This window comes from Achroia grisella, unplaced genomic scaffold (genome assembly GCF_030625045.1).
Source record: "Achroia grisella isolate CSIRO2021 unplaced genomic scaffold, CSIRO_AGI_Agris_v1 utg660, whole genome shotgun sequence".
Taxonomy (NCBI): Eukaryota; Metazoa; Arthropoda; class Insecta; order Lepidoptera; family Pyralidae; genus Achroia; species Achroia grisella.
In genome coordinates this window covers 303,111-357,904 of record NW_026712984.1, presented here as the reverse complement: position 1 = coordinate 357,904, position 54,794 = coordinate 303,111, and the positions used below count along the sequence as shown (strand labels likewise).

Genomic DNA, 54,794 nt, shown 5'->3' with positions numbered 1-54,794 from the left:
ACTAACTAGATATAAGAAACAAGTAGTTTTTTTTAATGGTTGATAATAGAATGGTGTACCTGCCAGCATTAACAGTCTACGCTGGCGGGGCACGGGGGATGATAAGATGAACATGAGGAAATGTTAATTAGCCCAACGTGACAAATTTATTAGAAATTTATCACAATGGTTTCTAACAAGAACCGCGCGGAGCCGAAACTAAAATCGTTATTTATTATTTATCCACTTTACTAACAATCCCTTTCTCTACAACACAAATCGGGTAAGGTGTTTCTGAGATTATCAATACAAACGGACAGAATAAACAGACAAGTTTTAGGTTACTATATTTTGTTGATAAACTACACATATATGTATAGAAGTGTAGTCCTTAACAATAGAACCTTAATGATGTTCAAAGTAAAATTTTATAATTTAAATTAATTTTGGTCGAATTTCGGGTATTGGGCGAGCACTGACCGAATTAGTGAAAAACGTGAAAATCTATGAAATTATCATAATTTTCCAAACAGTAATCTAATGTGTTGATATCTATTAATATATCTGTCATTGTTTTGGGATCGTATATTGATATAGATGTATATATCACTAGATATGCCCTCGGTTTCACTTGTGTGAAATTTATAGCCTATATGTTATTCTGATGTATAAGCTTACTGTAAGGTTTCATCAAAATCCGTTCAGTAATTTTTGCGTGAAAGAGTAACAAACATCCACCCATACTCACAAACTTTCGGGTTTATATTATTAATAAGATTGTCTTTCTATATTTCTGCCATTGTTTTAGATTCGCTTTCAATCGATTTTACCTACACGGTCATGTGGTCGAGTAAATCCAAATTGAATTACAGGATCTAAGGAAAGTAACCGCATTGTATTAGAAATGTTAGGCGAAAACCGCAGGGGCGGTTTTATTAACCTACACGGACTTATTAATCATATTTGAGTGTATAGTGAAGTGTTTCTTTAACCATGATAATCCTTGGACTTACTAATCGGATTTAATAAATCCTTCTTGTATATGATAGTCCAAATCTTAGAGAAGATTACATGCTATTAAACATAATAATAATAATCTCAGGACAATTCACACAGAGCCATCTAGACCCAAGTTAAGCTAGCTAGAGCTTGTGTTATGGGTACCAGATAACTGATACAAATACATAGATATTTTTTTTGTAAATACATACATATTATACATAGAAAACACCCAGACCGATACAAACAATCATACTCATAAATACAAATGTTTGTGCCATGCGAGGAATTGAACCCGCGACCATCGGTCGTAAAGCGGTGTGCTTGACCGCTAGACCACCGAGGTCGCCAAACATAAATACACACAAAACATCATGCTATGAAAAAAAAGTCAAAAAGAGAATTGAGTGAAAAATAATTATGGTTTATGTTAGACTTTGTATGAAGTCGTTTTGGTGAGCAAACGGAGATTTGTTTCATACATTTCAGTCCTTAAGTTAATGTAAATGATTCGTTTCATGAGGCAATGTAATTATAGGAGGCATCTTATCCAACTTATCTGAAGAGGAAACTTGTGTGTAGTGACACATTTTATGTGTTTGTAGCCCACTTATGCATAAATGAAATATCTCTTTCGGTATATTTAGGTCGTACCTAATAATAGCCCAACCTCCCCAATAAAAATGAAATAAAAAATAGTCCCCTAGAATTCCAATGCAGGAATGGTAACACGAGTGTCACATAATAGCCTGGATGTTCGTGATGTATCTAAAAGTTACCACCTACCATGCGACCTGTGAACTTGTTTTTTTTATTTCAATGTATTACATTACTATAGTCACAGATAAGATAATGCACCCCTCCGATCGATCCCCCGTCCAATTCAAACGGGAATCGAAATTACGACGGCCTGAGCCGAGGTTCGAACCCCTAGCGGTGCCCTCAGACTAAAGTTGTATCCGTCAAGCGGGAGTTGACCTTCAGCCGATCCATAATTTCCGCGGGTTTGGAGTGCCATCTGCACTCGCCCCCTATCGTCCGGTGAAGCTGTAAAGGCCAGCGGCTGCCAGCAGCATTAGAGTAGTCCGAAAAAAAAAGATAAGATAACATTATACTACAGTAAATAATAAAAAAGTTAATTAAATAGAATTGAAATGCAGTAAGAATAAGTAACTCGTATAACATTAATAAAAAGCGCTAAATCGTTTCTGATTCACGTATTATTATAATGAGAAATCGTGTAGGAAAGCCGTCAGTTATTTGTTCATTTATATAAGTTATGTTTGTCTTTGTTACGAGTTTGGTCGGTATGAACTAATATGTAGGTACAGAGTTTACTGAAATGGTAACTTCGTGCTCATAGTCTTGACAATATATGAATATCAATGTACTTAGGATTAATTTTCAGTGTCAATATTAAATTGATTCGCAAATGAGTCTGAGATCAAATTAATATTTCATGCAGCGAATAAGTTGTCGCTCAATTCAAACTATGTGATAATTACATACCACAAGTATGTTATGTATACGTAATTTATTTTAATTAATCTATATATATAAATAAAATTGGGGTGTATGCTTGTAATTTTGAAATAACCGTTTTTTACTACATACATATGAATATAAATACGTTACAAACACCAAAATATCAATCAAATGTATGTCGGTCTGTTTGTTCCGCTTAATCTCTGAAATGGCTGGACCGGTTTTGACGGGACTTTTTTTTGGCAGGTATCTGATGTAAGAAGGAGTTACTTAGGCTACTTTTATGTTAGAAAAATAAATTTAAATTCCACTCGACGAAGTCGCGGAAACAGCTAGTAATATATATATCTTGTATTAGATAGACACAGTGTATATTGCTAAGCAGTATGTGTTTTAAGCTGTGTTTCGGTACAATGACTGAGATAAGCTTAATCAATTTACAGAGTACATAGGCGTATCACCAGGGCCGTAGCTACCGCTGTATCTGTCGTATCAATTATACGGGGCCCCGGGTCACGGGGCCCCCAACGTGCGTATGCAAAAATTAACTTCCCAATAATTTTTTAATTTCGCAAATGACAAAAGTAAAAAAAGCAGTTTCATTTTTCTCGCATCAGCTATAAATGATTTAATAAATCAGTTTGCCAAAAAAGGCAAGGAAATTATTTAATTTGAATTGTTTGTAAAAAGTTTGTAAAAAGTGACAGATAGATAATTATGATGAATAAACATTTCTATTTATTTTATGTATTTTTTTATCTTTTGTGAAAAATCTTTACTCTTCGTCAAGGCCCCCTAACAAATTTTATACGGGGCCCCGGTAAGGCACGCTTCTGCGTGACACGTTAGTGATCAATAGTAGGAATGCATGAGTTAACTATTCAGATAACATATTGAACATCAACTAGCATTATGCGACAGCTTTGGTGGTCTAGCGTTTAGCACACCGCCTTCCTTTCGATGGTCGCCGGTTAGATTCCTCGTACGTTACAATTGTATTTCATAAATATTTTTTTTTTGTCGTAAGATTGTTTGAATCGGTGTGGGTGTTTTCTATATATATTATGTACTAGCTGTTGCCTGCGACTTCGTCTGCGTTTCCGTCGTTTTTCGTAAAATAAGTAGCCTATGTCCTTCCTCACAGTTCAGTGGTTTTGATGTGTTTTCTTAACATTTACCTTCACTGCTCTGCTCCTATTGATCGTAGCGTGATGTAAAGTATACTATATCCTGCCCAGGAGTATGAAGAATAATTGTACCAAGTTTCCTTAATATCCGTTAAGTAGTTTTTGATTCTATAACGAACATACAGACAAATAGACAGAGACAAAAATTTTATTGATTGCATTTCTGGCATCAGTATCTATCACTAATCACCCTCTGATAGTTATTTTGGAAATATATTTCATGTATCGAATTGACCTCTCTACAGGTTTATTATAAGTAGGTATAGATGTGTTAAAATATTACCTTGGAACTAGATGGCTTTGTAAGAATTATCCAGGGGTTATTTTTCTACATCATCATCCGCTTGGGGTCGGCGTAATATGTTTTTCTCTCCCTTTCATCCTTGTTCGCAGTCATCTCGTTATTTACACCCTTTCTAGCCATATCATCCATTATTATTTTTGTTAAGTTATTTAATTCTACCAATTACTACTAAAGCACAATGTAAAACTTAAGCGTTTCAGCAGATTTCATTCTATACGAAGCCGTAAATGGCTCACTCGCCTCTCAAAGCTGAAGCCAACGGACCACAAACACTCCTGAAAGCCGGCTTTCAGGAGTGATTATGTACACGACGGTAGGTAGACGTTTGTTGTATGTACGTAATTGTGCCATTCAGGTTAGAACTGGTAATATACATTGGAACCACTATGGAATTAGGTCATTTTTATTACTTTGTGCCTACATTTGTAATATGTCTGTCAACATTTGAGACCCTTCCAGTAGTTTTAGTCAGATGGCAATTGTAAGTAGCTATGACGTGGTCTAGTGTTTTGAGTAGTCATGCTCACTAAAATGTCCAGACTTGTGGCGGCGTCATGGGGCTCCCTAAAATGTGGTCGAGCGCAGTGATGGCTGGCTCATCCGTCATAGTCGTGAACGGGTGCTGCTTGTACTGGTCTGCTCTAATCGCTATGACTGATTTCCTCTTATTAATTGTTTAACACCAACTGGTTAAACAATTAATAAGAGAAAATATATATTTAATATGTTTTTTTCTATTTGAGTATTTAATTGAATTAGTGCTAATTGGTGGTTTATATTAACACACTCAAACTTAAAAATGTAAAGTAACAATAAAATTATTTAAAAGAGCAACACGCAAGTATCTTACTCATTCTTCTTGTGATGAGAAAGCTTTCCGAATGAGCAGAAGATTAAAAACATGTAATGACTATTCAAAAGTGCTTCAATGTAAGTTTATTCGAATAAATGATTTTCTATTCTATTCTTATTCTATTTTTACATCTCCACTAACATAAATTTAAGTTAAATTGTAAAATCAGTTTACGTCCCGACTCTGCGTCGAATAAATGCGTTACTAATAAGCCATGCCACACATATAACTAAACTTACACAAATTACAACAAATTATTTTACCGGCAATAAATAATATATTATGTAGCGCCACCTCATCACATTATATATAACGCTATAGTGATGAATTATGGTAAGTATATATATGTAATAGTAGGTATAGAATAGATATAGTATACCTTTCAAACAGTGAAGTGAAGGAAAATTGTCAATATTCGGAACCACCGTTCTGAAATTTATTTTCCTCATATCAAAATCGATCCTCTCTCTATAATATTAGTAAACAAAAAATTACCTACTTATTTAAAAACATTACATTTTTATTATTATGTTTTCATAGACTAATCACAATAGAATAAATAACAATGGCAGGCTGAATAGAAAATACTAAAAAAATATCTTTTGTTTTTTTATTTAAACATTTTTTTATTTAATTTAAACATTTCAAATAATTCACCGTGATGTTGATATAGATCACGTGAATAAACAAATACATCTTAACAAGAAAGTTGTAAATTTAATTAGATTACAAAATTTTAAATTAACAAGTTTACTTTATCCTCAGCGTGTTTCTTAGATACGAATTTGATTAATTAGACACCCTTCATTTTATTAAATTTATAACTAGACACAACATTATATTTATAACTAGCTTTTTCAATAGACCTGAATGCGTAATGTGCTTGTTGATTTGAACAGTTTTTTGTCTTTTTCAATGTTTTAGCGGATTCTTCTTAATAAGGTTTAAATAATCTGGATTGTTATATTATTTGTAACTCGCTACTGGCCCCGGCTTCGCCCGGGTGTACGTGTATTATATATATAAACCTTCCTCTAGAATCATTTGTACTCATTTAAAAAAACAGCTACATATAAGATCCGTTTTGTAGTTTTAAACATTTAAGCATACATAGGGACAGACAGCGACAGTGACTTTGTTTTATACTATGTAATGTAATAATAATGATGATTAAGCCTATTCATGTGTACTAAGATACAAATAAAAATTTTTATCTATTTATTTTATGTATGACTTACTGAAAGTCTAAAATATCTTTATTTATATAGATTTGTAGTTTAAGCGGAGACGAACTGACAAGAAAATGCTGTGGCTACAGGTGTAAGAAGCACTACTTATGATGGAAGAGTGAGGCTTTGAAGCCGGATACCGCAAGGGAAACCCCAAGTAGCGCCCGTGACTTGTGACACGGGTTTAGGTTTAAAAGGCCCTTTAAGAATGCATTAACACTCACCTTCACTACTTGCAGGTTTTCCCCCAGGCCCAACTAAGACCGGGATAAACCCATTTCTAATACAATTTACTTCAAAACACAACTGGCACACTGCGCTCGTCGACTGAATGCCGCGGCTCACGCAACGAAAGAGGATTATTCAACTACCGACCTCCGTATTTATAGACCAAAGTCAGTGTAGTAGGTTGGTCTATAAATACTAGATGGCGCTATTTACAATATTTATAATAATCTTTACATTGGGTACTTCATTAGTACTAAAAACAAACTACCTTCGTTTAATATATTTTTAAAATATCGGATTTTTTCTACAATAATGATGTGAATTCTAACACAGGTGACCTAAAATTAGGGGTAATAATGGATGATGACATTGATGGCGGGGGTAAAATTAGCGAGCTTGTATGAGAGATCAGTCCTAATTTTGTTTATTTTAGACATGAGGCGATTTGAAAGTGAGTATCATTACCACACATGCGTATTTTAAGCTGGAGGGACACCAATGGAGGATGATAAAATGAACATGAGGTCAGGTCAGTTAGACCATCCTGGTATTATTCACCATGAATTTTTCACGACGGTTTTCAAAGAGAATCAGGTAGAGGTCAACCTGAAATCACAGTACCCTTTCCCTCACTAAACATGCGTTCCAGAGGACTAGAATGTCATGCGTGTCCTGTAATTTCAAAATTTCGGGTTTCTGTGAGTCATTAATCAGTCAGAATAAACATTTTTTTAAGTACAGGCGAGAATAATTGTTATAAAATAAAAATTGTAACACCTTTTAATAAAAATATAATATAACGAGCCAGATTTTTGTTGCTTTTCTATCTAAGAAAATTGAATAACAAAAGAATATCACAAAAATCCAATTACACGGAGCTATGGGAGAAAAATCTTATCTTGTAAAGGACAAAAGGAACGTTTAAAACCAAATTCATTGTGCCTTTGGCCGGAAATGAAAGGAAAACAGAAATAAATCGATTGTCTATACTTTTACTTATTTGCGTAACAGGTGGGTGGTAATAATTACACTTAATTTAATATCATATTACTTTAAACGGAAAATTCTTGTTTATTTATTTCTTGTAACTAAAAGAACAGTAGGCCTTCTCTGAGGTATCAATTTGTCGACTTCAAATTTCAATTCAATTAAGTTTTTAACTGTTTTTTTGCGTAATTAATTTAAATCTAATAAATCAATGAAAATGTCAGTTAGTTCTATCACAGTTGAGATAACATTACATAACGAAAACGATATACATATGTAATTTATAATTGTATTTTGCTACTACGAACATTTGTATTAATAAGTATAATTAGTATCTATTAGTATGGGTGAATACTATGTACACTATATATGTATTTAGAAAAATATATATTTAAGTACTAGCTGTAAATGAATGTGAATTTAACATTATTTTTCTAAAATAAAATAATTTTTCTAATGTAAAAGCAGCCTAAGTTACTTCTTATTACATCAACTACCTACCAAAAACTCCCGTCAAAATCGGTCCAGCTATTTCAGAGATTAGCCGGAACAAACAGACAGACAGACAGACCAAAATTGTAAAAAATGTTATTTTAGTGTATGTGTACCGTATTTATATTCATATACATGTAGTAAAAGACGGTTATTTCAATATTACAAACAGACACTTCAATTTTATTTATATGTATAGATTTATAGTAGTTGTACATATAACATTTAGCTTGGGACTAAATCGCGCTGTGTGGTTTGTCATGGATTATTAATAGATATTATGACTGATTATTGAAACTCTAGTATTCATATTGTATAAAAAAAACTACATGTCTATGCTTTTATGGCAATTAAACAGTGCCTATACAATTTATACTAGTATGACTCGTAATAATATATAGATCGGTGTGTTGATACATCTATAAAGTGTTCTGCTCTATCCGTACGTTGTGTACCTACTACCAAACAAGATACGAGACAAACAGCGTTACTCCATTAACCCAAGGGTAAAAAGATTAACATATCCCGCCTACCTTTCAGGGACCCTTTGAAAAGAGTTTAAATTACATTTTCACGACAATAGGAACAAAATCCTCGTTACATACATATAAAGTCAGACATACTGGATGCGTTCTTATAAATACTCGATTGTAGTAAAGTTTGTTTTATAACTGGATCGAAAAAACGTTTTAGTACCTTTTTTTAATTGGCAACTATCATACCTGACTAACATTCTGAAGTCAATATTGTTATTCATGTACGTTGTCATATGACTCGTGAAAGATATCTTACTGATGATAATGAAACGATGGAGAATAAGAAGCTTAGCATGAGTGCAGGTCAGTTAGCCCATCGGTTAATTCATATTCAAATTAATTTATCACGATGGTTTCCAGGTCGATCCATTTGGATTCCCTTGGTTCCACTGTCTTCCAGAGGGAAGTCAACCTGACATGGTATATAACTAGTAATGGGGTTATTAGTCCAAATTACTAAGAATCCAAAGGTATGACATCTTACACTTAGGATCTTTATCCTAAGTGTAAGATGTCATGCCTTTCGACCTCAAACAAGTTTACAAAGCTTTGCTGTGTGGCAGAACTATGTGAAACAAAGATATTTAAGCAATTTTATAGGTCCAAATTCAATTTTGTCAAAAATGTATCTGTAGAATTTTCAGGTCTGCACAACTAACTGAAAATTGTGGTACCACAATCTGTAGGGCACAATTTTTAATTACATGATTGTACAACTAACTGAAAAAAGTAATCGACTCTTCTAATTACCTCAACAACATAAAGCGTTTCCATTGTCTCTACTTCTCGTATTAATTTTATTTTGTAAACATTTTCCTTAGGGCGCATACAGCCAGTCAGATGGAATTATCTTTTATAATTTAATATCATCCGGAAAAACGGTAGTTATTTGAGTTCTGTGTGATCAACTCGTCACAATACATAACTTCTTTTGATGTCTTTATGAAATAGCTAGCTGTTTGCTAACATCTTGTTTTGTACGATAGGGTGGCGAGGGGAAGACATTATTATAATTCTATATTAATAGTCTATCACGCAGATATCCCAGAAAATGATTGTGGTGAATTGCCATATATCTTATATATAAAATTCTCGTGTCACAATTTTCGTTCCCATACTCCTCCGAAACGGCTTGACCGATTCTCATGAAATTTTGTGAGCGTATTGAGTAGGCCTAAGAATCGGCCAACATCTATTTTTCATCCCCCTAAATGTTAGGGGTAGTCCACACCTAATTTTTTTTTTTTATTTTAAGCCAAAACAACGTTTGCCGGGACAGCTAGTATATATATATATAAGCTAATAAATCTAAGTTCATTCCCTATCTATTTCTACCTTCCTCCAGTGATACCCCACCACCGTATACCATTAGGACTGGCGTCATTTCATCAGTATCGCAATAAAAAAGAACATCGAGATAAACGAGCACCATTTACTTCCCATATCCATGAGAATATAGAAAATTCTTAGTAACTAGTACCTTTTTGTAGAATTTTCTACATTACTTTTACCAGTGCTGAAAGCACCTATACTTAGTCAGTTAGGGAAAGAGTTTTTGAAATATATATAAACTATATAAAATATCTCTTTGAATACTAATACCATAACAATAAAATCTTACTACTCTCCGATACAGTGTTTATACAAAGTGCACTATGTCTGGGCGAGACGGTTTAAAAGAAAATGTCGGTATGAAAATGAGAAAGGACTACGTTGATTCACCCAAGCGAAGTAGTATTGGATAAAAGAATTAAAAAGATATTTATTTATTTAACTTCACTGCATACGATACAAAATATAGTATTTTAGCTGTTCCCGCGTCTTCGTCCGCGTGGAATTTAACTTTATTTTTCTATAATAAAAGTAGCCTAAAGAATTAAAAATTAAAATAATTTTTTCGTTCGTCTTAATTTATTCATTCCATTAGATATATATATTTGATAGGTTCAAACTAATAGATCTACATCCTGCATCATCCCTTATTTTATCGCCATGGGGGTTGAATTTATCAATATCCTATTTAAGCGAACGTCTTCATCATAGTAGCTCCAACTAAATTTCAGTTAAATCAGTCGAAACTCTAAGAAGATTTATACAAAGTTTCATCCCCTATTTTATCCCTTAGGGGTGAAATTTATCAAAATTCTTTCTTAGGGGATGCCTAAGTTATTGTAGCTTTATGCATGCAATGTCTCAGCCCGATCGGTTTAAAATTGACAAAGTTTCATATAAACTTTCATCCCCTATTTTATTCCCTTGGGGGGTAGAATTAATCGAAAACCTTTCTTAGCGGATGCCTACGTCATAACATGCAGGTAGACTGCATGCCAAATTTTAGCCCGATCCATCCAGTGGTTTGGGTTGTGCGTTGATAGATCACAACATCAGTCACCTTTGAGTTATATATATTTAGATTTGGCGGACTTAATTGTTGGCGGTGCAAATATAATAATAATAATAACAAATATCTGAATAAAGATTCAGATATTAGTTATTTACATATATATAGACCAATTCATAGGCATTTTGAGCCACGAATTGTCACGATCTGGTACTGCTGGTACCCGAATCTTTCTCCAGCTTCGCATCGTATATCTATATTGCATTTATGATTCTAGAATATATATTTTGTTGCGCTTTGTTTATCATTTATTATTTAAACTACAGATTTGCTAGAATAATATGGAAAGAAATGTGATGGCAATAAAATTATCAGATAAAATGAAAAAAACAACAACTTAAAAAATACACAAAAATTAAATATATCATATTTGCAACAAAGAAACTTAAATGGAAGTGGGCAGGACATATCATAAGGGAAAAAGATAAATGTAGTAAAGCAATAATGCATTGGCACACAAAATATATGGAAATGAGAAGAGGAAGACCGTACTGACGATGGATAGATGATATCAAAGTGGTGGCAGGTGGTACTTGAGCAAGAACTACTAGCAAAGTAAAGAGACCACTGGAGAACAGTTGGAGGAGGCGTATGCTTGTACATAGCAAACTTAATTTATTTTCTTATATTATTTGAATTTTCATACGGTCAAACCCAGTAATCTGATATTATATTAACGTCACTCGTCGTTTAACTTAATATTTTGCTTGCCCCGAGATAATTCAATTATTATACGCTACTCCAGGCTCACTATACGCATTTATTTTAATTAATTTTTCGAAACAATATTGATGAGCGTAACGTAATATAGAATGTAAGTGCTTTATGATTCGACCATTTTTTAGACCCTTTTATATATATATATATCCTAGCTGTCCAGGGAAACGTGGTTTTGCCAAATAAATTAAAATCGCTATTAAAAAATAGGAATTGATGCTAGACGGGTGAAAATTTTGGATTGTAATTATTTTTATATCCTAAATAATAATAAAATATTATGTCGAATAAAAATATATATTAAGGGGTGGATATCCCTTACCACTTAGAGGTATGAAAAATAGATAGTAGCCGATTCTCAGACCTACTGAATATGCATATAAAATTTCATAAAATTCGATCAAGCCGTTTCAGAGGAGTATGGTAACTGACATTGTGACACGAAATTTTATATATTAGATGTCATCCTAGGTTTATCATTTGAACACTTAACTAGTGGTTCTCGTGACTTCGTATGCGTGTATCTACTTTTGTAAATCACGGTGTACTGATGATAATCAAATAAAGCATGTACAAGATGTTATTTATTATTTTGATTAATAAGGCAATAGCGTGTTGGTTATCCACAAAATTTTCTCAACTTTCCATAACCTATATGTTGACCCTTACAAACACAATCTGTAAAAATTCATTTTGAAATCCACTGGAAGTTTATTCATAAAACTAAACAGTTGTCTGTCATCACGATTTTAGGTTTTAACATCGCTAATGAGTATGGATGTTTGTTACTCTTTCCCGCAAAAACTATTCAACGGATTTTGATGAAACTTTACAGTAATATAGCTTATGCATCATAATAACATATAAGCTATATTTTATATTGAAATGTAACCCGGGTGAAACGGTGGGCAGAGTTAGTATAAATAATAAAAATGGTGTGCTCATTAATATAACAGTATATACACAGACCACCAATACACGGGAGGAAGAAAGTTTTGAGAAGTGTTAGATACTACATAGAAATAAAATAACCTCTAATAATTTACTATGAAAAACTTACGAAATTCAATATCGGCTACTTCATTACATCTGTCAGAGAAAGCAACAAGGGCCGAGTTTCGTTATTTGTAAGTGACGTCAATAAATAAACCCACGTGGAGGTTGTACGTACATACTCATAGTTTTGGGTGTTCGAGCGACGACGGACCACTGTAGGAATAAGATGCTACCAACATATCTGTAGGACATTCCCTTCTATATGACTTTTCTGTTCTTAATATCAGTTTATATTCCATAAAATATATCTATACATATAAATAAAATTAGTGTCTGTTTGTAATATTGAAATTACCGTTTTTAGAACATACTTATGAATATAAATACGGTACATACACCAAAATAACATTTTTATCAGTCATAACTGTTTTGTAATTTTTGTCTGTCTGTTTGTTTGTTCCGGCTAATATCTGAAATGGCTGGACCGATTTTGACGGGACATTTTTGGGAGGTAGCTGATGTAAGGAGTAACTTGGGTTACTTTTATTTAAAAAAAATTAAGTTAAATTCCTCGCGGACGAATTCGCGAGTTCATCTAGTCCTTAATAATTGCAACTGTTCCGTTTTATATAAATTTTAAAACGAACTGCAGAGAAACTGACGTCCCACCTGTTGTTAATTTTTGACATATTTTATTATTTTTAAATGTAAAGGTATATTTGAATCTGGCATTCTTGGATTATTTGTCAAAATATTGAAACACAAAAGAAGCTGACGTCCCACCTGTTGTTAATTTTTGGCATTCTTTTTTATTTTTAAATGTAAAAGTATATTTGAATCTAGCATTCATGAATTATTTGTCAAAATATTGAAATACAAATTTTACATGTCAAAATATTGAAACACAAATTTTACACTAAACCACTCGTATTCGAAACATAAATAATGTATACCTAAATCCCGTTTTGAACGGTCAGATTGATGTAAATCAATATATTATTATTATGACAACCCTACCGTACAGCAGCCGAGTCCAGAGCCCATCCATGACGAATAACTTCATAATCTATGGATTATCTATGGTTGTATGTTTCATCACTTAATCATCACATTTCTACTAATCTTGTTGTATTACTGTGGAATGGGAGATGTATAAATAAGGATAATAAGAGATGTATAAATAGTAATAGTGAATAAATAAGGATATACACTATCCTTATTTATTCAAATTCATACTCAAATTTAAAATACCTTTATTCATGTAGGTCTATTACCGACTCTTATAATATGTCAAATCTACCATCAGTTGGAATGATTTCTAAATGAGACGAACTGACAAGAAATTCAGCGCACTCGATGTCTCTCGATGACTCATGTTTACAATAACACAGATTTATTTGAAATTCAAATTTGGAAGAATAAAGTGACTACCAGCATCTGCTATTGCAAAAGCAAATGGTCTAATCAGTGTTCGTAACCTGAAGAGACCAGTCCCCACAATCAGTACCCGTTAACGAGTATGACGGATGAGCCAGCCATCATTGCACTCAACCACATTAGAGGCAGCACATTGAATTTGAACTTTATAGCGAGCATGACTGTTTCAAGTTACTCCACTGTAACAATCACAGTTTTCAACCATTACAATATTTAATTTACATTAATTAAATTACAATATGTCATCATTTATTATATGGATAGTAATATTTTATGTACAGGTGCTGGAATCTGGTTGCGGGCTTAGATGCACACCCTCGGGGCAACCCGAGCGTTACGCCCTTCTCTATAGAAGACTCTGTTTCACTCTTGTGTTTTGATACTCGTGTTGTGTTTTTATAATTCCCTGTATTCTTTTCGTAATCATATTCCTATATTACCAATTAAATTTCCACCGTAAAGTGACAAATTATATTTAACATTATACCAATTTTCTTTTCTTTAATATAAATAAAATTCTGTTAACATGATAATTTATTGCATTACGTAGTTATATATCATTTTCTATTTAGTTTACTTTTTATTATATAACCTTATCTAATTATCTAGCGTATATTGAATGCGTCTATATAATTTAGCTCTTAGGCATACATAGTGTTGGATTACAATCCAGTTCTGTACCGAACTACACGCTCCTATTATATTATTATATTGACTGTAATCTGTTTTGTATGCTAATAAATAAATAAATAAATAAATTACCTCTCCATCTTTTATCTGTCCCTGTAATGTGACAACCTTACTATAATCAAAATTTCGTGAGATTGTCTATCTGTTACATTTTTGCGGCTAAACGGTTGAACGGATCCTAATTAAATACGTGAAATTAGATTGTATGATGAGCATGACCGTGGACTATTTTATTTATCTTGAAAAAAGGAAACAACTTTCTGTCCTGTTTTTAGTTGTGGAAACCCTTTTATTAGTTTAGACGTATCTTTTAATATCTTCTGAATAATAATAACCCTAGATCCAAATTAAGCATAACTTTAAATTTTTATATCCCTAAGAGTTAAGGGTGGCTTATTCCAAAACATCTCTTTTTCATTTTTTCGAAAATGTTTTGTGTTTTTTTTTATTATGGCACTAAAAATACATACAACCCTAAATTTTCACCCTTCTCCTCAACAATTTATAACCAACCCCAATTTGTCATAGCTATTTTTTATAAACTTTTAGCGATTTTTTAAAATTTTTATAAACTCTTAATAATAGAAATAAAATATAATTGTTTACATCGTGCGAGAAATTCACCCATGACCGTCGGAAGTAAGACAGCTGGACCGTCCTTTAGAAATATCATTTTATTATGTTAGTAACCGTCCAGGTACCTATAAATTCGTAAATAAAACATTAACACCTCAAACACAAGCGAACTCCCACATTTCAAATGTGTGACATCTACCAATCCCATAATCCTATTTGTAACGTAATCCTATATATATACACTGAGTTCTTAACTAAAAATATATTTAAACATTCCTTAAACACTAGGGCCTAGTTTTGATTGCCCTGACATAAAGTAAAAGATCGTGAGTTCGTATCTGGCCAGCACAACTTTTGTTTTAATTTATGTTTCAAACTAACTAAAGTAATTAGAATAGAATAGAATAGAAAATCATTTATTCAAATAAACTTACATTGAAGCACTTTTGAATAGTCATAACATTTTTTTTTTAATCTACCGCTCATTCGGAATGCTGTCTCATCACAAGAAGAACAAGCAAGAAACTTGTGTGTTGCTCTTTTAAATAATTTATTCTTACTTACAATTTAAGTTTAAGTGTGTGAATACAAACCACCGATTAGCACTAATTCAATTAAATACTCAAAAAGAAAAAAATATTGAATACATAACCAACTGGTTAAACAATTAATAAGAGGAAATCAGTCATAGTGATTAGAGCAGACCAGTCCCTACATGCAGCACCCGTTCACGAGTATGACGGATGAGCCAGCCATCAACCATATTTTACTGACCCGGCCCACCACGCCGCCACAAGTCTGGACATTTTAGTGAGCATGACTACTCAAAACACCAGACCACGTCATAGCTACTCACAATTGCCATCTGATGTTTATAGTATTCACATTTCACATAAGAATGCATGCCGTTAAAAAATCTTAAAAAATAATTGAATCAAGAAAGCAATGAGATAAACAAATTATAACGTTGTATGCTAATAAACTAATTATTTACTTGATATGTTGTCTTCTATGAATTCGTCTATCCTGTAATAGGCTTTCTTACACAAGCATGTAATTGAGACACTAATGACAAATTAAACTAATCTCAGAAACAACAGTAAACCCTAAAGTTTACTTAAAATTGTAGCAAATAACGTTGTTCTAATTTGCCGTAAAAAATCTTAAAAAATAGCGTATTTTAAATTGTTATTCTGGTATTACTATATATAATATACGCAGTGTTAGAAAATATAGTGAAATACAAAAGTAAAATATGTATGTATTTGGTAAAAGTAAAAGACTCACAATATGTCAACAGCGAGAATTTAAGAACAGTAGAAGACTTTTCTAAATATAAAATTTTAGATGCTATGTCTTATACATGTCTTCTATATGGCCAGATATAAATTTATTAACCAATATTTTTACTTTTAAATCAAAAAGTATATGTGATGCAAATGTGACATAAAACACGAGTTTACCCGTCGGCGTCGTAATGTCACGAATGTCGAACACGTAGAAAATTGTCAGGGTGTATATTACCTATCTGATAGGCCGGCAGTTGATTTGCATTTGATTATAGTCCGCATTTCGGAAGGACATAGCGTTTATGGTCTCGACAGGTGATATTGAGTGCCTTACAATATTTCCTTATAAAATATTATTTATAATCTGTAAAGAAAAATTGAACCACTTTAATAGCAATTATGCAATTGATTTTACAGAGTATACAGGTTAGTCGTAAATGATATACAACATGAAAGTCAGTAATATTATCTGTGGTAATATATATTTTTTAAATAAATTAGCTATAACGCAGTGGTGCTCGGACTGCGCTAATAGCTTACGCTAGCGGGCCCCTGTGGAGCTTTTATAACTATGGTTTCCATAGGAACCGCGTGGAGGGTCGATCTGACAACCCTGTCATATTGCTAGCAATGTGATCATCCATTCATATTACTAGCAAATTTGGAGGGACCAAATCAGTAATATTATAGCGTCCATGAAAAGAAAACGTATATCATGCAATAATCCTATTAAATAAAGGAGTGAAATTCTTATTAATACTATATATGTATGCATAAAATTATAAAGACATCAATTTCATAAATAAACATAATGCATTACCTAAAAATAGATTTTAAATTTCGAATGCAATAAATTAATACTTTTTTTCTGAAATCTTGTGAAAAACGCCACAGAATACAACAGGCAGAAAATATTTGTAGATTTATTAATACTGCATGTTTTAACATGCAGTATTAATAAAATTTCTAATTTTCTTATTCGTTATATCAAATATTCAATCGCTCCAAACGTATGATACTAAAGCCACAAGTTTAATGTAAATGTAGGGATAGATGGATATACTTAGGTTGAATATATTTAGGCTGTATAAAGAGGTAAAAGTAAAGAGGGTCTTAGGAGGGCCTCTCCACTCGTAACCTTCTGACCTTTCAAGAAAATAGGGTAATAATATCTTTATGTAAATACAATAGGCCGGTATTTAATACGTTATCGATAGTTAATGCCCTCCAGATAATTTATCTTTCTGGGTAAATAGTATACTTAATAAAAATGCTTAAGCGATAAGAAAATACTCGGCTCTCCAACTACTTCAGGGAGGAAGATCTCGATTACAATATCATTATAATATCATACTAATGCAATATAATTTTTGTAGTAATTTTGTATTTTTTTTATGTAATTGGAAAGGCAAACAAGCTAACGGCAACTTGATGGTAAGTGGTAACCGTCGTCAATAGGACATCACGTTATCATATATAACCGTGATATCAACTCATCCGTTGCAAGTCCAAAGGATGCATGATGGTTGAGGTAGGTAGGTGGGTAGAGGTGGGGCGTGAGATCGAACAACCTCCTAGTATGTTCCAGCAATTGGGCCCGTCCCGGCCTTTAAGCGTCGTGTGACGTCGTGAGCCACCAACGGTGGCCCGCTCCTGCTATGACTCTACTCTTGTAGAGACACGTGCGGAACGGGCGCGGCTCTGCGTGGGCCGCAGTCTCAGGAGTTCAAGTCTGCCATTCACACAACAGCAGCCGATATGGGAGGGAGGCTCATCCCGTATTCCGGTGAGTCTTCCCCACGGTCGGCGGAGGCGGGGGAACTGGGAAGAGTTCCCCCTACGCGTTGAGCAGTGCTCGCGGCAACCGCCGCTGAGGTCGCGGTTGATTGCCAGCTCGATCCCTTGACCCTGGAACTATGGCGGCGAAGAGGAATATCGTGGGGTTTTTGGCGAGTAGGATCACAGTGGCGAGTAGGAGTCTCACAGTATCCGTCCGTCCAACTCCTAATACCGTGCGGGTCTCCATGAGGGATTTTCCCCACGTAAAAAAAAAGGTACGTGGTAGTCAGTCGACTGTGGGTACCTCTCAAAGTCTACCTCTGTAAATATTATGTAGAGCTGCATTTAAACCCGCCAAGCTGCCCACATATACTCTATTATAAGGGAAGCCATTCTTAAACTTCGATACCTTACATGTAAGTTGCGAGGAAACAAGTTTATTTCTGCCTTAAGCAATATTGCGTTACTTGCTCATGTATATATACTAGTAATAAGATCAGTTCCACTTAAAACTTTCACGTGGAAATAGCTTGCCTGCTTCTTGAATGGCAAGCAGAACTCTAGCTAATACATATGTAGAATATGGTTATTATTAAGCTGTATATTGACAAACTTAATTTTATTCATTGACTGTTTTAATACAAATATGCAGGGACTGCTACTGAATCAAATGAACTTTAACCGTATACTTAAAGAAATAGCCGACTGTTACTTGTGAAATTTAGAAGAAAATTAAATTATTATAATCATAATATAGTAATTGACGAGCTAATGTAATCTATTTTACATGGCAAATAAATAAATCTGAAAAATGATTGTTTCAAATTTCTTAACACAAATATTGCTGTCAATATATTCAAAGAATTTTTTGAGCACTTCACACTTTACTACTTTAGTTACAAGAACCACAGATAACATAATATTAAATACAAGAACTAAGTACACATAATAATTAGTCTTCTGTTTTTTGCCTGTACTCTCTTAATAGAGTAAATGGGAATATAAATACATACAATGGATTTCGAACATAAAGTCTGGTATTGAGAATACATCCAAACCACGATCCAAATGTTTGGATAGCGCATAAATTTTACAATCTAGTACATATTTATTTGTTTTTTGAGCTTTTATAAATAAAAAAAGAACAGTTGAGGAACTACCATTCATGGTAGTTATCACTGAAGTTTATTCAACTAGAATAAAAACAAAATTGCTTCCGAAGTTGCAGAAAATATAGGAAACATTTCCTATATCTTTTTATCGTATTCAAATTCAAATTCAAAATATCTATATTCATGTAGGTCTATTACAGACTCTGATGATAAGTCAAATCTACCGTCAGTTCGGAATGATTTCGAGATGAGAAGAACTCATTTCTTTTTGTATTAACATGAAATCAACTTTAATGCATATAGATATTCGTCATCCAATGAAAGTCGATATCACTCTGTAAATTAAGCGTGATGGTATCCATTTGGATGGTGTCCATGACAGATTTTACACAAAGCGATCATCTCCAGACACACGGTTCAGTACACAACGCTTCAATTTGAACGCCCTTTTGTTGAATGAATGAGAATTAATTCTATGGCCATTGTGGCTCTAATGAGAGAAATGTTTAATATTAGATATCTTTTAGAAGTTCAGATCCTTTTCATAAATTAATAAATATTTCCTGTGATTACCTTTTTCTTCAACAAATATCAAACGAGAACACTTAAAAATACTCAGAATTTCGTTATGTGTTCGTGTTTCTATGTGAACTGATATTGATGATTATTTATTTCGTTTTACAGAGTTTCACATGTATCCTGTATGTATACCCTGCCAATATAACTGTTACCTATTCTAACACTATTGGTCGGCTGGCCTCTACAGCTTCGCCGGGAAAATAGGCTACTGCAATGGGTACTCCAAAGAAGGACTTATAGGGGCAACACCTGTCTAATGGATACGAATTTAGTCTGAGAGCACGACTACGGGTTCGAGCCTCAATTACAAACCCCGTTTGTATAGTACCCGAATCGATATAAGGGAGAGGTTGATGCACCATTCCCTATTTATCCATACAATGTCTTTAGATTTAAAATAGTTTTCTAATCTTATATTAATATAGTTTTTTTTTTCAACAAACTTGGAAAAAGAACACTTAAAAAATACTGAAAATGAAGATCTATTCTATTCAATCTATAGTACATATTTAAGATATTTCCATTTTTTCAACCGACTAATCTTGACTTGTTTTGAATAGACGAAACAATAAAATTATTTGATCATTCTGAAAACATTCTTTTGTTGTTGAATTCTAAATCCACAAAGATTAAAATGACATATGTTTTTTTTTTCTTAATAATCGCGAGAGGTTACGACTTAAGAGGCAGCCGGGTATATGTTCTTATATTTCTATTGTTCTCGAACTGATAATCTTTAGACTTAGCACTTTATACCATAGTAGTTTTTCTAATCTTACATATTTTCATATAATATTAGAAAAACTATTCTAATAAATACATACTAAATACCATCTAGCTTCTCATTACAAGCTAGAATGTATTTACAATCTTGTACAAGATTGAAACGTTGCCGTGTAGGTGTACTAAAACGGTGATTTGAAAGCACTCCCGTTATTAATGTTACAAAGTCAGTTAGTTAATGAGTACTTTGCGGTATTACCTACTCTAAGACATGATTGATCACTTCAGGAATAGCTTACACTGTTTCCTATTTGGAATGACGTGATTTCATTTTACTTACATCTAACTTATTAACTACTAACTTTTCTTGCGACTTTATTTGGTTTTTTACATATATCTTTAAAATTGTAGATCAGGATCCGGTTGAAAACCAGCGCCGGATACAAGCTTACTGTAGATACATAAAAAAATAAATAATTAAGAGCTATTTTTTATCATCATCATCATCATCTCAGCCCGGAAGACCTTATTATATACTATCTTTTCTTACGACTTTATTATTTTTTTTTATATCGTCATCATCATCTGCTTCTTCCTTATCCCATTTATTTGGGGTCGGCGTAATATGTTTTTCGCTTCCATTCATCCCTGTTCGCAGTCATCGCGTTATTTACTTCCTTTCTTACCATATCATCTTTCACACAGTCCATCCATCCATTTTTTTTTATATATACCTTCAAAATTGTAGAAAAGGGTCCTGTTGAAAACCAGCACCGCAAAAGAGCATACTGTCGGCATACGCTGAACTTGTCCTCTTGCCGCCTTCAATTAAGTATCCTTTAAATGTATTTCTTTCGTGTAATTCAATTGGCAGTAATAAATTATTATTATTATGTCCGTCTTCGTGATATTTCTGTTTGCTGTTCATATAGGCGACGATTATCGTTTACCATCCGGTGGACTGTCAGCTTGTTTACTATTTTAATTAGGCACATAAAAACAAAACATTCTGAAGGACTAAGGTGTCATTTTACAGAAGATGTAAATCAAATTATACTTAATCACATATTAATGCAAAATCTAAAAGTAAAGATGGATGGATGGTATTGTTGTGTATTTTATTATAATCGCATTTCCTGATAGTGTTTAATATTCCCTCATATTATTCAGACTAATATTTATTTAAAAGGGCAACACCCATGTTTTTTTCTCATTCTTCCTTGGATGAGTAGTAGAATAAAACGTATGACTATTGAAACGTATTTAGATATAGTGTTTATTTGAATTAAGGTTATTTGTATTTCTATTCCTTATAATATACCTACTTATAGTTTGTGCGAGGATGATGTAAAGACAAAATTTATTTTTCCGTATTCATGGACTTTGATTGTGTGTGGTTGGGAAATAAAATAAATTAATTCCATTATCTTATTATTCGGGTCAATTGTTGAAAAATATTGACAATGTTGTTTTGGTTATTAATATCTAGATTAGATAATATGTTTATCGTATCTGTACCTATTGATATTATAAAGAGAGCGAGCGGCTTTTAACAAGTTTATTAAACCAAATATACTGTGATATCCATACTATGTAATATTATATTATCTGTGTCCATACTAATATCATAGAGTTAGAATATTTTGTTTTAGGAAATAAACTTCATAACCACTGCACCGATTTTCAGAGATAAGTAAATAATAATAATTACAATATAAGCTTCTGGCAATGAGAGTAGTCTCAATCTTAATTTTTCATATAATTGGAATGGAAAAGTGATAAATGACAATTGTCTAACCTGCCCGCGATTTCATCCGCATGAAAATAGCATATAATATTTAGATGTAGAAGCTATATTACTGTAAAGTTTCATCAAAAACCGTTCAATAGTTTTGCGTGAAAGAATAATAAAATCCGTCCATACTTTGAGATGAGTTTTATCATGAAATTTTAATAACAATGCCCTTGTTTTGTATTAAGTCATTACCCTTAGCAATCTCGGTAAGTTATATTGTCACCAAACTCGATAGTAATGAGAGAATGTATGAAAAATGCACGAGATTTGGGGAAATTTAATTTTCGTTAAGAATGAACACACATGAACCAATTTAGCAAGTGGCCACAAGCGAATGTGGCCAAAATCTAATTATCCCGCCAAAGCTTTAATCTGGAACTGATTTAGTGGAAAGCTTGGTAACATTTAGTCCCAATGGTTTTCTGTTAACGTTTGCTATAAACGAAATCATATAAAGTATCTATACGGATTACCATTTTTTGCTCTTCGGAAAAAATACAGCCCATTCGCTATATGAATAACTAATATATTAAATACTAGCTATTCCCGCGACTTCGTCCGCGTGGAAATTAACTTTATTTTTCTAAAATAAAAGTAGCCTAAGTTCCTCCTTATTATATCAGCTACCTGCCAAAAAAAAGTTCGCCAAAAACGGTCCAACCATCAAAGATTAGCCGGAACAAACAGACAGACAGACAAAAAATGTAAAAAATGTTATTTTGGTATATGTACCGTATATGTATTTATATTTATTGCATGTAGGTAGTAAAAAAACTGTTATTTTAATATTACAAACAGACACTCCAATTTTATTTATATTTATAGACATGTATTCAAACTATATTTATAATCATTACAAAGCGACTTAATGTTTCTTAGAAAATGGAGTAAGGAGATTTATTCTCCACAATTTGTATGGAGATACGTACTCTGTGCAAAACATTGTATAAGTTTGTTAATTTATATAGAAACTTTAGTACTCAAGCTATATACTAGATGGCGCTGTATTAAAAGTAGACGGCGATACGGTTTCGTTGTATTACTGTATATATATGTACGCCAATTTGGGAAAATAAACTTTTTTTTAAGTTCAACAATCCAACATCGCTGGTTGTTTTATTTATTATCACCAGAGGACGCTGTAGTTATCCAGAGTTTAGTATTGAGTTGTACAACATATATATATATATAAAAAAAAAAAACATATATATACGTACAATTATCTTCAAAGTATTGTTGTTTATTAAAGTAAGTATTGAAGACTAAGGATTAAAGACATTATGGATATCATATCTTTTTAATTTGTCAAAAAAAAGTTCTAAACGAGAAAGCAACATTTTCTTCATTTTATCACCTTCATATACCTAGTCTAATTTTGTTTTCAAAGTAAGCAAAGTCATCTAGTATAATCAAGTTTATTACCAATCAAGTGCTGCCTAATTTATTTTTAGTTGTACTCTCTTTCCAGTTCTCTGGAAAAGATTGCTTTAACTATAAGATCGACTTCAATTTAATCTCTTGTATGTCCTCTTAATATTTATGTAATAAAGTATTATAATTAAATAAATAAATATTTTCCCAATTGTCATCCCAGATGGCGCCGTCTCAGATATTGTTATCTATCGACGTAATGACCAAAGCAACACTTGAAATGCCCTTCGTCCGCTGAAGCTGTAAAAGCCAACAGCATTGGAGTACGAAAAAAAAAACTTGACATGCCCATATATAGTCCCTAGTGTTTTCATGTACACTTACCATCAGGTAAGCACTCAGCTTCTTTGCCATATGAATCACATAAAAAAATCATTCTTTGATTCACCGAATATACAGTTAACGCAGGTGGGTGCGTAATTCTATATTAATCCATTACAGTAAAAACATTCTGAAAGAAAATAAATAAAAGAATGTTTGTTAATTCTGTTTACAGCCGCCGGTTGTAACCGTATATGTATTGGAATTAATAAGATAGCGTATAACTTTATTACATTTCATATAGTACTTCCCTCAAATGCTGAAGTTATTTATTGTGACATCTTATTACATGTTTGAGTTAGGCAGATAAGTAAGGTTGGCGATATACAGTTGGTGTGTAGCATTAGAGCCATCTGATGATTGACCGACTGTATATCGCCAGTCTAACAGGAATATAAAAACGCATACATTCAATTTCCTCACTTAAATTTGATGAAAGGCCAGCACGAACCCTATTAGAACATACTTTAAATAAATAAATAGAATAAATATCTAGTCCCACGGTAATCAGAGCTTGTGTTATGGGTACTAGACAACTGATATAAATACTTTTTTTTGTAAATACATACACAATACCCAGACTGTTATAAACAATCATACTCATGAATACAATTGTTTACAGTGTGCGAGGAATCGAACCCGCGACCATCGGAAGTAAAGCGGTAAGCTTAATGCTTACCGCTACACCACCGAGGCAGCCGTTAAACAAACTACTGACAGAAAAAACATGCAATAACCTCATTTCTTGTACCATATTTTACAGCATATTGAAGTCTATGAGAACTCAATTACATATTTAGGGAGTCGTGTAGACGAATCGCTAGAAAATTACACCAATAAAATCGGAAAGTTTCTCATAAAAACGAAAACCTCCGAACGCGAAATCAGACTTTATTAAAAATTGCGAGGTAAACGAGCAATAAAGACGAAGTTAGTATAATCAAATAAAACAGTGATTGCCAAATAAAAAATGTACGTAAGTACATATCGAACGTTTTAATATAAAAAGCATAACTGAATTGGAGGTCGACTTCGAGGATTAAACTGGAAAATCTTTAAAATTTTCGTTTAAAACGTTTTATTATTATTGTTTTAAAAATTCAGACTATTACATGATTAAAAAAAATTACTGTCTTCTTTCGAAATGTTTTATATATTTGAAAGAAAGTAATAGAGTATTTTTATAAATAAAATACAAAGTAAAGTAACAACACATGATATGATGGTCCCTTTAGGCAAAGTTACTGGCAGCGTTCCCTCTTTGAATAGCTAGATTAATTCTTTGTCCAAGGTAGCAACTTCGGTCTCTACGGTCTTCAACACATAATTATATTCGAATTCAAATATCATTTAATTATATAGGACACTAGCTGTTCCCGAGACTTCGCCCGCGTGGAATTTAAATTTATTTTTTCTAAAATAAAAGAAATTTTCCAAAATAAAAGTAGCCTAAGTTACTCCTTATTACATTACCTACCTGCCAATAAAAGTCCCGTCAAAATCGGTCCAGCCATTTGAGAGATTAGCCGGAACAAACAGACCGACAGACAGACAAAAATTAAAAAAAAATTATATTGGTGTATGTACCATATTTATATTCATATGCATGTAGTAAAAAAACGGTTATTTCAATATTACAAACAGACACTCTAATTTTATTTATATGTGTAGATGGCAACAGTTACTTATATACTCTTACTTTTTTGAATGTTTTTTTAATCGAGCTGTTTAACATTGGTCATTTATTATATACCTTTAGTATATAGAATAATTTATTCAGTAACTAGCTGTCTCATTCATTTCCTTATATAGTAGAGATCTAGCATTAGCATTTAGAAACAGAACCGGTATATACTTATGTGCAGACACTAGAGGCTTTTACAGTTTCATAAGTATGCTGACACGTAAAGGAGTGCGGAGGGCACTCGATTCCCTCTGAAGGACTTACGGAACGGCTGAAGGGCTCCTGCCTGATGGACGACATTCCCGTCGCTCTCCATTGAGGGATAGGTGGCATTGCACGTAATGATCAGACCATAATTTACCTGATAATTATTCTTTTTTTTATATACGTCTTTGATTTTTTCTAAACTACTAATGTGGATCCAGTACAGACTACAAAATAGAGGAAAGATAATATTTTGATGACCTCGGTGGTCTAGCTAGGTATAGGACAACGCTTTGGTCGCGGGTTCGATTCTTCGGACGGCACAAACATTTGTATTCATAAAGTAAGTAAGTAAGTTTGTATCGGTCTGGGTGTTCTAGGTATGTATGTATTTACGAAAAAAAATATCTATGTATTTGTATCAGTTAGCTTAGTACCATAACACAATCTTTAGCTAGCTTAACTTGGATCTAGATGGTATTATGTGAATTGTCCTGAGATTATTATTATTTTACTATCATGTACTCTATGCAATAAATATGTACATTTTATGGGAAATACTTTACAGTTCAAATTAATGGAGCTGTTTGCCTCGAAAACATAAACTCTTTAGTTTACAAATGTATCTTTTAGTTTATGTTACAAAGATTTAATTTCGACTTTTACTAGTAGAATGTCGCTCATGATCATGAATTGACATGTCCAGTTTATTAAGATACACGATCTTAGAGATTAGATTTGCAATCTTTGTAACGATAGGCATTCCTCCGAAAAGGCTTGTACGATCGAGATCAAAATTTCATCGAAGGCGACCTTTGGGCCTCCATCATTTGCCCCTCAAAAATTCCGACAGGTCATGTCCTTGAGGAATGCTCGGTGATAAATGTTGCTATAGACTTAACATGGCGGAAAAATGTCACGAGCTACTGAAAATAATTCAATTTTAAAAGCCGAGTTTTTAAGAATAAACACTCTCCGATTAAAATGTAACCTGGTGTGTGAACAACACGCCGATAACACACCTAGTTTAGATTTATTTTTTAACTATTGATTTCAGTTGGGATCGAAGAAGATTTTGCATAATTTTATTCAAAGGGACATGTGGATAATATTACACTTACTCCACTTTAGAAGGCAGACTACCCATTCAGGGTGTGAGCACATTTTGTTTTATTTATGTATTTATTTACGTTGAGAGGGTGTGACGGACCTACCAGGCAGGGATGCCGTAAGAGGCTTCTAGTATAGATACAAGGTTTTTAGTTGACATTTTCTTGACGACCTCGGTGGTCTAGTGGTCTAGCACACCGCTTTACGACCGATGGTCGCGGGTTCAATTCCTCGCACGGCACAAACATTTGTATTCATGAGTATGATTGTTTGTATCGGTCTGGGTGTTTTCTATGTATAATATGTATGTATTTAAAAAAAAAAATATCTATGTAGATAACTGATAGTTATCTAGTACCCATAACACAAGCTTTAGCTAGCTTAACTTGGGTCTAGATGGCGCTGTGTGAATTGTCCTGAGATTATTATTATTATTATTATTTTCATCCTCGAACATATTTGTACGAGACATTGATCTATGGAAATAGCATAACTTATTATAAATGGTATCTGTCGAATACTACAGATATCACGTTACAATGGTACATTAGTGATATACCAGTCATGAGATGGTATTCCTGAGGACTAGTATGCCGTATCAATATAGTGTACCTAATTTCTCAGCCCAATATTATCCTACAACCGAAAACTTACAAAATTGCGACTTATAAAATTATAATTACTTATTTTGAATTTTTGTGGTAATTTATATTCAAGTATTGTAATACATATTTTATAATTATATATTCATATATCTATAATATATAAAGCTGCATTACGGTGACTCACTCACTGATTGACATAGTTGTTCTCCCAGAAGGAGCGTCCGGGGGTCGAGACGATGTATGGGGGAAATGTTCCTTTGGCTAGGGTGACCACGAGAAAATTCCGAAATTTGGGAAAATCCAAGATGGCGGACAAAGATGGCGGCTAACTTTTACAGTTTCGCTCGGATCGATTCCGTTCAAAGAGTGATTTGGCACGTCTCGGCGGGACCCAGAATATGGCGTAAAAACAAAAAATTAAAATCCAAGATGGCGGCGAAAAAATTGCCAAAAACTGGTTGAAAATTTTCTAGGGTTTCAAAAACCGAAATTCCCAGGGTAGTTGCGGGGGTGCTGGCGACACCGGTTGTAGGGCATAGGAAACTCGAAGGACCCGACCTCTAGGGAAAATTATGAAATTTCGAAAATCCAAGATGGCCGACGAGTTGGGGGCGTGTGAATTTGGTCCTAAAAATCCGGATTATTTTCAAAATCATTTTTTAGGTACAGGGCAACCCCGCAGCGAGTCGGCTTCTATGGGGCGATGATGGGTCTCGGTAAGAAGTATTGCCAGCGATAAAAAGAATTTCCGAATTTAGGGTAATTTGGGAGAAATGTCCCAAAAAGTGGGAAAAAATTTTTCGACATTTTTGACAAAAGAGGCATCAAGGCCTATCGAGAAACATCCCCTAAAGGGTTTTAGGTGGGTTTTGTTGGAATTTGCTGGCAACACCCATACATGGTTTGACCAAAATAGAAATTGGGGTGTCTCTCCAAAAACTGAAATTCCTAGGGTACTTGCGGGGGAGCTACCGATCCCTATTATAGGGCATTGGGAGGCTGAAAGACCCGGCCTCTAGGGAAAATTATGAAATTTCAAAAATCCAAGATGGCGACCAAGCTATGGGAGATTTAGTTTTTGGAAAAAATTTGGGATATTTTCAATCGAGTTTTTGCTGCACATGGCAACCCTGCAGCTAAACGCCACCTACTGACATGGGTAAGTCTGAGTAAGAAGATTTGCCAGGTCTAAAATTTTTCCCCGATTTTGGGTTAATTTTGGAAAAAAGTCCCATAAAGTGGGAAATTTTTTTTTTTGACATTTTAAATGAAGAACTCGTTTTGGTCTACTACAAATCGTCCCCTGAAGGGTTTTAGGTGGATTTCTTCAGAATTTGCTGGCAACACCCATACATCATCGGACAAATTTTGAAATTGAGGTCTAGCTTCAAAAACTGAAATTGATAGGGTACCTACGAGTATGCTAGCTCAACGCACTGTACGGCGTCGGATAGCCGAAGGACTCGGCCTCTAGGGAAAATTATGAAATTTTAGAAATCCAAGATGGCGGCAGAGATAGGGGAGTTTTGCTTTTCGGAGAAAAATTGGGATATTTTTAAATGTAGTTTTAGGACACTTGGCAACCCCACAGCCAGTCGACTACTATGGAGAGATGATGTGTCTCAACACAAAGTATTACCTGGTATAAAAATTTTCCCCGATTTTAGGGTAATTTTTGAGATAGGTCCTAAAAAGTGGGAAAATTTTTTTTGGACATTTCAAACAAAAGAATGATGAAAATCTGTCAAAAACAATCCCCCTATTGAGTTTAGGTGTTTTTTGTCAGAATTATCTGGCAACACCTTACATCAGTTTTCTTAGAGAATAGAACTAGAAGGAGTCGCTGAGGCTCTATACAATGTATGAACGAAATGTTTCTGTCACTAGGGTGAATATGTCAAAAGTATTAAAAAGTAAAAATCTAAGATGGCGGCCGAGTTAGGGTACTTAATTTATGTTGACAATTTTAGGGACTTTTTAAAATTCAATTTTGGGGTACAATTAATCCCTGACGCGAGTTGACTTCTATAGAGCAATGGAAACTCTCGGTGGAAAATTTTACCTGGTCTAAAAATTTTCCCCGATTTTGGGGTAATTTCGGAGAAAAGTAAAAAAACGTGGGAATTTTTTTTTTCGTTAATTTGAACAAAACAGTGATGAGCATTGGTTCAAAATCATCCCCCAAAGGATCCTAGGTGGTTTTTGTCAAAATCATCTGGCAGCACCATACATCGATTTTCATAGTAAACCGTACTAAGGAACTAGAGGTGTAACCTGGGCTCTGTACAATGTATATATGAAGTGTTTCTGTCACCAAAATGTATGTGTTAAAAGTATTTAAAAAGGAAAAATCCAAGATGGCGGCCGAATTAGGATACTTTATTTATTATGACAATTTTAAGGTCTTTTTAGTAAATTCAGTTTTGTGGCACCTATCAACCCTGCAGCGAACTGACTTCTATTGAGGAATGGAAACTCTCGGTGCGAAGTATTAACTAATTTTCATAGTAAACAGTACTAAGGAAGTACTAGAAGGAGTCACCTTACATCTGTACAATGTATGGACAAAATGTTTCTGTCACCAAAGTGGATAAGTTAAAAGTATTTAAAAAAGGAAAAATCCAAGGTGGCGGCCGAGTTTGAGTATTTTTTCTCTGATGATAAATTTACCTGGCTTCCCTGCAGCGAGTCGACCTTTATTGAGCCGTGGTAGATTTCGGTTCGAAATATTACCTAGGTTACAAATGTTCCCCGTTTTTTGGGTAATTTTGCAAACCCAAAATGTGGGATTTTTTTTTCGACAAACTATATATAAGAGCAACGGAGATCTATAATAAATATCATTTTAATAGTTATATGCGATTTTTTGTAAAATTAGGTGGCAACACCATGCATCGATTTTCGTAAAAAGTAATATTTACTAAGGACCCACTAGAAGGATCGTGTCTCTGTACAATATATGGACGAAAAAGGAAAAATGGTATGAAAATTTTCCCCGATTTTGGGTAATTTAGAAGACAAGTCCAAAATGTGGGATTTTTTTTTCGATATTTCAAACAAAATAATGATGGATATCTGTCAAAAATCATCCCCTTATTGGTTTTTGTCACAATTATTTGGCAACATCTTAGATCAGTTTTCTTAGGGAATAGTACAAGAAGAAGTCACCGAGACTCTACATAATGTATGGACGAAATGTTTCTGTTATTAGGGTGAATACGTCAAAAGTATTAAGAAGTAAAAATCTAAGATGGCGGCCGAGTTAGGGTACTTTTTTAAATTCAATTTTCAGGTACCCATCGTCACTGCAGCGAGTTGACTTTTATGGAACAGTGGAAACTCTGGGTACGAAGCACTATCTGGTCTAAAAATTTTCCCCGATTTTAGGGTAATATCGGAGAGAAGTAAAAAAAAACGTGGAATTTTTTGTTTCATCATTTTAGACCAAACAATGATGACGATCTGTCAAAAATAATCCCCAAGGGGTCTTAGGTGTTTTTTGTTAAAATGAGCTGGCAACACCATATATAGATTTCCATTGTAAACAGTACTTAGGAACTACTAGAAGGAGTTACCTTGGCTCTGTACAATGTATGGACGAAATGTTTCTCACCAAGGTGTATATGTTAAAACAACTATTTAAAATGGAATCATTCAAGATGGCGGCCGAGTTAGGGTACTTTATTCCCGATGACAAGTTTAGGGACGTTTTAAAACTCATTTTTGGGGTAGTATTTTATTTCTTACAGCAAGTTACTTCTATGGAGCAAAGACGTGAAGTATTATATAGGCTACAAATTTTCCCCGATTTTTGGGTAATTTTGCAAACCTTAAATGTGGGAATTTTTTTTCGACATTTAAACATAAAAGTGACGGGTATCTATAATAAATCTCATCTTAATAGTTTTATGCAATTTTTTGTAAAATTAGGGGGCAACACCATGCATAGATTTTCGTAGAAAGTAATATTTACTAAGGAACCGACCGAATATTTTAAAAGGACCGTGTCTCTGTACATTATATGGACGAAATATATCTGTCGTCATGTAATATATACGTCAGAAGTATCAAAATGGAAAAATCCAAGATGGTCGCCGAGGTTGGCTTTGAACAAAATTTGGAAGATTTTTTTATTTTGGTACATTGTAACCATGCAGCGAGTCCGCTTTTATGGGATGGCATTGAATCTTAGTATTGCCAGCGCTAAAAACTTTCTCCGATTTTAATATTTATGATATTTTAATTAAAAGAGTGTTGAGTGGTTATTATTTATCATAGGTCCTTTACCTACGATAAATAATAACCCTAAGGCTTTTATCAAAATTATTTGGAAAACTTTACTATGAAAACCGATGTAAGTTTGATACATCGGTTTTCATAGTAAACTATTAGAAGGAGTTGACAATGTATGGACGAAATGTTTTTGTCACCCGGGTAGCTAAGCCAAAATAAAAAAAAAAAAAAAGACGAAATGGTATATAGAAAGGTAGGTTAGGTTAGGTTTTGTATTGCGACTCTTACAGTAGAAATTATGGCCTCAGAATAATATAGTAAACAAAAAAGTAGGTTAGGTTAGGTTTTGTATTATGATTTCTACATTATAAACTGTGAACCCAAATTAATATAGTATACAGAAAGGTAGGTAATGTGAGGTTTTGTATTGTGCCTATTGCAATAAAAATTAAAGCCACAGGTCGAAATGGTATACTGAAAGTTACGTTTGGTTAGGATTTCTATTGCGACTCTTACAGTAGAAATTATGCCCTCAGAATAATATAGTAAACAAAAAGGTAGGTTAATCTCTACATTAAAAACTTGACCCTAGACTAATATAGTATACAGAAAGGTAGGTTAGGTTAGGTTTTGTATTGTGAACATTACAACATAAAGTTTTGCCACACTGTTACAATTTGAAGTCACATGAATGATTTCGTATCAAAACAGACAACTCTACTTGCCAACCAAGTCTATTCGAAAAGAAAACCGTCTTCACAAAAAAAATCAGCGACAACGCCTCGCGGGCCTCTTGAGGCCCGCGCACACACGCACCCTCTAGTTATAATATATAATATTATATCATGTATGGTAACGTTCACGTTACTATGGACTTCAGTCAATGGAGCTGTTCAGGTATATGGACGACGGTGATCATTTACCATCAGGTTTTGTTGTTTTCCCATTGCTGTTATAAAAAAAATGTTTCGAGGTTGACAGCCCTGCTACCAAGCCATTAGTGAGCCTGCGGCGACGAGCCTGATGTTTTTATACATTTTTCAACCAGTCCATTCCAATTAAGAGCCGTCAGTGAAATAAACAGCTTTCTTTTACTTTAAATCTTCGTTAGCGATGAATTTTGCATAATTTAGAAGTGAGGGAATTCTTGAAAGTGTTCTACCCTAATGTTTTACTACGCTGAATTACGTCTAATAGATGGTGAGTTCAAATCTGGCTGAAAAAAATGTGTGTCAATATATTTTTTGGACTGACTACCTTTCCTGTGAAGGCAACACTGTTTTCAAACCAAAAGGCTCGCTTTACCGTATTGAATTCATCGTGGTCCATCACGATACATGACGACTTAGGTGGGCTAGCGCTTTAGCTCACACCTATACTTCCGATGGTGACAGATTCGGTTTCTCGTACGGCACATTTCATAGTATTTCTTTGATTATTTAGATTGGTCTGGGTGTTTTCTACATATGTACGTTTTTACCAAAAAATAGGTTTATATATCATTTGTCTAGTAGCCATAACACAAGCTTGAGATACAAACTAATAATACCCATGGACAAAGCCTCGACGGCTTTGTGTGATTTTGTAATGTATATGTACAAGATTGAAGGAAGCTATGTGCAGGGCCCCATATAAGGGGGTTGCTTTAATACCTGCTGGCTCTTGCCGTATGATGTTTACTGGCCAGGGGGTATTATTATCTTAATCTTAATAATACTTTGATGAAACTTTACAGGAATATAGCTTATGCATCAGAATAACACATACGCTATATTTTTTATTGAAATTTCGCGCGGGTGAAACCGTGAGCACAGCTTGTTATAAATATAGAGAGCGAATTGTGGACATGAGTGTTGCATTCTCAACAAAATCGACAGTTGTAAGGTAAGGTGCACTACCATCACCTACAGCGGCTTCGGTATGCTCAGTCTTCATATATGCTGGGTTTTTATTGAGTTTTAAATCCTTTATAACCTGTAATAAATAAAATTAACATGATTTATAAATTGATAGTATGCCTATATTTATTTGTCTATAATTAATTAATTAGAAATTAAGTTAGACAATAAATCTGACTATCTACATCTGAAATAACAGTCGTGGTATGTTTTGTATATTTAGAAGAGTCTGTACAATCTTTACTAATATTATATATGTGAAAGTAAGGATATTTGTCACGCTTTCAAGTAAAAACTGCATAACCGATCGTCATGAAATTTTGCACACATATTCCCAAGAACAAAATAAAAAGTGTTAGTATAGAATATATGCATCTAGCAGCCAGTGAAGATGAAGTTATGCGAGCAAAGCCGCGGGTAAAAACTAGTAAATAATATACCAAGATCCCTGATCCGCCAAATGTTGTTTATTGTCTGCCAAATGAAATATGTAACATGAAGTATTGTCAATATATATTATCGTACACTTACCTTTTCTTGGTCAGACTGCCAATTTTCATAGTATCGGGTAATGAAGCTACGTAATACCACTTGTTATCTGACGGCTGATATACATGTTATGGAATATCGATAACAATCAGTCATAATACTTATAGATATATCTCGTGGGCATTGTCTTAAGTATTTTAAGGAAATCTTAGGTTATTAACATCCAACAGTTGCTTAAAGGAATCAAAAAAAAATAATTTGTCAGTCTAATGCTTCATTCTTATATTAGTCAACACTCGCGTTAAATGTATGAAAAAAATTTTTTAGGACACTTACAGTTTTACGTATGTGATTGGACAAATATTTTAAACCGATTTTCAACCTCAAGACAGATCCAAAGAGCTAAATATCCTTCATATTTTTAAACCACTAACTATGTGCAAAGCGATTATAAAATTCACGTGTCACAATGTTATAGATATTATGTTATCTGTGGTTATACATAGTTACCATATTCCTGCGAAACGGCTTGACCGATTGTTATGAAATTTTATATGCATATTCAGTAGATCTGAGAATCGGTTACTATATATTTTTCATACGTTTAAGTGATAAAGGTCCGCCCCTAATATTTTTTTAATTTTTGGACAAAAAAAAATATTTTTACTTTTTCATAATGTGGCATAAAAAAATACATAAATACTCCAAATTTTAACCCTTCTTTAAAAATAGGGGCTGTTGGTCTACCCCTATATTTTATTAACGATTTTAAGTTATATGGTAAAATTACGTTTGCCGGGTCAGCTAGTTATTTATATTATACTACCTATTGCTTCTACTTCGTCTGCGTATTCTACATATATTTATAAAAGATCTACTTCTACGTTGCAAGAATTAATTAATTGTGAAACATGTCGAATGTCAATAACATCCGTTCAGCAGTGAAAATATGACAGACAGACAGACACACATATAGTTTGCTCAGGATTGTTGGCAATGGATGGCTTGTTTTTTATTCGTTATTTCGTTTGTTAACAACGCAAAAGTGGTCATATGTACTGCAAACAAATGTCCAGTATGTTGCAGCGAAGTGAACCTCTGGTATAGAAAACAAGTGTATAGCGATTATTATATAAAAATAGCAATTTCTCACCTTACCAAACTTACTCATTTAAAAAGCCTATAAATAACTCTAAAATCAGGTGCAACATCAGAGCAATTGCGAAGATCACACCAGCTCCATCGTAGATACTCAAATAGTACACGGTCGTACTTCATATTATATCAGATTATTACTACTTACTTCGCAATGTTTGTATTAATTAATATGTTTATTTATAGAATAGAATAGAATAGAAATAATCTTTATTCAAATAGACTTAATATAAGCACTTTTGAATAGTCACATTTTTTTATTCTACCACTGAATCGGAATGCACACATGAAGAATGTGCAAGAAACTTGTGTGTTGCTCTTTTAAATAAATATTGTTTTAATTAGATTAACATTAACAAGGAACATAATTTCTGTTCAATCAGATAATTTGTATAGGTACGGACGTTTATATATATATTATTATTATTAGCTGACCAGAGGAAATAAGTCTGCCATACATTTTTTGTTTTTGCAACATTTTGCATTGCAGTTCCGCTGCTATTGATCATGGCTCGAAGTTAGCTAGGTAGTTAGTTAGCTTTCCTCAATAAATGGACTATTCAACACTAAAATAATTTTCAAAGTCGGATCAGTACAGATCAAATCGGTTATTACCCCCAACAACTGAACAATACCACTAGCAATGTACCATGTCAGGTTGACCTCCACGCAGTTCCTTGTTGACACCATCGTGATAAATTCACGATGAATTTGACACGATGAGCTATCTGACCTGACCTCATGTTCATCTTATCATCCTCCACTGGTGCCTCGCCAAAGTAAACCGTTAGCACAGGCGGGAACACCATTCCATTATCATCCATAAGAAAAACCCCCGAACATTCAATAACCTCATGATTACTGCCGCCAACGCACAATACATAGAATTTTCATTCACAACACAAAATAATAATAAATAAGTACTAGCTGTCCCGGCAAACGTTGTTTTGCCTTAAAAAAAAATTTAGGTGTGGACTAACATGTAGGAGGATGAAAAATAGATGTTGGCCGATTCTCAGACCTACTCAATACATTTATAAAATTTCATGAGAATCAGTCAAGCCGTTTCGGAGGAGTATGGGAACGAAAACTGTGACAAGAGAATTTTATATATAAGATATTGTTTTGTTTATATCTATCTAGTTTAGAATGCGACATCTTATTTTTTCTTTTATTTTCTTCCTTTCTCCTACTTTTGAAAAGAATATTCGAATGTACCTATGAAACCAAATAATTTATTATAAAAAATCGCTCTTCTCTTTTCACTTAGCCGGGTTTTAAAGGCGTTCGCGTTTCACGTTCATTCGTTGCACGAATTACAATGGATCCATCTATCAAGATTGGAATTTCAAGCGTATTTTTATATAGAACTTGCGTAAAAGTCAAATAGAGACGAATTTAAATATTATATTTGAAACAGTTTAATTGACGTTTTTTATTATTAATGTCGTATATTGTACCTAGGGTTGCCAACCCTAGTGCGAACCCCGGACTTCGGCCCGCGGCACCTCGAGGTATACCGTATGGTTTTTTAGTGGGTACGAGTCCCACACACCACCTCGCCATCCCTCCAACGCAGCGGGGTGACGGTCTTGTTGAAGATTTTTCCACACGATAAAAAAAAAAAGATTTGCCAACCATACTTTATAATAACGTATCCTACTTTATTTTGGTAATTATACTTTATAATTTTACATATAAATACTATATCTACCTATAACCTTTACTATGATGCGTATAACAAAATACTCGTTATGGGTACTCAACGATTTATAATTACGAACGAATTACTGAACGAAATGTTAGATGTCAATTGTGAGTTGTGATATTTGTCACAGCTCTAGTGTTAAAAGCACACAAAAATACGTTTTTAAAGCAATAGAAACATAATTAGAAATTTATTTATTTATTTATTTACTTACACAACTATTATTACAGGCCTAAGCCCAATACAATAGTATATCTAGTTCTATATTATACATGTTCAAATTATTGTTTCACTGAGGCCTAGCTAGCACTCCGCCATATAGCTGATGGTATCGGATTCTATTCGTAGCCCGATACACATATTTCTATTCATGAGTATGACTGTTCCTATATTTAGTTGTAATGAATATTTTCTATATGTATATTATGTGTGCATTTTCAAAAACAATATATTTGAGTATTATTTCTATACTTCATTACCATCATTAAATTGGTTAAAAACAAAGTTGAGGTCGTTGTCTCACCGCCCCTATGTTTGCTTCAATCTTTAAAACTACGCAACGGACTTTGAATTTTTTTATAGATAGAGTGATTCTAGAGGAAAGTTTATATGTATAATACATGTACACCCGTGCGAAGTACCAAGTTAGGTACCTATAAAACCAGCTCTTAGGACTGTGTGTAAAAAAAATATTAAGTCCCTGTACTTTACAGTTCTGCATTTGAAAAGTCATCGTCTAAAAATGATATCTCTGATATATCACATAATCTGAGGGCTGAAGGTTGTACCGTACTCAATAATTTCACTGGCATATTCGAACCGGAATATGCTTATAAAGTTAACTGCGTCATAATTACATGGAATTCCTTTATTGTTCAGAGTTAAAGTACACATGATACATATGTATGATACAAATTTAAAATATTTTTGATTAATAAACTACTGCCTAAAATATTTATCGCCTGAATGTTACATTTCTCGCATCTCTTGTTTCTTTTCTTTTTTAATTACATATATTACTGTTTTATTTTAAGTAACAGATTCATTTTTATTCTTCATATTGTTATTATTCTTATTACTATATTTTTAAATACATTGTTTAAATTTTTAAGTAGGTATATTATTCTTAGATATCGGTATAATAGTTACATATAAATAAAATTGGAGTGTCTGTTTGTAATATTGAAATAACCGTTTTTACTACATGCATATGAATATATATACGGTACATATACCAAAATAACATTTTTTATAATTTTTGTCTGTCTGTCTGTCGGTTTGTTTGTTCCGGCTAATCTCTGAAATGGTTGGACCGATTTTGATAGAACTTTTTTTGGCAGGTAGCTGATGTAATTATAAGTAACTTAGGCTACTTTTATTTTAGAAAATAAAGTTAATTTCCACGCGGACGAAGTCGCGGGAACAGTTAGTAGTTATTATAATAGTTACATCTATATATTTATATATATATAGTTTTTATATGTATTGATGTTACCTATATTTATCTTTTTACTTGTAATTAGGTACATTTATACAAGATAACATAACTGTTGTATGAAAATTTTGCGACTAACTTATCAAGGCTCTTATTAAGATAAAAGTATTATATAATAAGCTATTTTGTGTTGTTGCGGAGCACACATGATTTAAGTTAGTCACTAACTTGGTTTTTCTGCTTATGTTTGTTTTACTTTTTGTATATTGCTATTACGTGCTGCAAATACAGATGAATCGTTTATCTATCTATCCATCATATATTTTTATGTATGTATTGAATGTTAAAACGTATGTAATGTAGTCGTTAGGCACATTGCTGATCGAACAGTTAGAACACACCCAATAGCTGTATAGGTTTATTCCCTAGCTTACAATATTCACGCATTAGATGAACATAGAAATTCCATTTGCTTTGGCGGGAAACTTGACATGTCATGGCTATTTTACCCTACAAACATTTTTGAAACAATACCTACATATACTTTTATTGGACACTTTATTAACCTAGTTTACAGAAGGTTGTATTATTATATATTAATTATGTTACACAATTGCAGGCATATTTTCAAAAGATTTATAAAATTATTTACTTCTGTATTTTGTGTGTGTTGCATAGTTGCGTTCCGTGAGTTGCAAATTTTAATTTCACTCAAGTCTGAAGGCACTACCGAATCCCGGTACAGAACGTAGTGATTTCGATATATGAATCGTATCTCGTATGAATGGGTAAGGGAATTTCGTATATCTATAAATCATTAACTAAATTAACAAGTGAGATACATTCGAAAAACTAGATACTGCGTTACTACAAGTACAATAATTACAATTAACTTACATAGCTGGCACGCCTGTTATATCATAAATGTAATAGTTACTCAGTGAGAAAGTCATAGATAAATGTATTAAAAGAACATTAATAATTCCACAATATTCTGCAGTAGAATTTGAAAATTTCATATTATTGTGACGTTGTAACAGAATTACAAAAATCATTCGAAATTTCAAAGACATAGTACGATATTATTTTATTATCTACAAATATTACTAAAGTGAGTACAAAATTAAGCAGGTACCTACTCTCTTTGTAGTCTGGAAGACATTTAAATTATTACTCTATTCCCTTTTTTGAGATCATAAAAATTGCCGTAGATATCTAAGTTATTACATCTGGGAATGACAACACTACAAATGGGATAAACTTTGTAATACGCGCATTCGTTGAACAAAACATTACCTAGATACATCTACATAAAGCATTATTGTCTTAATGGCACTAGAAACAAGGTTTATATTCATTTTGTTTTTGTTATTTAATAAATAATTGAACTCTCAACTTTGTTCAAGTGGAATTCACTTGTAGAAAGAAAGAAAAGAAAAATAGGTACACACACGATTAATATTAAAACATACTAGAAACTAAATAATGATGATAAGAGAGGTGGAATGTCTAATAAAGATTTTCTTATGAATAAATATATGTACGTTTATGTTGAGTCCCCACTCATTGTAATTTCCAATTAGTAGGGATTCAACATATAATGCTTTGCAACATATTGTGATAACAACGTCAAGTCTGGGCAATCTTCGGATTATTTTATATTAGGTACTTACTTTATAAAAATGTTCGTACTAATAAATACTTAACCAAAATATTACTCAACGTTAGTCGCATACACTAAGCTGAAAACCAATAATATTATTCATAATAGTAAACAAATTTATCAAAAGGAACCATAATTTTTCTAGAATAAAATTTTTTTTTAGAAAACTTTCATACAAAGTGAGGTGATTAATTTGTTATGAAAAGTTTAAAATTTTTTTTACCTGAGAATATTACGAATTATATTATTATATTAGGAACGGCAAACAACTGACGTTTAACCTGGTAATAAGCGATAAACGACTCCTGTAACTATGGATATTAAGATATCATGTGACGCCTGTAATACCACTAATGCATTACAATTGCGGAGGACTAAGATGGCATGCTTCTTATAAGTAAATTCACATGCCTTTTAATCGAGACACACATTACAAAGCAAGCTATTTTGCAGCTGATAGTTCCTACAAAGTTCCTAGAGTTCCTACAAAATTCGCCACATTTTACTTGGTGAAGCTGTATAAAAATTGTGAATATTGCGTATATGCATAAATTAAATTCATCATATTCATATGAAGCAATATCCACTCATTACCGAGATCTGAGAAGTCTTAGTTTCATGTATTCATGACAAAGCTGAAATGTATAGTAGGTAGATATTCCAAATACTTCGTATGCGTGTTCTACACTAAGCGAGTAATCACTATGTTTAGTGATAACACTGTGGACTCTATGGATATATCAATCAAGACGTCAGCAAACTATGACTGACAGCTTTGACATTGACAATTTGACATTGTTTATAATTTACAAGCTTATGTCATTGGCTGTGGTTCTGACGTGTTTTCAACAATTTTATTAACTTATTTACTATCAATTAATACACTGTATATAAAAAATAGTTCACTAGTACCGTAATAGTTACGAGTACAAATTCTTTAATATGTTAAAAGCTGTGATACTGATTGGGGGGCCGCAAAAAGGTAAGTCTGACTGTACCGGTGTTAAAACAATGATAAGAACTAAAATTTCAATAACTTTTACGTTTAAATAGTACTATTTAGTTTCTTAATTCTATATTTCCATACTTATTACGTGTTATATAGTATGTATAACTGGTGTATCATATTAAATAAAATTGTAGTATAGGTTAGAAATAATCTATGTAAGTACAGCAAAAAATACATTTAAACAAGTCAGTTACATCGTAATCGTGTGAATCACTTTTAGATAACAGAATATCATTTCCTTTACCCTATTTAATTATTTTTGAAAATTATATTAAAAGTAGGAAACACTATTAATAAAAAAAAGATAATTCAAAATTGGTTCGCAATTATGTTAAGATATCTCAATACCTACACAATAAAAACAAAACTGGAGGGTAGGGAAAAAAATATTATAAAATGTCCCACATGAATGATTTTTAATAGTTGTTGGCAGCCATTTAAAATAAAGTAGAAGAATATTTTTGTTTTGTTTTAAAAACAACTACTTTGTAAGTGAGAATATTAATAAAAAATACAAAGCAATGACATTGATGAAATATTCATATTATATTTGTTATTATAGACACACCTGTCTTCCAAACCCAGTTTACTTTTAATATAATATCTAAAATGTATTTATTTATTATTACAGGCACCCGTTTCCGACCTCTGTCACTCGACACTCCCAAACCACTGTTCCCCATTGCTGGAGTGCCATTAATCCAACATCACATTGAGGCATGTGCAAAATTAGAAGAATGCAAGGAAATATTAATCATTGGATCATACACAAGTGCTCATATGTCACAGTTTTTGAGCGACATGCAGAAAGAATTCCATGTTATTATCAGGCAAGTAACATTCTTTTATGTACCTGGATAAGTAAACAGGGGATGGTCCGTCTAATGAAAAGTGCCAATCATCCCATAAATATATGAACATCATTCAAACGTCAAATTGTAGCACATATGGTGCAAGATTCTTACCTTGCTGTAACAGTTTTTCAATTAAAACTAAATACAGCAATACTAAAAACACTATTACAGCAAGTTAAGGAAGTCTTTTAAGAAGGAAGTTAAGTCTTTTTTCACTGTATACCCTCAAAACTTAATTAAACTTAATTTATATGACTTCTGTTAATGTTGTTTGAAATAAATTCTTAACATAATGTGACAACCATGTATGATGATGATGATGATGATGATGATGATATGTCATGATCTCAAATAATGAGATGAAGACTTTACTGTTATTTCTATACTAGCCGTGCCCACGGTTTCTTCCTCATGAAATTTATAGCCTATATATGTTAATCTCATGTATAAGCTATATTACTATAAAGTTTCATCAAAATCCGTTCAGTAGGTTTTGCGTGAAAGCGTAACAAACATCCATACTCACAAACTTTCGCGTTTATAATATTAACTAGCTACCCACCCCGGCTTTGCACGGGTGTACATGTATTATACATATAAACCTTCCTCTTGAATCACTCTATCTGTTGAAAAATAACGCTTCAAATCCGATGCGTACTTTTAAAGATTTAAGCATGTGGCAACTAATATGTTGTCGAATGGCAACAGAGACATGAACTCTTTATTAGGTTAGCATCTGTACCATTTAAATTCCCTGCCGTATAACTACATGCACAACGGCCCGAATGAGAGGCCAATTGGGAGGGAAAATGGAGTCCAACCTACACTACTTCCCTGCCGTATCTCTCCCTATATTCAAAAGACAACTTTCAAACAAACTTTGCAGCTGGCTGAAGTGAATGAGATAGAGTGGTGTTTCCCAATTAGTGGTAATTGCCAGTTCCTGCATACCCCCAGGAGTATGTGAGTGCATCAAGGAGTATGTGTGGCTATCAGTAAAACAAACATACACACTCACAAACTTTGACATTGGTAATATTAGTGCGATTGCTATAATAAGGGGTTTGCAAGGTTTGAGGTCTTCTTTGAAGTGGTATGCAGCAAAAACTATTTGGGAACCACTGAGATAGAATATACAATGCAGATTTTGTTCAGTAATGTAGTATCGTAAGGTATAGTATAAGTGTGTCTTTGATAATTACACTCTCACACTATATTATTTCATTGCAGATATTTACAAGAATTCGCACCTCTGGGCACTGGAGGAGCTCTCTATCACTTTAGGGATCAAATCCGAGCCGGCAATCCCTCTGCATTCTTCTTGCTGAATGGAGATGTTTGCGCTGATTTCGGCCTGAAGGAGTTATGGAAATTCCATAGTGAAAGATCAGATGCTCTTGTTAGTATTTAAAAATATATCTCTCATAGAGAAGTATTGTTAGGCAATGTCGGCACATGTGTAGGTAGTACTGTAGCCCGTTCTCGCCCCCCCCCCTCCTACCCTCTTCGGGGGAAAGGGATTGTTAGTAATGGAGGAGAGTAGCCACAATGCTAGCATGTCAGGTTATCCTGCATTTCGATAGAAACCATTGTGCCAAATATATAATAATAATATTGATGGATCGTAAATCGATAAAATAATTAAAATAACTTGGAAGATTGTAGCGTGCCGTGCTGTATTCAACGACCAACTGCCGCCGGCCTCCCGTTGCCCAACCGCTACCGGGGTATCCGTTGCTTAGCAACGAGCCAACAGCGTGAGGCTACCGGCGGGTGCGCCGCTATATATATATCTACTAATAATAAGTGAAAAATTGCCATTTGCGAGTATGGGCTATCTGACTGAGTTCATGCTCATTTTATCATCCTCCACTGATATTAAGTTAGCGCCGGCAGGTCATTCCATAATAGTACATAAAAAAGTGAGTAGCACCGAATATAAGATGGATGCAATGTGTGAAGGATGATATGTATAAAAGGGGAGTAAGTTTCACAAATCTTTATCAGTATGATGACTGATAGAGATTTGTGAAAAAAGATGATGATGATGATGATGATATGTCATGATCCCACATGAGATGAAGACTTTACTTTTATTTCTATACTAGCCGTGCCCGCGGTTTCTTCCCCGTGAAATTTATAGCCTATATGTTAGTCTCATGTATAAGCTATATTACTATAAAGTTTCATCAAAATCCGTTCAGTAGGTTTTGCGTGAAAGAGTAACAAACTTCCATACTCACAAACTTTCGCGTTTAGAATATTAACTAGCTACGCACCCCGGCTTCGCACGGGTGTACATGTATTATACATATAAACCTTCCTCTTGAATCACTCTATCTGTTTAAAAATAACGCTTCAAAATCCGTTGCATACTTTCAAAGATTTAAGCATACATAGGGATGGACAGACAGTAACAGTGCCTTTGTTTTATACTATGTAATAATGATAATGATAAGATTTTTATGTATTCCACCACCAGTTGACAATAATGGGCACTGAGGCCACACGGCAGCAGTCAGTCCACTACGGCTGCATGGTCTGCGACCCGACCACGAGGGCTGTCACTCATTACGTCGAGAAGCCTAACAGTTATGTGTCCACGCTCATTAATTGCGGTGTCTACGTGTGTTCACTACAAGTATTCCATACTATGGCTGATGCTTTTCAGAAGAAACAGGATGGATTTTACAGGTAACTAGTACTATACAAAAATTGGATTCATGAGTATGATTGTTTGTGTCGGTCTGGGTGTTTTCTTTATATAATACTAGCTGTCCCGGCAAACGTTGTTTTGCCATATAAATTAATAACGCTATAAAAAAATAGAGGTTGATGATAGAAGAGTGAAAATTTAGGATTGTATGTATTTTTGTGTGTTGTATCATAAAACTGTAACACGAGAATTTTATATATAAGATGTATGTATTCACGAAAAAAAATCGATATATTTATCAGTTATCTAGTACCCGTAACACAAGCTCTAGCTAGCTTAACTTGGGACTAAATGGCGCTGTGTGAATTGTCCTGAGATTATTATTATTATTATATATATTTTCATTCAAATTCAAATTCAAATTCAAAATATCTTTATTCATGTAGGTCTATTACAGACTCTTATGATATGTCAAATCTACCGTCAGTTCGGAATGATATCGAGATGAGAAGAACTGACAAGAAACTCAGCTCGTAATTTTTTTCAAATAATAGTGGAACATGTTTATGATAAATACAGTTATTAAAATTCAAATTTGGGAGAATAGAGTGACCACCAGCATATGCTATCGCAAAGAACAAAAAATTTAATCAGTGTTCACAACCTGAACAGACCAGTTCCCACAAGCAGCACCCGTTCACGAGTATGACGTATGAGCCAGCCATCATTGCACTCAACCATATTAGAGGGAGCACATCGACCCGGCCCACTACGCCGCCACAAGTTTGAACTTTATAGCGAGCATGACTGTTTCAGGTTACTCCACTACGTCAATTATATTATTTACAGCATAGGCTGTACCGATCACAGTTTTCACCCATTACAATATTAAATTTACATTATTTAATTTACAATATGTCATTACAAAATTTATAATAAGTTTCTTTATTGTTATTACATTATCCATGTCATTTTAGCATTAATCTTATATTAATACGAAGCAAAAACTTTGTACCGATTTTTTCGAAAATTACGCGGATAGACGAGTATGGAATTTTGTACACTTATAGTTTACTACCTTTTACCCGTGTCTTCGCTCGCATTGAATCCATTAAATAAGTATAATCGATTAATAACTTAATTATTGGCTGCTAGATGGCGCTGAAGTAGGAAAATGTTGATATTTTATTTGTTGTTTTTATAAAAAATAATTGTTGTAAAGTAAAAATTATCGTATGTTCATTTGAATATCTCCAAGAACATGTGTACAAAATTTCATGATGATCGGCTCAGTAGTTTTTGCGTGAAACCGTAACAAACAACGCTACTTTCACATTTATAGTAATAGTAAGTCTATAACCTTAGATGAAGTACACAATGTAATAGTTTTTTTAATGACGCATAAAAAATACATTAAATCAATAAAAAAAATATTACACACACTACACGACTGATAATAAAACATCAATGTCAAGTCTGTTATCAAAGTTATCTATATTATATATTATTACGTGAAGCAAGTATTTTACGTGAAAAACTTTCATGATGTTGAAACTTATAATTTAAACTAGCTGTACCCGCGACTTCGTCCGCGTAAAATAGTGACCTTGACCAAATAATGAAAAAAATATTTAATGACCTAACCCAATAAAAGCCAAATGAAAAAGTTTCATCATTTCATCTTCAAAAATGACGACACTTCCATACATAACTCTTTCAACCCCTTGTAACCGTTCTATCGCATTCAAAAGTAGCCTATGTCCTTTCTTAGGGTCTAGACTAACACTGTAGGAAATTTCATATAAATCGGTTCAGTAGTTTTAGTGTGTAAGTGAGGCTGACAGACAGACAGATAAAGTTACTTTCACAGTTATAATATTAGTGGGGTATTTTATAAACTAACACAAAAAAGCCAATGGAAAAAGTTTCATAGATCTGGCTTCAAAAATGACGAATTTACCTAATATCTTTCATCCCCTAATTTATTTTACCCCCTTAATTGTAATTTTTTGCAAACTTTGAATGTCATATTCATTTATATTTAATCAACAGCCTCAGAAATAAGTTTCAAGTTTCTAGCTTCAAAAATGACGATTCTTTCATCCCCAATTTCAACCCCTTACAACCCTTATTTCGCATTAAAAAGTATCCTATGTCCTTTCTCAGGGTCTAGACTATCTGTGTACCAAATTTCATTTATATCGGTTCAGTAGTTTTCGCGTGAAAGCGAGACAGACAGACAGACAGAGTTACTTTCGCATTTATATTATTAGTAAGGAAGTAAGGATTAATTATGATTTGGCGACCACTAGTTTATTTAATTACACGGTGCCATAATAATAGAAATAAATTTAATAAAAAATTTTGCTAATGACTACTATGAAATAAGTGTGCTTTTATATATTTCCGCCTTAACAGTAAACAGTAACCTTCCGCCATGACACGTACTTAAATTGAACCTACAGGTTTGCCAACATGGCACGGCTACGGTTAGCGTTAAATCGGCCAATAACGCGTTTACAAAACGCTGCAAACTAACGTGAATTTAGCGTCAAATCATTCCACCAGTCTGAACAAATTGTGGAATTAAATTTTGACTTCGGCCGTTTGCTCTTCCGCTATTCTAAAAGTTTTTAATATTTGTTAATTAGTGAATAAAATATTGTTTTAACCTAATAAAAACAGTAACTATGCTCGAAATAAACTTAGTTACTGACAATGGGCTTGTAAAAGAGGAATTAACAACACGTTCACGATGTCAGCTTTCCATGACGCGTCATGTTCTGTGTTAGTTGAAAAAAGTAAAATTATATCTCAGCATTTAAGGAATATGTGAAGCTCAATAAAGAAATGTTTTCCAAGAAGTTAAATATATCGATACTTTAGACAGGTTGAACGTTGATCGACAAACTAATTAACCACAAAAAATGAAGTCACGTGGAATTAAAAAATGTTTCTAATGTCTCGTGGGCACAGACTTAATTGCGCAACATTGAGAATACATATACTGGTAAATATTGTAAGTACAGTTTATAACTATAATTATGCCAGTAAATACATAATAATCCCAACCTTCATATTGTACAACTGCATTATTTATTTAATTTCTAAAGTGGTGAATCATTAGATCTTATAAAGAAGTTACTTATATGTAAAGAAAGTTGCACAGAATTTTATGTATTTTTAATAGATAATATAAATTTTAATAGATAATAACTATCTTATTAGGAATGACCCGCAGTTACTCGATTTTCTAAATATGAACCTGCAACATATTAAATAAGTAACTGCAAATAGGCTTCATCCAAACGCGTATGGAATGCAATTCTCTATTAATGTGGATTAACTTTATTCCTTGCAATATATGGTATATTGGTCAGGTTGTACTCCATGCGGTTCCCCCTGGAAACTTAGAGCAGGTAGGTGCACCATATCATTGTCATCCATTAAAAAAAATCTTCCTTGGCAGGTTCTGTAAGAGCAAATTAGTTAAGGTTTCCTTTTTGGTTTTAAACGCTTAAAAATTTTGAGTGCTATAAAGTTGCCAAGGAGCAGTCATATAGCATATGGTATATCAATAGCTATTGGGTTTGCTAATGCCTCAAGCACAACAGTTATGAGCTTTTGCATATGTGTATATATACTTGATTTATTATGGAGTTAATGCAGCTTGCCGTTTAATATGCCCAAAATATTATGTTAAAGTTTGACAGCCTCGGTGGTCTACGGGTTTAACACTCTGCCTTACTTCCTATGGTTGTTGGTTTGATTCCACATAGCACAAACATTTGTATTTGTGAGTATGATCAATCGTCTAGGTGTTTTCTATGTTTATTATGTATTTTTTTAAGAAAAAATAATTATCTATGTATTTGTATCAGTTATCACACCACACCTATAACACAAGTTTTAGCTAGCTTAACTTGGGTTTAGATGGTGCTGTGTGAATTGCCCTGAGATTATTATTATTATATCAATATACTCTACTCTTCTGCTTGCAAAGTTAAAGTACATACAAAGTTTATGTACATGAAGCTGTGACTAAAATTAAGTGTACAGAATGTGATTTTGTTCACTGATGCTGAAATAGTCCGTGCATGGGTTGGCTTTAAAATGTAGCTTAAGGCAAATAGGATCCAGTTTAGGTGAACACAGTTGACTGACAGATGGATAGGACAGTATATATCCCACTCAGAAGAATCTTTCAGACTACATCACTCATCAACTTGGAGGTAAAACAATGTGGCAGAATAGTTACACATTTTTGTAAAGCCATGAATAGTTTTAATAATAAGTTGATTTTATACTGTATGTATGAATATGTTATGATTTATAAGAATGTGTGTAGTCTATTGTATATATCACCTTATATATAATCTAATATACAAATTAAAAAAAAAAAGATTTTCGTATTCTCTTAGGTTGGCAGGTAGCTGATGTAAAAAGGGGTAACTTAGGCTACTTGTTTTTTTTAGAAAAATTCTTTTATTTTACTAAAATAAGGTTAAAATCCACGCGAAGTCGCGGGAACAGCTAGTCTATACATATAAATAAAATTTGACTGTCTGTCTATTTGTTCCGGCTAATCTTTGAAATGGCTGGACCGATTTTAACGAGACGTTTTTTACAGGTAGCTGATGTAGTAAGGAGTAACTTAGGCTACTTTTATTTTAGAAACATAAAATTAAATTCCACGCGGACGAAGTCGCGAGAACAGCTAGTATATAAATAAGTCACATCTACCATTTCACTCATTTGTAATAGACATAGATAAAAAGATATTTTGATTTGAGACGTAACCTGTAATTTAGAACCATTTGTGCCCTTATAATGCTAAACACAATGATTTTGCATACCTTACCCTTTGTCTTATTTTGATTGGTAGGGCAGTAGTTTCATATCCTGAACATGATATTACTGATGTTCCTATCACAATGCTAAGGATGAGGACTGTCAGAAAACATTGTACAATACAATTATTTTCTTTTACAGTAGAAACAAATTCTTAATATAATAATAAATAACCCTAGAAGAGTGTGATCTATCACAAGTATTTAATTATGCTTACACACACAGATCCCAGCCCATACACACACACACACACACGCAAGGCTTAAGGAAATATATAAATAAGAATATGTGATTTTGATGAAAAATTTTGTAAAACATCTATGTTAATGAAATAAATTTTATTTTAATTTATTATTATTATTACTATAATATACAATCTACACTAAAAGGGATAGACTAGTGCTCTTGTGTTAGATGAATGATGATGATGAATATATATGACTTAGATTTACTCGGTGATGACAATACAACTCTCCTATATGGCCCATGTGTTTTACTTTTGTTTTAGATTATACAATTAGTTATTTGAATTTTATTTAGTATCTAGGTTTTGAATTTTTTTTTTATTGTACCAGTTATTACCCACTCAGTACCACATATCCCACTGTTTTAGGTTGACTGGAAGAGATATCTTCTAGGAATAAGTCCACCTTTGCTCACATTGTCTCTAAATTATAATATCTTTGTATTATCTGTGCAATAAAGAATATATATAAATATTTTCTGTACAACATTCTTACAGTGTTTGAGGTTATGTTATAACCTAACAAGAAAACACATGTAAGGTCAATTAAAAAATATGTGTATATGTAATTTATTCATTGTAAAGCCAAGAACAAAAACATCATCAGTGTAAACTTTATGATTAAGCTTATTTAAGTACTGTTATAGATGTTAAAATTTCATGTGTACAAAATACTGTATTTCTTATTTTGAATTTATTCTATAATTAAGAATTTATTTAGTGGTCTTGTGTTCTACATTATATTTGACTTTGTAATATAAAATAAATAAATAGAATTAGTCAGTATCCACATTTCTTTTAGCAATAATTTAATTCTATCTATTAGAATTATCGTTTTTCCTTCACCCATCTTCTGCTTCATTCATTTATCAATCAAATCCTTTTATTATTGGGCCACTATCACCCACATAGGGAGTTATGAATTCATTAGTATTGATCCTGACGATTTAACATTCATACAACATGTACCTCTTAATGAGAAGCCTGATGGAAACTCGTGATTCACACATAACAGTGAACTTGGTAGTTTTTATCTTTTAGATATAAATATCGAGAAACCACTATAAACAGAATCTTTATTTAATGTCTCTCTATCTATTTGTTTTGACCAAAAATCTGCTGAACAATCATAATGAAATTTAAAGTGAAGATTATGTCATGATGTCAGCGGTCAGACAGCTATCTTTTATAGTAAAAAGCAGCCGACTAAACTCAAAATTAAAGAAACTATTAAGGATTAACTTTATTAATAAATTTTACTTCCATTTGACAAACTAAACTTTTAATACTGAATTGTTTTGAACAATTATTTGCAGTGGTACCAACGGCAACAGTAGCCCACACCCGGGGTACATGTCGTGGGAACAAGATGTACTCGCGCCGCTGGCTGGCACGAAGAAACTATATGCAATGCAGGTAGACATTTTGAACTGGTATATATATACTTCTGTACTAATACTGGGTGACCCGGTAAATATTGTTTTGCTATGTGAATTAAAGTACTAATAACACTATTAGGAAATATGGGTTTATAGAAGGTTGAAATTTAATGTTGTATGCATTTTTTAATGCAGATAGTGTGTTTGTCTATTTGTTATCTGTTCTTAACGAAATGGCTGAACAGACGGACTAAATTTCCAATCCTCTTATATCAATAAAAAAAAAGGTAAAGTTTGTGTCCATGAAGTCATAAGTAACAGTGAGTTAACCATAAAATTTTTGTTAAAATATTAAATTACAATAATAATATTTACGCTAACCCAGGTGACAAGTTGGTGGTCGCAAGTAAAAACAGCCGGCTCCGCTATATACGCCAACCGTCACTATTTGGAGTTGCATCGTAAGCGGCTCAGCATCCCCGCTCCGTGCCAGATACTGCCAGATGTCTTCATCCATCCCACAGCTATCGTCGATAGCACTGCCGTGGTAAATTTAATTTTTATGTAATTGGAATGACAAACATGTTGATGGCCTGTCTGATGGTATGTGCTAACCTACGCCTGTATACATAATAGCATTACGTTAGCAGTACGATACAGTTTGCGTTGCTATTTTTGAAGACAGATCTCATGCTTCTTATATTGTAATTTCATTGTCTCATCGTTCACCGGAACATAGCTTATAAAGCAAACTGCTTGGTCGCATTATTTCGCCTTCGTTTATTTTATAAGTAAGACTGATGTATCCATGCAGAGGAGACGCTTTTACAAAGTCTACTTTGGTAACTCTAGTTTGACTAGATATGGTACTTTGCTATCTATAGTGTATAATTTCCTCCTGTATGTGTATATACCTTTCATATGCATTTAGGGAAAAGCTTTCAAATTTGATATTACAGGCACTTCGATTTTATTTTTTTGTATAGATAATAATCTATTATTTTATTTTGTAGATAGGTCCGAATGTGTCAATCGGCGCTGGAGTTATAATAAAAGCGGGCGTCAGGATCAAGGAGTCAATAGTACTGAACAACGCCACCATTAACGAGCATGCTCTGGTTATGTATTCTGTTGGTAAGTACACGATTAACTCTCATCTACTGGTTTTTATTACATTACTAGCTTTTATCCGCGCCTTCGCTCGCATGAATTCGTTACTGGCTGCTAGATGGCACTGAAGAAGAAAAAAATATATATTTTTATAAATAAAAAGTATCCTATGTTCATTCTAATAACTCCAAGAATGTGTGTTCAAAACTTCATGATGATCGGTTCAGTAGTTTTTGCATGAAAGTATAACAAACATCCCTACTTTCACATTTATAATATTAGTAAGAATAGTGAGATATAAATATCTAGTTGTTGCAAATGTAGTTATAATAATAATTTTGTTAAATTTGCGTACCCTAACAGGGTACCATATGGATCTAGATACTAATTATAAACATGTTTCATTGTAAACATTAAGGAATGCAATAAATATTGAGTATTGAATTATTCTAACCCATAATTGAGAATAGAGAGAATTAACTGCCACGACGGTGTAGTGTAGTACTTGGCCCCAAAGGAATACTACAGCAGGTACACCAGTGGAAGTAGAAGATGATGGAATGGTTGGTTCAGGTTGGTTATCACAAAGTTTGTAAGGGATATGTAATCTGGTTTGAACAATATTTATTTATTTGGGATATAGGAGACTGTTTACGGAGTTGCGTCGTTGTATATTTGTATCATAAACTAGCTGTTACTCGCGACTTTGTTTGCACAATGTTTAAACTCTATTTCAGTTACTTATAAAACTTTTTGTTTTTATAAGAAATGCCTGGCCCTCTAATCTATCTAATCTCTATCTATCTAATTTATCTTCTTATCTTTAAGTTGAATGGATCTTAACCATTCAACTGATAGGCGAAAAAAGATAATAAATTGACATGCAATCAGCAAAGGCGCTTCTAATACCCATTACTATCTTTTAATTATTAATCCCTTTTAATTATTAATTCAATTAATCCCTGTTAATTATTAATTCAATACAGTGGGTCAAGATGCATCTGTAGGCGAGTGGTCACGCGTTGAGGGAACGCCTTCAGACCCCGATCCCAACAAACCATTCGCCAAGATGGACAACACGCCTCTATTTAACTCTGATGGAAGACTCAACCCTTCTATCACTATATTAGGTAAGAATACCCGTAACACAAGATAGGCTTAGCTTGGGACTAAATAGCGCTGAGTGAATTGACCAGGATTATTAATATTATACATTTTTTTTATATAAGTTCAAAATTTATATATAATATTCCATTTCGTATCTTGTTCAGTTGGTTCAGTTTAACGAAAGAATGCATTCACCAGTAGAGGATGATAAAATGAATATGAAGTCAGGTCAGTTAGCTCACCTTGACAAAATTCCACGATGGTTTCGAGGAAGAACCACCTGAAGGTCCTGACATGGTACATTGTTAATAATGGGATTATTAGCCACATTACTATCGGTCTCCGTCCCCCAGTGGTAACTGTTGCCTATATACATGAACATCACTACAGATATCGCATTGTTATCCTCTAATTTCACGGCCTAATTTATTTGCCTGTAGGATGTACAATTGAAAAACAGCTTACAAGACGAGTTACTTGGCGGCTTAAATAGATGAGACTGAATCATGCATACGACATTTTAGCGTATACCGTTGAATACTGTTGTAAAATGGTCTCAATATTGTCGTTATAGCAAGCTGCGTATCAACTAGATTTATTTTCTGTCTGCTTATGTTTTTTTTGTAATTGGATGGCAAGTGAGCTCACGACGTTGATGATGACCGGTTAGTAATGGCAATTGTACATTGAACTTAAAAAAATATGATGAGACAGTGAAATTACAGAATAAGGCATGACATCTTAATCTTCTTAATTTTACCATGCAATACATAAGTGACGTCACGTGATAACGTGATGGCAATAGTACTGACTATTGTGTATATATCAGTTAGCATTTTTATCACTCCAATTATATAACAATTAACCTTATTTTTTTTGCAGGTGCCAGTGTAATAGTTCCAGCGGAGACCATCCTGTTAAATTCAATAGTATTGCCACATAAACATCTCACCAGAAGCTTCAAGCATGAAATAATATTATAGTGTTAATGACATTTGTTCCATTCTTTTTCATCCGCATGTAAGTTATATATGGTTCATGAGATTGGTAGGAAATGTGTATTTACATTAAATGTAATGTTTTATGTACTTGTATAGATTCTTGTTGCGTTTAAATACTGATATGGATTATTAGTGCGACGAAGTTGTCCTTCGCGCGATTGTCTCTGCAAGTCATTGTGGTCAAATCCTATTAAATTCGATTGTCTGACCAAACTTAATTATACTCATCTTAACATTCTTCTCTCGATGCACAATTTCTTATTCAATCATTAAG

The 54,794-nt window shown here is 33.3% G+C and overlaps 1 protein-coding gene across 1 annotated transcript; it reads left to right on the top strand.

Annotated features, from left to right (window-relative positions):
• The first annotated feature begins 41,149 nt into the window (after window positions 1-41,149).
• On the top strand, window positions 41,150-54,546 carry LOC131849760 (mannose-1-phosphate guanyltransferase alpha-A). Its single transcript, XM_059199876.1, has 9 exons — window positions 41,150-41,291; window positions 41,950-42,148; window positions 43,403-43,571; window positions 44,655-44,866; window positions 51,240-51,339; window positions 51,688-51,849; window positions 52,316-52,436; window positions 53,399-53,542; window positions 54,402-54,546. Exons 1-9 carry the CDS (start codon window positions 41,252-41,254, stop codon window positions 54,500-54,502), a joined length of 1,248 nt encoding a protein of 415 aa, XP_059055859.1. The 5' UTR covers window positions 41,150-41,251; the 3' UTR covers window positions 54,503-54,546.
• The last annotated feature ends 248 nt before the right edge of the window (window positions 54,547-54,794 follow it).

What these genes read in the sequence shown, in the direction of transcription:
- LOC131849760 (XM_059199876.1), top strand. Translation starts at nt 41,252, where the DNA reads ATGTTAAAAGCTGTGATACTGATTGGGGGGCCGCAAAAAG. An exon ending in GAATTCCATGTTATTATCAG is followed by an intron (nt 42,149 to 43,402) that starts GCAAGTAACATT and finishes ATTTCATTGCAG; the next exon opens with ATATTTACAAGAATTCGCAC. An exon ending in CCCTTCTATCACTATATTAG is followed by an intron (nt 53,543 to 54,401) that starts GTAAGAATACCC and finishes TTTTTTTTGCAG; the next exon opens with GTGCCAGTGTAATAGTTCCA.